Here is a 72,089-nt window from a genome sequence, read left to right on the forward strand (position 1 = left end):
TTTAGCTATTACTTAAATAGCGATTTTTGCATTTGGGATGATGCATCCCAAATGTAAAAATTAGGGTCGCAAATGGGCAGATTTTGCGAATTTGCCCCTTGCCGACCTCAATTTGCAATGATGCATATGGCCCTAAGAGCCTGATTACGATCTTGGCCCATAGGATATAATGAAACTTATAATACGACAGACAGGATATCCATCACATTTGTTATAGAATATCCCATCTGCCAAGATCGTAATCAAGCCCTAAGGTTAAAGGTAAAATTTTGGCCCGGGTCAAACATGGTTGCTATATCCAACCTATGCTCCATTGTAGTCTGCCGCAAACCACGCCTAGGTCCCAGTCTACCAAGAGCAGTTGACCGCAGGTAGTGCTTAACACTTTTTGGCACTACTTTTAAAATTAATCATTAAAAATTCCTATCTCTGGTTCCCCTTCTTGGATTTTTGTCTCTTTAGTGTCATTTTATTTATTAAAATCTGCTCTATTTTTCCTGAATCGGGATTTTTTTTGTGCTTGCTTTGACTTGCTTACTGTTTTGGTATTGAATAAATAATTTACCCATTGCCTCTGTTAAGCCTGTCTGCTCTGTGCCAATGCTACCAGGGGATTAAGTTTAACATTCTTTAGTGACTCTAGCAGTTCACCCTGACAAGGATTGTGATAATTATATGAGGTGGTTAGTTAACTCCCTTAACTAATACTTTACATTTCCCATATTTTACTTTATTTTGAGTTTCCTTTTCCCACATGTTGTGGTTCTCATTTTTCTATGGACCATATAATTTAAATACTGCATACTGTTAAATGAATTGCCTTTAGGTGTCTTGGTCTTTTCAGGTTATGGGTGGGTGTTCACGACAGGGCACAATTGAGGGATCATTCAATCCTTGGCCTCTCCGCAGAGTGCACAGAGGGATGGTCACCTATATGCCAAATGTAATTACCATTTTATATGTAAGTATGAAGGAGATATACTAATCTGCTGAAATATTGCCATCTTGAAAAGATATTAATGAAGACGATGGAGCGGCTTATAAACTATACAGACGGGTGATTTCAGAAAACTATAGGGAGGAAAAATTATGTAGGTGCCTAACAAAGAGAGATATTGTACATTAAAGTAGCATGACAGCGAGGTTAAGAGCGATTCAGACACACAAAAGACCGCTGACTCATGCACAGATTTTAGCAATGTTTAATTCCCAGCTTCATATTTTATGAAATGAAGCCTTTTCAATTCTGATTGTGCACTATAATATCATTGTTGCTGCTCGTTTATCTAAAACTGTTAAAAATCATTGCCAAAATCAATAGGATTGGCTTGTTTTAATTGCATGTGTGGCTGTTGTGTGATATGTATAGATACAGTGCAAGAAACTCACAGAGAGGCACCCAGATTTTGGCCAGCTGACATACTCTGTAAAGCACGGGAGTGTAGTTCAAATCTTTGTAGCCGTGCCCTGCATTATATAGGCTTCGGCTCTTGGAATGGATTCCTTCTGATCTTGTTTAGCCACACCCCTTCTAGAGACTCGCCATCTTTTTCACCCCCCTTACGGCACTGCTGACACCACATGCGCCTTCAAAGACTTTCTTTAGCATTATCCCACCACCCGTGTCTTATTTGTACTGCCTAACAAACCTCACAAAGGGCTTATGGCTGCTGTAACTCAGAACTATACAACCACATATGACTATGAAACATACATGCGCCATATGTTGCGGTTAAACCCTTGAAGTTCACGAGTTTGTAACAATATGGTGGGACGAAGCCATCTTTCATTTTATCTTTCCATTGTAACTAAGTTATAGGGGATGAATGGAGATTCGGCTTAGCGCAGTAGGTGTCGAGGTTACTAGTGACCTGTGCCATAAGTCAGCATTAGAAACAGGACCCTCAATTACACGGGAAACATAAAATAAATGAACTGTAGTGGATGCCTGCCAAACATCTCAGCAAGTTAGCAACATGCACTTGAGCAACAATTATCAGGATGTTTTACGGCCTGCGTGTGTCCTGGCGTACAGATGCTGAGGTAGATCTTTTGTGAAAATGCCAGATGAAGAATGTTCACCTCCCTACAACTTAAAAAAACTTAAACTTGATGAAACCAGTCCAATAACTTCGCAAGTATCAGCCAAGTCTTTGATGATTTCATAAAGCTGCTTTAAATAATTCTTAACTTTCCAATGCATGCTTTCTAAGCTAAACGAACGTTTGAAACGGAGGGCCACATTTGCGAGAGGCTTGCGTCGTATTTGCACCATACAACGTGGTAAATGCACAAACATGTATGACAAATTTATGAAGCCACTCAAAGCCACTTTGTGTGGCTCTGAATAGTTTCATAAATCTGGAGTAGCACCGCGCAAATCGGAGCGCTGTGCTTCTCTGCCCTGGGTAAGGATTCCATGGCCATTGCAGCGATCCCATGGATTGTGACACATTTCCAGATTTACAAGAATTTGGTCAACCTGGCTTTTTTTGAACCCCCCAATCAGGGGGACTCACCTGAGGCCTGCATGGAGGGCTCAAGAGGATTTAAGCGACGCCGCCCTCCCAGCAGAAGCACAACGCCTTCGAGGAGCTGGGAGAACGGCGCGACAGCAACAACGACTGAAGGAAAGGAGGCGACGCGGCGAAGGACGAAGCTGAAGAAGGCGAGGCCCCTGTCGGAGTTCCAGGTCATCGTCGCCGAGGACGCCTCGTGGAGTACGGCGCGCCGTGCCAGCTTCCCCGAAGCGAATATCAGGTAAAACGGCAGCAAGCTCAGAGCCCGGGGTAAGCACACGCATTTAGCTGTGCCCCAGCCGATGGCCTGACGCAGACACGAGAAACCAAGAAGCCACAAAAAGTGCGCAGAGGCTCACGACATGTCGGAAGGCCAGCCAGACGAGATGGCAGAGTTACTGATTAAGATCCGTGAATTATCGGCCATCCACGGTGACGACTGGCTTCACCCTCACTTGGGTAAAGGGAAGGAGAACAGACCGGTGGAACAGGCAGACGAAGAACCAGGGCCTTCCGCACCCAAGAAGCTGAAAAACACGCCGATGAAGAGAACATCCAAGAGGAATCCTCCGAGGAAAGTACGGCAGAAACCGCTTCCGTCGAGACCGGAGGGCAGCGACCAGGGTGAGACGGCCAGCAAAAAGAAAAAGGGTGAGCATATTAGCAACATCGTAAAGGAATGTTTGAAATCGCTGGCGCCGGGGTTACTTAATGGCACAGGGCAAGGAGTTCAGGGCCTAGGGAGCAGCGCGCAGAGGAAGCAGCAGGTCTCACTTGGCATATGGTCGATCCGGGGTGGGCCCGGCAGACAAGAGTGCAAGAGCAGGTAGGCTTGTCCGCCCAAGGTGAACAAATTTCCCCGCTACCCGGGTGGGGTTACGGCCCCGTTTCAGGAAGCCCATCTCCGAGCGGGCTAGTCAACGATCATTACATCAGGCCATCCCCTGGTCCGGCGTCCCTGACTACGAAAGCCACCGGCTTAGCATGTCTCATCCCCCTTGCGGTAAAAGAGAGGATATGGCGCAAGGAATTCATAGACATATTTTCACTGCTGGAAATACAGCTAGAGGGGCTCGATCTAACCACGTGCGACAGGAAGGAGGAGGACAGGAGAGAAATGCGCGGGGCAAGAAAGGAGCGCACCTTCGACAATTGGTTAGATGCGTTCAGAATCATGGCATGCATTATAGTGGAAAGGTTCCCCCATTGCGCTGCTGATTTGTGGCTATACGAGGCCAACATCCACCTAGCACAGAGGCAGTTCCCTGGGGATGCCTGGTTAGAGTACGATAAAGGGTTTAGATTAAAAATGCAGAGGCACCCCGAAATGGAGTGGAATGAGGAGGATGTCTCGGGTTTCATCCACAAGATGCTTACAGCTAAGGAGGTTAGGGCCTGGGCGGGCAAAAGCGACCAGCCCTTTCGGAGCTCATACCAAAAGGGGAAGAGTGGTATATATCAGAGGCGGTCGAACGGGAGATCTTACTCCCCAACCGCAACTAAGGCGATCTGTTGGAGATACGAGGCGGGGGACTGCTCATGGGGCTCTTCTTGTAAGTTCCAACACGCATGCGCTAGCTGCGGGGGCAGGCACGCTACCGTTGCATGCAAAGGTTCCAAACACGAGTCGAAAGGGGAAAAGAAAGAAAAGAACAAAAAGCATTAGCCCCAATGCAGGGAGAAGGGGGGGACTGGTGGACATTAGTAAGTGCCAGCTGGCCAGATCCCCCATTATTACACAACAGCTGCGCAGATTGGCAAACAAATATCCGAACAGAACAGATGCCAGGATACTGGTGGAGGGCTTCGAGCAAGGCTTTGTTATTCCATTCCAGGGCCCGCTCCCCTCGGCGGGGGCGAGCAATTTGAAGTCGGCAAGGCAACACCCCGAGGTGGTTAGCGCTAAGATAGAGAAAGAATTGAACCTGGGTAGAGTTGAGGGCCCCCTCCCAAAGGAATTACACGAAGGCATAGTCGTCTCCCCGCAGGGCGTGGTCCCAAAGAAAGAAGAAGGTCAATTCAGGCTGATACACCACCTATCGTTTCCGGAAGGTTCCTCCGTGAACGACGGTATCGACCCCGAAGCTTGCTCAGTGGGCTACGCGTCAGTCGACGACGCAATTGAGCTGGTGAAGGCGGCAGGCATAGGAGCCCTCATGGCGAAAGCGGATATTGAATCAGCGTTCCGCCTATTGCCGGTCCACCCCTCCAGTTTTCACCTACTGGGTTTCCAATGGGGCGAGGAGGTGTTTATTGACAAAGCCATGCCCATGGGCTGCGCGATATCATGCGCATATTTTGAGCAGTTCGCCACTTTCTTAGAATGGGCGCTTCATGACCGGCACCAGGAGGGTGGAAAACTGCACTACCTAGACGATTTCCTGTTCACAGGCCCGGCATGTTCCTCAGTGTGCGCTAGCACATTGGCAGCCTTCGAGGATCTAGCCAGGTCCCTAGGGGTCCCCCTCGCAAGGGAAAATACGACAAGCCCGACCACGAGACTCAAGTTCCTGGGCATAGAATTGGATTCTATAGCAGGAACGGCCAGGCTGCCTCCAGACAAAGTAAAGGAATTTCGCGAGGAGGTATCGAAGCTACGGGGTCGGAAGAAAGCCACCCTGAGGGATATCCAAGGAGTGGTAGGTAGACTTAACTTCGCGGCTCGGGTAATCCCGCCCGCCAGGGTATTTTCGAGGCGCCTAACAGGGCTAACGGCCGGAGTCACCCACAAACACCACCACATCAGGTTGTGCGCAGGCGTGAAACAGGACCTGCAGGTGTGGGACGAGTTCCTACAAGATTTCAATGGGGTGCGGATTTGGAGAGAGGGGTGGGTGACGGCCGAACAGATAGCTCTTTACACAGATGCGGCCGGAAGCCTGGGTTTCGGCGCGGTCCTGGGAAACAGTTGGTGCGCCAGCCAGTGGCCGGAGGAGTGGCATGCGCAGGGGCTCACTAGGAACATCACGTTTCTCGAGCTGTTCCCGATAATTGTGGCACTGACCATCTGGAGAGAAAATATAAAAAACCTGAAACTCATGCTGTGGTCAGATAACAGGGGAGTAGTGCAGGCCATTAACAGAGGCGCAGCGAGATGCCCTGACATGCTGAGGCTAATGCGGCGGTTAATTAAATTACAGCTGGAAGGGAATCTGGAGCTGAAAGCACGCCACATGCCAGGGTCAGAGAACACGGCAGCAGATGCACTTTCCCGGTCCCAAATGAAGCGGTTCAGAGAACTGGTGCCCGGGGCGGACAGGGAGATGACCCCCTTTCCACCGTCCCTCTGGGACCTGGGGGAGTAGACTTATCCTGGCTAATAGGGCAATCACTTACCGCGGAGGCAAACAGAAGATACAGGACATACGCGAGCACGGTAATGAGAGTTGGGGGCCTAAAATCGCTGGAAGACAGGGCGGAAACTCGCACAGCAGTTGAGAAATTCGTACAATGGGCATTCAAGTCGAGGAAAACGAGATCGTGGGCCCAGGCGCATTTGTCCGCCATCGCCCATTTTGCCAGGCTTTATACAGGCGAGGACCCCACTACCTCGGCCTATCTAAAGACGGCCCTAAAAGGCTGAAGAAGGGTTGAAGGCAAAAAGAAGGACAACAGGCGTCCCATCGATTTCGCCAAGCTGGGGCAGCTCTGTGGAGCCCTCACAGGCTTAATATCAGACAAATATGAGCTGCTACTATTTAGGGCAGCATTCACCACGGCTTTCTTCTGAGCATTCCGAATCAGCAAATTAGTAGCCCCCAGCAAGTCGTGCCCAGCGCAGCAATGCCTGCAGGCGAGAGACATTAAACCAATGGCGAAGGCAGTGGAATTAACGCTGAGACAGTCCAAAACGGACAAGGCAAGGAGGGGGACGACGATACGTCTCCATTGCATCCCAGAGGCTGGGCTCTGCGCGGTATGCTGGCTATTTAGGTACATGGGGGCTCGACCAGCTGGTGAGGGCCCCCTCTTTATACATAAGGATGGAAGGAACCTGAGTAAGTTCCAGTTTACAGCCATAATGCGCCAAGGCCTTGGTAAAGCCGGGTATCGCGCGGCATCGTTTGCCTCTCACTCATTCAGGATCGGCGCAGCGACCTCGCCAGCGCAGCATGGCATGCCAGAGGACAGGATCCAGGCGGTGGGCAGATGGCGCTCCAGGGCGTACAAGTCGTACATACGCCCTCACCTCGTATATAAAAAAAAAAAAAAAAAAAAAGAGAAAGCCCCGAGGGGGGAGAGGGGGAGGTAGTCACTTTGGGATGCCGCACGGCAGGGTGATAGCCCCCTCGTAACTACACACAGTGCGCAGAAGGCCACCTAACAGAATGCTTTCTCTCGACAGGGGGACGCCCGCGGCTGGTCTGGGTGATGGGACATTCATTCGTGTCCCGAATGGAGTCTTGGTGGCGGCAAGGGGGCCACAGCACAAGCAGGCCCAAATCGACGTACATCCGCTGGATAGGGCAGCCAGGTATGAAATGGGAGCAGCTACTGCCGACGCTGGACGGCCTCATGGCAGATTCGGCCTGGCTGCCCGACGTCCTGATCATCCACCTTGGGGGCAACGACCTGACCCGGCTAGGGCGAAAAGCAGTCGGGCAGGCCATCCAAAAGGATCTCACCAAGACAGCAGCGTGGCTGGGACCCACAACAGTAGTCTGGTCCGAAATGATCAGCAGGAAACATTGGAGAGGTGCTGATTCCAACAAGGCCGTCGATAACGCAAGGAGGAAATTAAATGTCGCGATGCACAAGTTTTGCCTCGCCAATGGCCTGGAATCAATCCGGCACGGCCTCATCCACCCGGGCCGCCCGGAACCCTACGGGCAAGACGGGGTACACCTCTCCAAAAAGGGGATGAAGGTGTTCTGGGATAACTTGTGGGGTGCAATGACACTCGCAGGTTGCAATTAAAAAAAAAAATAATATACATAAATATGGAAAAAGGTGGGAGCCACGAACCAGGTGCAGGGGGGGAGCCGCAGTGAGACGTGAGCCTCCCTGCGGCGTGGTGGAAATCCTACACTGGTTGGCTAAGAAAACACACCGGCGGGCGGTGTGTAAGAGGATGGCCACTCACTTTTGAATGCCGCACGGCAGGGTGACGTGGCGGCATAAAGGAGGGGAGTAACAGGAGGAGACGGCACTCGCGGCCAGACCCGGCCGGACGGCAGGGCGCAAATGGTAGCGAGCTGGGGACCTAACTCCCGACAGGAAAGCTCCCCTCGCAGAAGGCGTGGGCAACCAACCACAGGAGCACCAATAGACTGGCAACAAACTGGTTTGTGTACAAGCCTCATTTTCGAACTAAGGAGGGCACAAAAAAGACTGACACCTGTTATCACAAGATGGTGTCATAATTTGTAATATGCCAATTATGATTGATGAGTACTGCTCGCAAAATGGAAGATTGCTTGAAACCAGTTTGTGTTATGAATATGTCTTTGGTTATTAATAAACTGCGGCCAACAACGACCACTACTAATACCAGTTATTGTTGGCTGACATTATTTCCCACCATCGGCAACAGCAGAATGCGGGGGCCGGTAAGTATGTATGCTTGGGTCTCCGCAGAATAGGCACATGCGAGGGTTATTGCAGAGGCCGCCGCACCCTCCCGTAAGGGTGGGGGAGGCTTGAAGGCCGGCGCCATAACCCTCGTGGTGCCACCAGCGGGGGTAAACTGGTTCTGGGCGCTTTGATGCGCCCAGGAACCAGCGGAAGCGGGGTGCGCACCAGCCACCCGACCGGAAGTGACCTTTTGACCTGAGCGCCCCCAAAGGGTGCCCAATGGTCAGCCTGGATTTATTTGAACCCCCCAATCAGGGGGACTCACCTGAGGCCTGCATGGAGGGCTCAAGAGGATTTAAGCGACGCCGCCCTCCCAGCAGAAGCACAACGCCTTCGAGGAGCTGGGAGAACGGCGGGACAGCAACAACGACTGAAGCCCACCCACCCACACCTAAGGAACAGCAAAGTCGCAGTGCTGGATAAGGGAAGGGGCGTTAGCGGAAATCCTACACTGGTTGGCTAAGAAAACACACCGGCGGGCGGTGTGTAAGAGGATGGCCACTCACTTTTGAATGCCGCACGGCAGGGTGACGTGGCGGCATAAAGGAGGGGAGTAACAGGAGGAGACGGCACACGCGGCCCAGACCCGGCCGGACGGCAGGGCGCAAATGGTAGCGAGCTGGGGACCTAACTCCCGACAGGAAAGCTCCCCTCCGCAACACGCAGAAGGCGTGGGCAACCAACCACTGGAGCACCAATAGACTGGCAACAAACTGGTTTGTGTACAAGCCCCATTTTCGAACTAAGGAGGGCACAAAAAAGACTGACACCTGTTATCACAAGATAGTGTCATAATTTGTAATATGCCAATTATGATTGATGAGTACTGTTCGCAAAATGGAAGATTGCTTGAAACCAGTTTGTGTTATGAATATGTCTTTGGTTATTAATAAACTGCGGCCAACAACGACCACTACTAATACCAGTTATTGTTGGCTCACATTATTTCCCACCATCGGCAACAGCAGAATGCGGGGGCCGGTAAGTATGTATGCTTGGGTCTCCGCAGAATAGGCACATGCGAGGGTTATTGGCCTGCTGCTACCTTCCTCCCTTGCACTTTGCTCAAATAAGGCTATCTTGCAATATGCACAGCCTCACCCCATGGTGCAGAAACAAGTGTGCACTATCTACCATACATTTTACTGGTTATACAACCTTCCAAGGCAAACTCTTATGCCAGGACAAATTCATTAGCTTCCTACGCATTTGATGGGTGCAAGGCATTTCAGGACACTACAAATTCATGGTCGTTTGGAGAAATAATTACATTTCGTTCTGTTAACACCTGCTTCAAGGAGGCATTCGTTTTTGATGCAAAGCATCGGTTGGAAAATCTTAGAAGACCGGGCTATGCATAACATTTTGTGAGTGTTTGTGTTGATCCACTCAAATAACATCTCAGGAACAGCAAAGACTTTACCTTCCTCTGGGAACCGTATCTGGAACTTCGTGTCTCAGTTGCCACAAAGGGAAACTGCAACTCGACACTGTCATCATGACTTCCGTCGGCTCTGTAACCCGAAGGCACTGCAGAGGGCAACGCTGCACTTCCCACGTAACCCTGGTCTCACCAATGACAACATTCACCGCCACTGAGCTGCTGCATGCACAGTGCGTGACCTGTGGGCACCACACTCCGCACCTCCTTATTTCACTCCACCGCCCTAGTCTTACCGACGACGACGCTACCTGCAGACATAACCGCCGCAGTCTGCACATGGTCTGAGGCACCTCTCTTAAGCTACACGAAGCACCGCCCCATCCTACATTGAAGCTGCTGCCTGGCCTGTCAACCGCCAATCTCTGATTGATGCCATTGCTTGCACTGTGACTATCAGCACCGTGACGAGCCCTGCCCCACTTCACACCGCAGCCCTGGTCTCACTGATGCCGCCGAACGACCACAATGCAGCTGCTGCCTGCACTGTGACATGACAGCACTGCACGCTGCCCCACTCCCCATAGCACCACAGCCTAGACACCCTCAGCCGGCCCGCACTGCTGTGGTTGGCCGGAACACAAGGTACTGTTTAAAGGGTCTTCCCATACTGCACCCGGGTTGCACTGTCGCAGTCAGACAGAACTGTGAGATTTGCAGTTCCAAACTACTGTGGTAGCCCCAGCCAGAGATTTCCCATTCAAGGAACTGTTTTTAAAGTTTATTTTTGCTTCATGAGCATTTTTGAATAACTGTATGTTGGATTTTTATCGTTTTGGTCTGGTCTTACAAAGATAGACATTGGATATTTTTCTAAACTGGTGTTGTGTCCTTTTGTGGTGTTTTCTCTGTATTACTGTATGTTCTATGCAAATGCTTTACACACTTCCTCTGAGATAAGCCTGACTGCTCGTGCCAAGCTACAAAGGGATGTACGTCAGTACAACGCGATCAAAATGATTGTGGTACTTTACGACGCAGCCATTACAATGCAAGTCGTTACAACGACATGTGTTGGAGGGCGCTGGATTGTGGATTAGTTTAATTTTCTATTCCAACTCCAGCCACGTAACAGTAGGGAAGGTGTTGTTATAGAAAATCAAACTATTGCTTTACCAAGAGCGCCCTCCAGCGCAAGTTGTAGTAATGACTTGCATTGTAATGGCCGCGTAGTAAAGGACGCGCAGTGTAAAGACTGCGTCGGAAAGGGTGTTTACCCTACAAAGGGGGTGAGCAGGGGTTATTCCAGAAGTGTAACTCCCTTATCCTGACAGGGAAGAAGGGTCCCTACTTGGACAGGGTAACAACCTGCCAACTGAAGACTCCTATTTCTAACACCAATTTTGACAAAGCAACTCAAATGTGCACTTTGCAAATATTTAGTAAACTAACACTGAAACTGAGAAACGTTTACGTACTAGCACCATAAAAGTAAATCAATCCATTCAATCAATTGGTATTTGTAGAGTGAGACTTGTCAACCCAGGGGTTCTTCAGAAGCTGTGTTGCAGGTTGCATTTGAAGAGCCAGGTCTTGAGTTCCATCCTGAAGTGGTTCAGGGAGGGTGAGGTGTGGATGTGGAGGGGAGAGTGTTTCAGGCTCTGGCGATGAGGTGCGAGAAGGTGCGTCCTCCGATGCGGTTGCAGCAGATGCGTGCAATGTGTGCAAGGGCGAGGTGAGCAGAGCAAAGGTTTCTGCATGGTTGGTGGAAAGTCAGGCAGTGGTTCATGTATTGTTCACCTGTGTTTTGTAGGGCTTTTTAGACGTGGATCAAGAGCTTGAACTGCCATCTCTTCTGGACTGAGAGCCAGTAGAAGTCTTTGATGTGTTTGGCTATGTGAGTCCTCCTGGACAGGCTTATTAAAAAGTGTGCTTGAATTTGTACAAATAGAAGAATCTAGTTACAATGAGTCTGACATGCTTATTAATTGATCACTGTATTACTTTAACAAAGTCATTATGAAAGTCTATTGATGAAAAATCTTTCTACGACTCAAAATAACAGACATTATTAATATAAAGCTGCACATATTTACAACAAAGGAGTCTTTCACACGATTGGGCAAATATTAACATTGAAACTTAGCTTCTTTTACCTTCATTGTAATGCACCATAACAAATGAAAAGTGGTGCAAAATCTTTATGCAATATGCTATATGAATAAATGTTTCAGTATAAATGCTTAACATTATTAATATATAAGATTTCTTTAAACAATGTTATAGTTTGCATGTAGATACTGTTAAAATTGTGGTAGATGGCCATAATTTAAGTTGAATGTTGTTATGCAATAATCACTGATACATGTTACAATTATTTCCTTTTAGGATATGTTTGATTTATTTCATTATGTTTGAAGTTAATTACGAATTAATGTTACTAAATAGGAAATGCTAACAGTAAAATGCCTTGACTTGCCTTTTCCCGTAGGCTGCATTATTTCTTAGCATGATGTAATGGGCTTTTAGTATGCTTTTTCAAATGCTGATTTATTTGCTCTGTTTCAGCAACATTCTTTAATCAATAGACACTTTTTCCAGTACTTTGTTGCGAGTGAATTCTTTGGAAATTGACCATTTGACTTAGTAAACGAAGAGCAACAAAGTAAATAAGCTCTTTGTCATATAACCTATGAGGATGGAATGGACAGATGTTTTCATGAGCAATATGGGAAAATATGTTGGGGTATCAGTTTTCTACCTGGTGAGCAGGAGAATGATCACATGACAATCAGACCATTGTACATTGACAACCGAGGTCACAAATGGATGATTTGGAGTATAAAAAGTGACTTTCCTAGGAGAAGGTGGGCCCTCTTTTCTTTTTCATTGCCTCCAACTTGCCTGTCGGACTATCTTTCCATGCCCCTTGCATATTTAGCTTTGTAGATGAACTTGCCTGATGGATGATATGGAGCTGTCTGGTGAGAGACCAGACTTGAACTCTCCTGATTATTGCTCCATTCACATGGAGTTTTTCCTTAGTGGACTTTAACTTGACCCTTTGCCCATGCTAAGAGAACTCTTTTGAACCATCCTCTCACTCTTGTTGGTGGTAGGAAACCCTAACATAAACCTTCCTATTTATGGATTCTTGTATTAGCAAGTGTGGTGTTATACTACTTGCTGTAAGACTCATGACTGATCTGCCTAAAATGTTACTAATATGCATTGATTCTGGATCTTTAATACAGCAACCAAATTAGCTAAATTTGTCTGAATCTTTTGTTGAGTCTTAATGTTCTTTCCATCGAAACTGTGTGCTTACAATGATCTAAATTCTAATGCATGATAGAGAGTGTTATAGTCTGAGAATAGTGTACTTAAATGTGATCATTAATTTGTGAATTGGCTACTAATTATTGGTCCTTATTGGGTGGCCAACAGTTCGCCACCCTTATTTCTTACCCCTCACTGCGACGAAGCTAGGTCAATTGTAAGACCAGTGCCTCTGTGGGTAAATTTGAGTGAAGTGACTAAGTCGTACAGTCATTGTTGGGCCCAGAACCAAGAAAAAGTTTCCACTGCAACACGATCCACAATACCAAATCCCCAAAAGCATGTTCATCAAAAAGGGCCACTCCGAGAATGGATCAAAAGCCTGCTTGGCATCTCAAAATAATTTCTGCTGCATCCAAAATGGTCTCTATTTGGTGTAGCACTGAGAATATGGTGCGTATATTGACTGCTGAGTGATGTATGTGATTAAAAGCTTGACTGCATTGACAAGACCATATCCTCCATCAAGAGGGCTAAGCGGTTTGCAATTTATTTTGCTAAGATCTTATTATTAAGGTTTACTAATGACAGTGGGTGATGTGCTGCACATTTGCTGGCGTCCTTGCCTGGTTTAGAAAGCCCCATATTCATGGCTGCTCGAAGTATTGCAAGTAGTTAAACTTCCCTCAGGTAGGTGTGCGGCTAATATGTACTTATACAGCTTATAATATTCTGTGGTGAGACCGTCTTACCGAGGTGCTTTTCCACCTGTCATGCCATCATAAGCTGCCTTAATTTCAACTCGTGTGATTGGTTCATTTGAAATTGCCTTTGGAGATCTTCTTGCCACACCATTGACATCTCATCTAAATATTTCCAAATATCTTCTTTGGTGGCTGTTATTTTAGAAGTGTGTAACTGTTTATATTAGCCTATAAGTTCCCCAAGAATTTCATCCCTGGTCGTATAAGCACTCCCGCTTTCCTATGCAATTTCAAGAACATAGTTATGGTGTCTATCTTTTCATCAGCAGCCATGCACTTGTTCACCATAATGGCTTGCTTGGGTGTACATTCCCAAATAAGTGACCTTTCTGGCAGTACGTTCCTGGAATTTCCTCAGTAACCCACTCAGCTGATTTATGTACATATATTGTGCTATCTCAGACACTCTAATTTCTAACTGCCTAATCTCTTATTCTGTAGCTTCCAATTACATATGGATTGCCTTTAAAATGCCTTCATGCTTAGGGTTAGTAACTCCTCGCATATAGGTTTAAAGGCCTCCCATAATATAGCACACTTACTCATGGACCCATTGTCAAGTTGGAAGTACTCCAGTTCTTCAGAGCATACTTCATCTCAGAATATTGGATCTAGGAGGGACTCTGTGAGAAATCTCCAGTCGAATTCTCTATTTCTGACATTAGGTATCTTAAGTACTATCAATACTGAGTATTGATGAAAAAGTTCTCGGTAGATAAGAAATGTCTGATGTCCAGAGAATTGCAACATGCATCACCAACCTAAGATTTCATATCATGTGGCGTGAAGTAGATGGATTATTCTCTGTTTCGCCACCAGCACTGGCACTGTCTCCAGACATCCACCAAGCCAAGCAGCTCCAATACTTCTTGGAGTGTCTCTCATGACTGAGGATTATATGCACCTCTGCACTATCAATAGATTCTATATAATTTGAACGATGAATGTATGGTCTCTGTTCCTCTGAGATATGTTGTCATATTGGATTAAAATGTGAGCTGATTCATGACTTGCATTATTTAGAACCATAATAAATGCCCACCCCGACACTGGCCACCCCAATTATCAGTGCCAGGATCCCAAATTAACACATAGACCCAATCATCTCTACTTCCACGTGGTGATACGCACCAAGGGGGTGACATGTGCCTGCCATTGTCAACTTTTACCAAGAATGCGATTATGCCTCTCATATAGACAATGCAGCAGTTTTCTTAAGTGTCTTTAAAAAAATGTGCAGCATCTGACATTTTCTCTTGGGGTGTATTTCCCTCTCCTTTGCCATATGGGGGCATGAGTAACCCCTGTGAGATCTCCAAATCAATCCAGATTAGTGACATTCAGAAGCACCTTGCGACCATTAATGCAAGTTGGTGAGCTCATTCAATCCCAATCATTAGATCCTTTTCCAGCTCTTGGTCTTTCTGAGGGGAGATCTCCTGTCTCAGTGATGATCATGAGTCTCCTCTTGTGCACTTGTGTGTTTTTTGCAGAATTTAGCACCATGCAGCTAAGCAGCTACCTTATGTCTCTTAATATGGCAGGTATAGCATTTTTAAAAATATATATTTTTATTAACATGCGTTCATTTATCATTAACAAAAGACAAAAATGAAGTATAACATAATAAGCATTGACAATACAGATTCTTCTTATCCTACATCAATGGCTAAAATACAACCAAAGAGTAATATTACAAAATACCATAGAAAACAAGATAAAGCCAAGCTTTACATCAAAGTTCCCCAGATTTTTTTATCTTACAGAGTGATTGAATCCCATTAGCTTTAGCAAGTAAAAGCTCCATATTATGTATATCTTTAACCATACCCCACCATTCCATCACCACAGGTGGTGATTTTGAGATCCAAGCCCGGGCTATGGTTAGTCTGGCACAAGCCAGTAGTATAGTTATTAAATTCTTCTGGTTAGAGTCCTTGTTTTGTCCCCCCATTATTATATGTTATGTTATGTTATAAATTCTTGCATAGCGCATGACTCACCCGGGGGCATCTCAGCGCTTACCAAGGGGATACCAGGAAGGATACCAGAGACTTTGATGCAGAAAATAACAGATTTAGAACAGGAACGTTTTTAATTGTTTCCTGAAAGACAGATATGAAGTGGATTTACGCAGGGCCACTGGAAGTGAATTCCAGTATTTGGGGGCAATATAAGAGAAAGCTCTGCCACCTGTGCGACTTAACCGGATACGAGAGACCTTCAAGAGGGCTAAAACATTCGATCTTAGATTGCATTCGGATATCTGTTTGAAAAGTTTATTTTGCAGGGAGCCGGGTCCCCAGCCTTTAAGTGCTTTAAAGGAAAGACAGCAGGCCTTAAAGAATGATATTTCTTTCACTGGAAGCCAGTGCAGTTATCTGAGTAAGGGCAGGAATGGGGATCCTGGGGAGCAATTAAGGACCATTCTTGCGGCAGTATTCTGTATCACCTGAAGTTTTGCTAAAGTGGTCACACCTCCTTCAGCCAACAGGGCGTTACCGTAGACGAGCCGACTAATGATCATTGCCTGGACTACTGTTCTACAATGTTCAAGTGGAAGATAGGGAAGTATTCTACGTAATAGGCGCAGGCTATAATAGTAAGACCCTGAGATGTGATAACGTTGTCTTTCAAGGTGATTTTAGAGTCCAACTGGATTCCAAGACTCTTTACTGAGGAAGACGGAGTAGGTGCTTCACCCAATTGGGGAGGCCACCAGTCAGATGTTCAGGAGAGGCCCCCCTTCCTCCCCACTCCTGCCTCCCAGCTGCTCCGCCCTCCCTGCACTTGGCCATAAATGGCGACCGTGCGGCACAGGTGAGTGTGACCTATTCCTAGGACACCCCCGCGCCGCACAGCCACCAGCTGCTGCGTGTGCCCCTGCCCTCCGCTGCTCTCAGCCTCGCTGAGCCCGCATCCCCGCCTCTGCTTTCTTGCGATTGTGATTTGTTTTACTGTATTTCATTGTATTTCTGCTTCTTGCGATTGTGATTTGTTTTACTGGATTTCATTGTATTTGTTTTGCCTCCCTGTGTTTGCTCAGGCCCCCCCTGGGCTGTAACCCCTCGCGCCCACCCGCCCCGCTCCCCGCCTCACACTTCCTGCCGCCGGGAGTGTAGCCACGCCCCCTTCCTCCCTGCTCCCGCCTCCCAGCTGCTCCGCCCTCCCTGCACTTGGCCATAAATGGCGACCGTGCGGCACAGGTGAGTGTGACCTATTCCTAGGACACCCCCGCGCCACACGGCCACCAGCTGCTGCGTTTGCCCCTGCCCTCCGCTGCTCTCAGCCTCGCTGAGCCCGCATCCCCGCCTCTGCTTTCTTGCGATTGTGATTTGTTTTACTGTATTTCATTGTATTTCTGCTTCTTGCGATTGTGATTTGTTTTACTGGATTTCATTGTATTTGTTTTGCCTCCCTGTGTTTGTTCAGGCCCCCCCCTGGGCTGTAACCCCTCGCGCCCACCCGCCCCGCTCCCCGCCTCACACTTCCCGCCGCCGGGAGTGTAGCCATGCCCCCTTCCTCCTCGCTCCCACCTTCCAGCTGCTCCGCCCTCCCTGCACTACGCCATAAATGGCGACCGTGCGAACGCGCAGCGTTGACGCGCAGCGGGCGCGCCGATTGTGCGCTGAAGGCACGCCAAAGGTAAGCCCGTCTGCGCCCATCCGTGCCTGGACCGTGCCCAGTGTCAGGACCCCTGGCCCCCGCAGACCCCAGCCAACCCGCCGGATGTATGACGCCGCCACCCTCAACGCACTCAACGCCGGCCGATTCCCGGGATGCTACCGAGCCACCCCGAGACGCACCCACGGACCCTTCTGCTGCAACTCCTGCAAGTTCACGTGCATCTGGACCTGCACTACACCAGCACCGACCAAGACCAAGACAATCAACAGCAGCAGCCACCTGAAATGCATCCTGCTCTACACCCGCTCTGTCCAGAGGCACGCCATCGAAATCTGGAACCTGCTCGACACCACAGCCCCAGACGTCGCCTTCTTCACGGAAACCTGGATGAACGCCTCTTCAGCGCCCGACATCGCCATCGCCATCCCAGACGGCTACAAGATCATCCGAAGGGACCGCATCAACCACACCGGAGGAGGCATCGCCATCATCCACAGGAACACTATCCGCATCACGACCAACACCGAAGACACCCTCGCACCCGCCGAGCACCTGCACTTCCAGGTCCACATCAACCCCAAGACCACCCTCAGAGGCACCCTCATCTACATACCCCCGGGACCACGCACACAATTCAGCGAAGACATCGCCGACTTCATCAGCCCTCACGCCCTCTGCTCCGCTGACTACATCCTCCTCGGGGACCTCAACTTCCACCTGGAGAACAACAACGACCGCAACACCACCACCCTGCTGGACAACCTCGCAAACCTGGGACTCAAGCAGCTGGTCACCACCCCCACCCACTACGCCAGACACACACTCGACCCCGTCTTCTCATCCAGCAAGGACATCGCCTTCAGCCACGCCACCGGACTCCACTGGACGGACCACAGCTGCGTCCACTTCAGCTTCGGAAGGACCACGATCCACCACCACCAGCAACAGGTTGCACGCAGAAGTTGAAACAAGATCACAGCCGACCAGCTCGCAACCTCCCTGAGCATGAACCTTCCCATCAGCACAACAAACCCAAGCCAGGCGGCCACCAACCACACCAAGTGGATCAGCGACTGCGCAGATGACCTCGCCCCCCTGAGGACCCCGCCTAGCAGACCCAGCAGCAAGAAAGCCCCATGGTTCACCGACGAACTCAAGAGCTCCAAGAAGAACTGCCGAGCCCTCGAGAGAACCTGGCGCAAAGACCCAACTCCGGACAACATGGCTGCCCTCAAACTCACCACCCGAAAGCACCACCAACTCATCCTCGCCACCAAGAAAACCGCATTCAAGGAACGACTGGACAACAACGCACACAACAGCAAAGAACTCTTCAACATCGTCAAAGAGCTCTCCAACCCCAACGCCGGAAACAACAACATCACCCCTTCGCAAGACCTCTGCAACTCCCTCGCCTCCTACTTCCACAACAAGATCGCGGACATACACAACAGCTTCAGCACTCAACCGACGCACGCCACGACCGAACCTCCGCTCACCACCACCACTCTCCATGCCTGGACTCCGATCAGCACCGAAGACACCGTCCGTACGATGAACTCCATCCACTCCGGATCTCCGACTGACCCCTGCCCTCACCACGTCTTCAACAAGGTCTACGCTGTCATCGCACCCCACCTGCGGGACATCATCAACACCTCCTTCGACACCTCTACCTTCCCGGAGAGCTGGAAGCACGCCGAACTCAGCGCCCTACTCAAGAAGCCATCAGCCGACGCCACCGACCTCAAGAACTACCGCCCCATCTCGCTGCTCCCGTTTCCTGCAAAAGTCATCGAGAAGACCGTCAACAAGCAGTTGGCCGCCTTCCTCGAGACGAACGGAGCCCTCGACCCCTCGCAGTCTGGCTTCCAGGCCAACCACAACAGAGTAACAGCGGCCCTCATCCTCCTAGACCTCTCCGCGGCCTTCGACACTGTCTGCCACCGTACCCTAGTACAGCACCTCAGCTACGTCGGAGTCCAGGAGAAGGCACTGGAGTGGATCATCTCCTTCCTCGCCGGAAGGACACAGAGAGTCCGCCTCCCTCCGTTCAGATCTGAAGCCACGGGAGTCATCTGCGGCGTTCCTCAAGGCTCCTCGCTCAGTCCAACCCTCTTCAACGTCTACATGAGCCCCCTCGCAGACATCGCACGCCAGCACAACCTCAACATCATCTTCTACGCCGACGACACACAGCTGATCCTCTCCCTCACCAACGACCCCGCCAACGCCAGAGCCAACCTACACGAAGGGATGAAAGAGGTGGCCGAATGGATGAAGAACAGCCGCCTGAAATTGAACTCGGACAAGACGGAAGTCCTCATCCTGGGATCCTCACCCTCCACCTGGGACGACTCCTGGTGGCCCCCCACCCTAGGCAGCGCACCCAAACCAACAGACCACGCACGCAACCTGGGCTTCATCCTGGACTCCTCCCTCTCCATGACCAGACAAGTCAACGCCGTCTCCTCGTCGTGCTTCAACATCCTGCGCATGCTACGTAAGATCTTCCAGTGGATCCTCACCGAGACCAGGAAGACGGTCACCCAGGCCCTCGTCACCAGCCGTCTGGACTACGGCAACTCCCTCAATGCCGGAACCACCGCCAAACTCCAGAAGAGACTCCAGCGGATCCAGAACGCCTCAGCACGACTCATCCTGGACATCCCCCGTCGCAGCCACATCTCCGGACACCTGAGAGACCTGCACTGGCTCCCGGTCAACAAGAGAATCACCTTCCGACTCCTCACCCACGCACACAAAGCCCTACACAACCAAGGCCCAGGATAACTCAACAGCCGCCTCAACTTCTACGCTCCCAAACGCCAGCTTCGATCGACTGGCCACGCCCTTGCCGCCGTCCCCCGCATCCGAAGAGCCACCACAGGGGGACGGTCCTTCTCCTACCTCGCCGCCAAGACATGGAACTCCATCCCGACCCACCTCCGCCTAACCCAGGACCACCTCGCCTACAGGAAGCAACTCAAGACCTAAGCGCCTTGAGACCCTCTGGGTGAGTAGTGCGCAATATAAATGCTTTGATTGATTGATTTGCCTAAGATCATAAGCTCTGTTTTTCCCGAGTTGAGCTGGAGACAGCGCTCCCTCATCCAGTCCGCAATAGCTAACATTCTGCCCGAGAAATGTAGTTTCTCATCAGTGGTATTTAAGCCTATTGGGAACAGCAGCTGTGTATCGTCTGCAAACAATACTATCTCGAAGCCGAATGGTTGGACTATCTTGGCCAGGGGGGCCAAGTACATGTTAAAGAGGGTGGGACTAAGGTTATGAACCCCGAGGCACCCCTTTGTCCAACAAGAACTTTTTGAGGGATACAAACGGGTCCAACGTGGTGGTTTGCAATCTGTCCATTAGAAAATTTCTCAGCCACTGCAAGGCTGTACCCCCAATGCCACACTCAAGCAATCTCTCCGCTAGTCGTTGATGGGATATGGTGTGAATGCCATGGAGAGATCTAGGAGGATCAAGATCGTGGATCCTCCGGCATCGAGGGTGAGTCTCAGAGAATCAGTTACTGCCAAGATGGCTGTTTCTGTGCTAAAGCCTGGGCGAAAGCCCGACTGGGATGGATCAAGGATATCATTGGATTCCAGATACTGACTAAGTTGTTTGTTTATTACGGATTCCTGCATTTTTCCAAGTAGGGGTAACAGAGATATTGGTCTGTAGTTGCTGAGCCCCTGGGGATCTGCTGATGGTTTCTTTAGGATGGGACGGACATAAGCCTCTTTCCAGGTGCTCGGGATAAGGCCAGTAAGAATGGAAGAGTTGAGAATTTTTTTAATTATAGGAGCGCAGGTTGGAGAGAGAAGGGCCATCTTGCTAGGCGGGCATAAATCAGCTGGTGAGCCTGATTCTGCTGCTAGCAGTAGGTTATTTGTATCGGCAAGTGAAATAGTCTCAAACTGATTAGGAATACATTTGGTAGATGTGGAGGAATTGTCTGGAGTTGCTTTAAGTCCGAGGTTATTAATACAAGTGACAGGAAAATTGGCATGCATTTTGGAAATTTTTTCGTGGAAAAAGTTCGCTATGGAGTCGCATAGTATTTGGGATTCAAGCGGTGCTTGTTTGCATGCTGGGGGGAGGAGAACTCCTTGACAATGTCAAATAAGGCTTTAGAGGAGTTTCTGGATTGTTCAATTTGGTTATGAAGGTATGAGCATCTGGCGACTTTTATTAGTTGATGGTAGTGAGATAATGATCTTATCTTCGGATAGTTTTGTACATCTCCATCGTTTCTCAAGAGCTTTGCAAGTGGAGTTTTTGTTTTTCAAGTCACCAGAATAACAAGGGGCAGAAAACCGCCTCGTAGAGGGGTTGACGGTTTTTATTGGGATAACCACGTCTAACGTTTTAATTAAGGCAGAATTGAAACTGGATAACATGGCAGTAGGATCTTGGCCACTTTGCTCAGGATCTGTGATGAATTGGGTAAATGTCTCATTGAAGGCATCCAGTGTTAATTTGTGCCATAGCCTATTCTTGCTGCCTTTTTATTGTATACGATGATTCCTGTGGGTTGGCCCCGATTGGAGCATAAGGGAGAATTGGATCATGCAGTGATCTGACCAGATGAGGGGAAGCGGCTGGAATGCTTTTAGTTGTTCTGAGTTAGCGAAGATAAGATCCAGGGTATGTCCTGCCTTGTGAGTAGAACCGGACACCTTCTGTGATAGTCCAAAGTCGCTCAAGTTAGAAATGCGGTTCATTACTTCTGGGTTTATCACATCTTCTCCATAGAACTTAAAATCTCCCAGAAGGACGAAATAGCTAGAAGCCAAAACCTGCATGGCAATAAATTTGGTCAAGGCGTTAGAAAAGTTGGTTTTGGGACCGGGTGGTCGGTAGAGCAATGCTCCGTCCCAGGACACTGACGGGGACAAGGACACTTTAAAAATGCCTAGTTCCATTAAGTTATTGCAGGTGGAAGAGATCCATTGAACTTTGAGAAGTCTTTTAAAGGAAATTCCTATACCACCCCCTAGTTTCCCAGTTCTATCTAGATGAATGAACTTATAATCAGCTGGTATTGCAAGATTAATGGCAGGTAGATTTGGTAGGGGTTAGCCAGGTTTCTGTTAGGAAACATAGATCTGGGGAGAGGGTGGAGATCATGTCCCAGATCTCTATGGAGTGTTTTACGAGAGATCTAACGTTACACAAGATATAGTTTGGGCTCTTCTGGTTTTGGATGGGGTCGGTATTTAAGTCAGTTATAAAAGAGTCCCCCTGGAGGCTTTGAAACCTACATGAGATACATGGTACAGGGCCCTCCAGCATAGCAGCGAAAGAGGGGTTAAAACAGTTTACTGACCTATGCTTGCTGGGTGTGATAGATCCTATTTCACATAGAGCTGCTCCGGTATAAGTATAGTGCATAGAGGCTAGAGCCCCAGGGGTATAATGAGCAGCGAACATTAAGACATCCATTACTGTAAATAAGATATGTCTATCTAGTTTTAGTGATTAAACTTTAGCCACACCTTGCCAGAATTCTCCCAACTTTGGGAAAGAGTAAAACATATGTTGAAGATCAGCTGCCAGCAGATCACATTTCTGGCATTTAGTCTGATCACTAGTAATCGAATTTGATGCCCACTTGGATATTCGCAAAGGAGTATAATATAAGAAACAAATAGTTCTATATTGCTGAAATATTAAATTATATGAATGCACCACTTTACAAATACCGCTAAGTGCAGATGACACCGTACTAGCAGATATATTATACCCCATTTTCTGAGTCCACCGTGCAGCTATTCTTCCACAATCACTTTCCTTATGAGAGTTAAAGCTTTTATAACCAATGCTAACCATCAATTTACTCTCCCTTTGATATATACATTCCCATACATTGGAATCCTGTATTACCATAAACTTCAGTTTTCGTACAAAATAATCACAAATCTGGTAATACTTCCATCGCATACTCTCTACCAAGTCATATATAGGATTCAGTCTCTCATATGTTAAAAATCCATTGGAGTTGTATAAATCTCCTAAATTTACAATACCCAGATTAGTCGATTGTTTCCCATCCCCCTCATGAAATATTCCTGGGAGTGCTGGGTTATCCCATAGAGTGAATTTAGGATGATAAATCGATATTTTATATTTATTTAGGATAGCTCGCCAAATAAATATAGTATTACGTACGGTCTTAAATTTGACCCGTTTGTAGTAATTGGAGTCATTGACTCTATATAGAAACATCTTAGTTTCTTCTCCTAACATAAATACATAATAAAAAAAATTATTGCCTAAATTTATTAGGCTATTGATGCGACCCAGAAATGTTGACCAAAAGTATAGTTTAAAATCTGGAAAGTCAAGACCTCCTTGACTGAATGGAAGTTTTAATAATTCAATTGCACGCCGTATTCTTTTGTACCCCCAGATAAAGCTACTAAGTATACCATCTAAACATTTAAAGAATGAGTTATTAATACGTAAAGGCATGGACCGAAACAGATAAAGAAAGTTAAGAAGAGTTTTCATTTTAATTAAATTTATACGCCCACTTATGCTCAAAGGGACCTTATGCCATTTTTTCAGTAGGATAACTGTCTCTTTTAGTAAAGTTTCGTAATTTAATGTGACCACCTCTTCTAAGTTAGCAGAGATTTTTACTCCCAAGTAGATAGCCGTTTTACTAAACTCCTTGTATCATCATTGATGGTTTGTAATTCACTACTACCTGGGTTTTAGTCATGTTTAATCTATATCCTGAGACTGTCCTATATCTTCTTGCCTTCCCTTTCATAGCTTCTTCTACGTTTGTTGAATAGACAGCGATGTCATCTGCATATACTGTTATTTTCTGTAAATTCAGACTTGAAGAAAAGGGGATTATCCATGATTGATTCTGTAAAGAAACTAGATAAAGATATAGATAAAGACAATAATAACGGGGACAAAGGGCAATCTTGACGAGTGCCCCATAATATAGGAAACATTATAGATTGTAGCCCTGCATAGCTAATCTTTGCCCTGGGATGATCATAGATAGCTTTGACCCATTGTAGAAATTGTCGTTTAATCCCAAATATTTGTAGTGTAGCCCAGAGATAGTCACACCCCACTCGGTCAAATGCTTTTTCAGCATCTAGAAGTATGATACCGAGTGGGGTTGAGCCAACTATGGCCACATCAAATGCAGCCATAGCAGTATTTACATGGGTCGAAGTGTCCCTCCCTAGGATAAACCCATGCTGTTGGGTGGACACCAAATCAGGCATTATCTGTACCAGACGAGTTGCAAGGATTTTAGCAAATATCTTTGCGTCAGGTATAGCATTACATACTTAATGTTTGTGAAATGTAAGTCCTCTCCACACCCTGAAACTTGCTTCTCGCTTCAAGGACCACAACTGTGAAGTCAGGCGACGAGGCCAGAGCCATGCCCTGATATTGTAACTTCTGTTTCTCTCCCTCTAGCCAACCTGAGGATTGGTTAGCAGTCTCTAAAATTAAGAAGTTTTGCAGTAATGGGGCATGGGGCTGCATCAGGAGGGGGTTCTGGGAGCAAGCGATCTGTGGGCTTGTTCAATCAGGAATGTCTCATTGAGACTGTATCAATCAAATAGCTCTACCAGTAGGTTTTTCATTAAGATATTCTGGCATCCTGTGTTTGTTATTTTGGATATTCCCATTATTCTTATGTTATTGTGATGGGATCTCAGTTTAATAGCCTAATTGTTTTGCCATGATGGATGAGATCATTTTCTTTAGTTTTTGACTTTCCCAGAAGTTTTGATATTTAGGGTCAGATGTACGACCCTTTTTAGCAGTCACAAAATGAAATTGGGCCGTGTGCGACTGCTAAAAAGAGTTTTGGTATGTCCAAACTCTATTTTGCAGGTCGGCAACCTATTACGAAAATAGGGTTTGTGTGTCGCTATTAGGAAGAGGCGAGCCAAGAGCGCCCCTTCCAAATAGTGAGTCGCACTGGTATGTACGATTGTTTTGCGACCGCAAATGCAGTCATAAAACAATCGCAGCTGCCAGTCTGAAACAGGAAGGGATCCCCACGCACCCCTTCTATTTTGTGAATGAACTACTAAGAGCAGACAGTGGTCCCACAGACCAAGGACTCCCCTTAAAAATGAAAGGAAAACTTTTCATTCTTTTCTTTTAAACACATCCCGTTTTCCTTTAAGGAAAAACAAGTTGCTTTATTTAAAAAGCAAACACAGACAAAGTGGTCTGCTGTCCACAGCAGGCTCCCATCCCTGTGTTCTTGCCCATTCACGAAGGGTCGCAAATTGCTGAGGCAGGTCATTTGCGACCCCATTGGGAATCACTAAATGTGCCTAAGACACATTAGTACATTCCGTTTTATGAGTTGCAAATTGTGAGTTGGAAAAAATCGCAATTTGCGACCCGCAAAATGGAATAGCCGTACATCTAGCTTAAAGCCTGTTTCAGTAATCATAAGCCCCTCAACTGCAATATGAACCATGTCAATCACACCAGTGCGACTATGCTCTTAAAGTACGTAAATCCCATGTTTACATATGTGAACTAAACATATGGTGAACTAAACATGATTCTCCCATGCTCATAGGCTTATTGTTCATTTATTCCTGAGGCCCACATGTGTAAAAGGGCCAATGTTAACCAGGCCCTCCGCCTAAGTGATAGTAAAGTTTAATTCAGAGTATCTGCTTTTAACGAGTCCATCCATTGGGATATCACTGACATCATTACTACCAATAAAATACATGCAAACAGATTTGATTCTGGTAGGAAACTCCAGGATTTTAAAGACAAAAATGGCTTTATATTAGATGTCTGCAGCCAGAGCGTGACCAAGCAGCTCCTGCAGTACAGGAGGGCCACAACCCTTGAGGGGGCCCACAAACCTTTAGGGGGTACCCGTTCAGCCAAAGGGGAAGGATTATCTGTAAAATCTGGGAGGCTAGGGCCCCCTCATCACATTCTGCCGGGTAAGGGGGGGTGCATGATTTGGCGTTACAACTCCTCTCCTGCTTGAAAACCTCTGCTACAATATAGGTCAATCAGAAAAGTACATTCCCCGATTTATTTTAAATCTCCCACTTTCCACTTGCAAAATGTTGGCATGTATGCAATAATACAGGAGTAGCACGGCATCAGGTGCGCCTAACGTACGGGGCTGTGTACAAGACATCGCTTTCTGAATTAGGGTCGCACATGCATTGATCACAAAGACACATTTGTCCCTTTTGGCATAGTTTAGGTATTCCTTGGTCATGTCTTACATCTTACATTGAGCACAGTCATCTCAATTTACGCACACAAATAGCCACTTTGTAAATTCAAGCCTGCAAGTAGGGTGACCAACCGTCCGTAAATTTCACGGACAGTCCGTAATTTGGGCCTCACGTCTGTTGTCCGTGAGGAAACCTTTTACCGACGCCTTTTGTCCGTAATTTGGGCCATCACAGGGAGCAGCACTTCTCCCCTGTGAGAGGCCTCACCTTCCTGATGGGGCGCCTCGAGCTCCTCCTTGAGCAAAAGAGCAGCCCCTCCCCGCCCTTTGTCATTCTGTATGGGGCTGATTGCCACATACAGAATGCCAATGGGGCAGTCTGGGCTGGTAACTCCTGCCTCAGTGTACAGCAGGGCGTTCTGTAAAGTAAAAGGCAAAACGCTAAAGCTGCAACTTTAGCAACGTGAGAAAACAGTGTATATAAAGAAGCCTGTAAAATAAGTTAAAAAGAACGGGTTATCGTTCTTTCTCACTCTCATCATTTTTTAACTGAGGTATTTTCAATATTATATCCAACAAAGCCATGGTTGCTGCTTTTTTTTATTTCAAGCAACTAACAACCATTGACAAAGCCAATAGTCCTGGTTTTTGTTGGTGTAATGATACTTGCTGTATTATATATATATATATATATATATATATATATATATATATATATATATATATATATATATATATATATATATATATATATATATATATATATATATATATACATATATATATGGATGCAAAGACATAAACAACATTATACCAGTCGGGAGGAACACTACGCTAGCGCTGATTTTTAGCCTAGGTGTTTTAAACTACGCCCTTAATTACATCGAACACCCCCTTTGAAGAGACCCCCCCCAGTTTTTTTACACCACACAAAGCCCTGGAAACAACACCATGTCACAGTCACCTCACATCCTGGCACTGTGCATCATGCATGACTCATGACTTCTACGTTTTCAGACTGCCGATGTGCAGGGGCATAGTGACCTTTCCCCCACCCCACCCCACCCCTTGCTTTAGGAACTACAGCAAGGTGAAGTTCTTGATGGGCCTCTTCTGTCTGCAACTCTGTAGACAAAGGCTCAGCTCATAATGTGAAAAGGTGGGTGAGTAAATAATTGAAGGAATGTGTGAATGGCTGGATGGATGACTGAAAGGATGAATGGATGAATGAAAGGGTGAATGAATAGATAAAAGAAAGGATGGATGGATGAGTGGAAGTATGGATGAGGGAAAAGGTTAATAGATGGATGTATGGGTGGAAGGGTAGATAGATGGGTAAAAGGGTGGATGGGTGTATGAAAGGATGGATGGATGGGTGTAAGCTTAGATGATGGGCGAGTGAATGGGTGGATAGATGAGTGAAAGGATGGATGGATTGAATTGATAAGTGAAAGGGTGAATGTATGGATGGATGAGTGAAAGGGGTAGATAGACAAAAGGATGAATAGATGAGTGAAGAAGTGAAAGGGTGGATGGATGAAAGAACGGATGGATGAGTGAAAGGATGGATGAGTAATAGGATCAATGGATGGAATAAATGAATGGATGAGTAGATGGATGGGTGGATGATGGATGGATAGATGGATGGAAGGATGGATGGATGGATGGATGGATGGATGGATGGATGGATGGATGGATGGATGGATAAGTGAAAGGGGGATGGAGAGAGAAAGGGAGGATGAATGGCTGAAAGGGTGAATGGGTGGAAGGATAAGTGACTGGGTGGATGAATGAGTAAGTGAATGAATGAATGAATGAATGAATGAATGGCTGGATGGGTGAAAGGGTAAATGGCTGGATGGATGAGGGAATAGATGGATGGGTGAAAGAGTGGATGGATGACTGTACGGATGGATGGGGTAAAAGAGTGGGTAGATGAATAATGGATGGATGACTGAAAGGGTGGATGGAGGGATGGATGAGTGTAATGATGGATGGAAGGATATATGGTGGATAGGTTTACAAATGGTTGAATATGTTTGGATATAAATGGGCACATAGATGAAAGGACAGAATGAATGGTGAAAGACTGAATAATAGATAAAAGAATGATTACACCTTGTAGAACCCATTATCTCAAGTAGCATTTCCTATAGATTGACTTTCACGTTAATATGAGTCATTGTCTCTATATAATGTGTGTGATGTAACGCACTCCGACACCCTGCCCTACATAATTGGGATGAGTAACACTATAAGAGAAATTAAATACACATGAGAGACGGTCTAAGTGAAAATGAGGGGCACCATTGAAGGGTGATAGCAAGGCAGGACTGGCCGGACTGGGCATCGGGTGTTTCCCTGGGAGGCTGGAAAAGGGGTGGGGGGCAGTTTTGTAACAGGGGCCTGGCACTCCAAAGTTCCTTATATATCCAGTAGTTTTCAATCAACAATAAAAGCGGCTTCACTTATATTCAGGTGTGGTTCACCATTGTCTGGTGATTAATGTACCTGCTGGAGTGAGATGCGAATTTTGAATTGTCTAAGGCAGCAAGCTGCAGCCATACTGAAAAACTGTGAAGGGCACGATTGTCACAACCTAATATAAACCTATTTTGACTTGTACTTAGATGGTTGTCTATTTACTTACATATATACTATTCTGCGACGTCTCTGTAAAACGTACCTTTTGTCCCGAAGTTTTGTCCTGAATTTTGACCTTTTGTCCTGAATTTTTGTCCTGAATTTTGACCCTTTGTCCTGAATTTTTACACTCACCGTCCTGAATTTGCACCTATGCCAGTTGGTCACCCTACCTGCAAGGAATGAATAGGTTACATGTGCTCATGCCAATATGTATGGCTTCAATTTGCTTCACTTCAGCGGCGTGGCTTGAGCGCCGAGGGAAATGGCGGCGTGAGCCCGGAGCTCCGTGCCTCTTCCCCACGATAATCCTGGAAGAAAGGCCGGGGAGCCCGTTTGTGCCCCGGCGGCGATTGAGTAACCGGTGGTGACTGGCTGGACGAGGTTTGGGTTGCTGGCGGCACTACAGCGCCGAGAACGGCCGCCGATCGTAGCGGCCGCCTGAGCGGAGGGAAGGACAGCGGCGCGCAAGATGGCTGCCGCGGCGGAGCCCTGAAAGACCGTGGGCTGTACAGCGGAACATACTGCCGGCGCACACGGAGGAGGCGCGGTCGCCGGCAGCGACGGACCCCACACAGCGAGAGACGCTCCTTGGGCCCCGGCTGCGGTGTGCAGCGGTCGCGAAAGCGGGGAGAGAAGGCCGCCCGGGTGCGCCGCTGCGGGCGAAGCTCACGGACAGCCTCCATTGCCGAGAGGGTGAAACCCAGTACTGCGATCCAGCCCTGAGCACCGGCTCAAGCCGGCAGGTGAGCGGGGGCCGCCCTGAGAGGGGGACCACGGGGGACGGTGCACGGCGCTGCACATCTTGGCCCCCCCCCCCCCCCCCTCACCCCCGCCGCGGAGGCCCGCGATGTATATGGGGACATAGCGGAGGATCCCATAGGCCAGTGAAGGGACTTTGGCGGCGCCAGACTCCCGGTGGCGCGACCAGCCTAACCCGCCAACCCAGGAGAGCGAGAACAGGCCTCCACAGAACCCGGAGGACGAACATCACGGCAGGCACTACCTCTGGTGCGCAGTGCTTGCGCAGCAAGACCCCATAGCGCGCAGGAGCTGGCCACGTGGCGGAGGCCCGGAGATAGCAAGCAGTCGAGAAAGACGTGAGCGGCGAGGCCGGCTACTATGGGGAAGCCGAGAGCCAAAGTGGAGGAGGCGGCGACGTCTGATGTAGCAGAGGGGGGCCCCGCTGAGCAGACGGACCTGCAGCGATTGCAGGATCGGATATTGGACGCCATAACGGCCACTCGAGACGCGCTCCACAACGATATAGCGCAGGTGGCGTCGGGGCTGGGCTTGCTCCGGGCGGACCACGACAAACTAAAGGACAGGGTCAAGGATGCTGAAACGGTGATCAATGTCCTGGCGCCAGCTCACAAGGCGATGGAGAGTAAGCTAACGGAGGCCCTGGACCGCATACGCACCCTGGAACGGCGAGCGGAGGACGCAGAAAATAGAAGCCGACGCAGCAATGTGCGGATCGTAGGCGTGCCGGAGACGGAGGGGACGGGGGACATGATTGCCTACATGGAGGAATGGCTGAAAACAGCGGTGGCGCCGGAAGGGCTTTCACCATTCTTCACTCTAGAGCGTGCTCATAGAGTCCCCTCAGGACCTCCCAAGCCCGGGCTCCCACCCAGACCGATCATAGCCAAGTTGCTACACCACAAGGACAGAGATCTGCTCCTGCGGAAAGCTCGAGAGGGTGGCCCTTTCCAGATAGCGAACAGCAGAGTCACACTTTTCCCGGACTTCACCTTTGAGACGCAGAAGCAACGGGCCTCCTTCCTCACAATCAAGAAGGAGCTGCGAACTGAAGGAATTGCCTACTCCTTGCTTTTCCCAGGCAGGCTAAGAGTGGTGGCAGACGACAAGGCGATCTTCTTCGCAACGTCAGCGGAAGCCTGGGACTGGTGGGAGACATACAAGGCTGGGACTGACGGCGCCAAGGCAAGAGAGGAGCGGGAGAAGGAGCGGGAACGCTCGCCCAAACGGCTGCGGAAATCGAAGAGGCTGTGGAAACGAGGGCGGGCGAAGCTGGGACCAACGGCCTCCCAGACTGAAGCGGAACGGCAGGCCGCGCTGCTGGAAGTGGAGAAGCTGGGACGAGCGGAGGGCCCCGGATCTAGGGGGGCCACGGACTCGGACACTCATGTATCGGCCTCAGGCTCGGAGTCGGACCTTTCGGGGATTCATCGCACAGAAGGACCGCTGGTGACACCGCAAACGGCGGACGAGATCCTGAATATATGAACTGCTGGCAGTGAAGAGTGGGTAATGTTTGAATGGCTGGGAGGGGAACCATTGCCTATGCACATAGCGGGGGTCGGGGCACACCGAGGGGTTCAGAGCAGGGAGATCATGAGGAATTGGGGAGGGAGCGAGGAGCTGGGCGGCGCAACCCCCCTCTGGACGAGGCCGCACTCCGTAGGCCCTTAAGGCACCCACAGCTACGGCTGTGTAGTTGAGACCTGGGTCATCAGGTGTGGGAGTTTGGATGGGGACTGATATCTCGATATTGGGGCCTGTTCTGGGGGAGAGGGGGGCTCCACAGTTGGGGATTGTTTACTTTTATTGAAGTTGTTGACCCTGGGTGTACCATGGGTAGGACTGTTGAGAAGCTTTGTTTTGTTCAGGGGGGGCACCACCACCGTCGAAGGGCAGGAACTGGAGGGAGTGTTTCGACCGGATCACTGGGACAATGGCTAATGTGAATGGGCTGACCTGTATTACTTGGAATGTCCGGGGCCTACACACTATGCAGCGCAGACATAAAGTACATGCCTATTTAGTGCGGAGGGGAGTACACATTGCAATGCTGCAGGAGACGCATCTTACACGACAGGAGGGGGCGGCGCGACAGAGGAGATGGCGGGGACAGGTTTTTCACACCAGCTACTCGGCCTATGCGAGGGGAGTACTCATATGGATTAGGGCAGGCACACCTTTCCAACTCACGCGGCAATGGGTAGACCAGGAAGGGAGGTATGTGGTGGCGGAGGGGAAGCTAGAAGGTAGAGATATTGTGTTAGCTAGTATATATGCCCCGAATACGGACCAGTTGGCTTTCCTCGCGACACTATCAGGGACGCTGGCTCACTCCCTGGCGGGCCCGGTCCTGCTGGGGGGCGACTTTAATTCCATTGCCGACCCCTTGCTGGATAGGTCCCACCCCCCCCTACACGATTCCCCAGTATACAGGCTATCTAGAGGTAGAAGGGAATGGCAGGAGAGCTGGGAACTTACGGATGTCTGGAGAGGGCAACACCCGAGTGACCGGGATTATTCATTTTTCTCCGGGCTGCATGATTTGCATGTCCGATTAGACACGATACTCTGCTCCCGGGGGGTGCTGCCATGCGTCACTGGATCGGAGTACCTGTCGAGAACAATCTCAGACCATAATCCACTCCTGATCCGGCTAGCGTGGGTAGCAGAGAAGCCCAGGGTCCCGCTCTGGAAACTGCGGCCTGAGACCCTAGAGGTCCCCCTGTTCGAGGCGGCCCTAGCGGAGGGAGTGGCCTTATATTTCACGAAGAATGAAGGGACGGCGACCTCTAGAGCGACGGAATGGGACGCCTTTAAGCTAGTGGTGAGGGGTATCTGTATCAAGGATTATGTAGGCGTGCGGAAAGTATTGCTGGGCGATTTGGCTAAGGCGGATGCTAAGCTGAGGGAGGCGGAAAGGGGGCGGCCCGGACACCCAGAACTCCAGGAGACACTTTGTTCGGCTAGGGAGGCGGTAGCCATTGAAGTGGAGAGGCTCCGAGCCTTTGACTACAAGCGATATGTGCTGCGCTCCCATGTTGACGGCGATAAGGCGGGCACCCTCCTGGCATGGCTCTCGAACCCCACAAGACGATGCGCTCCCATACTTCAACTGAGGGATACAGCGGGCGTGATACAACACACCCAGCTGGGCATAGTCAACGGCTTCCAGAAATATTACGAGGGCCTGTACAATAAGTATGGGCGAATTTTGCGGATCTCGCGTTCGCGAATTTTGCGGATTTGCGAACTCGCAATCCGCAAAATCCGCGAATTCCCGCGAATTTGCGGATTTTTTTTTTTGTGTGTTCGCAATTGTTTCTGCCAGTTCGCGAGGATTTGGTACTAGTTCGCAATTGCGAACTTACTTGTCGGCTCGCAACGGTCGCGACTATGTTGTTTCTACGTCTGGTTCATCATCACAGCCTCCCAGCACCCTCTGTTTTACCACTGGCACCCTCTCTTTGACCCATGCCACCCTCTGTTACATCAATGCCACCCTCTGGTTCATCATCACTGTAGAAGATGGGGGGGAAAAGCAAGCCCACCTGCCCTGCTTGAACTGACATGAATTAATTTGGGGTTAGTTTATTAACAACACCTGCCCTGCCCCAACTGACAATAATGAATTAGGGGCTAATTAATGTATCACTGAAAGAATTTCAAGTTCCAGCCTGGCACCTGCTTGTCTGCTCCTTTAGCTGTAAATCAGGACCTTTGTGGCATACAGTTAAGGTCAGAGCAGGGTCACACAATAGTTGCAAGCAGGCAACCGAATTCTGGAGGGCCCCCTCGGGAAGCACTACAAAGAATCGTTACAAATCATGAGGTTGACCTTTTGCACCTGCTCATTGCTTTTGCTTTTGCTGAAATCGTTTTTCGGTTTTTTTTGCGCTATTCGCGGGGCGCGGCGTCGTGCGAAACCGACCGGGGAAGCCGCCAATTCGTGCGAATGAGCATTTTATTTTTTTGCGGCTTGTTGTTTCGCGAGTTTTTTTGCAGTATTCGCGAGCCGCTTGCAGCGCAACACGCGAATTTACCCCAAGGTCGAGTACGGGCGCGGCCATTTTGTTTGCGTGACGTATTTCCGTTTCCGCCCGCTATGTATAATCTCGCGCAGTAAGCGCATTGCGAGTAGAGGTTCGCACGAGATCGCGCGGGAAATCTAGAGGTTCGCACGAGATCGCGAGGAAAATCTCGCGCGAACTTACTTTCGCGCTCGTGAACGGGCGCCGGCCATCTTGTTTTTCATTCATTTCCTGTGTCTGGGCATGGTGTTTAATCCTCTTGGTATCTTTGCCATCCTTTGCTTGTTTTCAGTTTTTTTTTTACGATTTTGCTTCTTATCTATCCCTCTCTTTTCCTAGCTGTATATTTTTGTCTTTTCTGCTATTTTTCTTTACTTTTAAACTACTTTTTTAAACTCTTTTCTTTTCTTCTTCCCTATCCTATTCTTTCTTAATTTTCTACTTCTTCCTACCTTACCTGCCCAGACCATGGTCAAGCCAGGCGCCGTGAAGCTGCCCAGGCACTTGAGGGCCGCAGCGGCGGCGGGGAGTAGTGCTGGACCCAGTGCCAGGACAGCATGCGGGAGATTGAGGGGGGAGCAGGTGACGCGACGGGAGATATTCAGCCCGGAGGAAGTGGGCGCGCTGGTCTACTTCGTCCAGCGCCGCCTGCCCAGGACCATCGCGGGAGGCGGCAGGATCGCGGCCGGCGGCTACAACATGCGGGAGCGCCGGAAGCGGTGGGAGAAGGTGTGCTGGGCCATATCCCACCTCTACGGGGTCCAGCGCACCTACAGCCAGGTCACCCATCGCTGGACGGACCTCCTGGACCGCAAGCGCGACCTGCTGGACCAGCTCGGCTTGGAGATCCCCGGGCTTGGTGAGTAGTAGTAGCCATTTAATCACTCACTACTATGATGTTTTCTCCTGCTCTGTGTTGTTGTATTGCAAATATTTGTTTTTTACATGGAGCAAGCCAATAATGCCGCTGATGACGATTACATTGTAGTTAAATTATATTTCAAAATCTTCTGTGCATTTCAGGTGCACTGCTCTCCTTCTCAGTGGCGTTGCTACTATGCTTATTTGTTTTCTATTTCGTGGTCTTATTGGCCTGAGTAACTATTATGTATGAGTGTACTTTACAGAACTGCGTAATGCTAGACACTAGGGGGCAGATTACATTTACAAGCCCCTTGCGCCACGTTTACGTTGCCTTGCGTGACACATCAGCGGCGTAAACGTGCCGCATCCCTGCGAGTCATTTACAGCATGACGCATCTAGGGAGATGCGTCACGTTATAAAGCCATGGGCCTGCACCACAATGGGTGCGTTCCTAGTACGCAGGGTGGGCGGTCCAGCGGCTGTGCGCCTCGCAAAATTGCCTGCGTGAAATCTACAAGATTTAACGCAGGCACTTCTGCGACGCTGCTACGTCAATTCAATTCCTTATGTCTGCTCGAAGCAGGCGAAAGGACTGACACAGCATGTTAAGTATTGGGTGGCCCTGAGCATTACTGGAGTTGCATTGCGTTGGAGACGTGACTCCAGCGATGCGCCGCTCTTACGTGACGAGATGCGTCACGCAAGTGCCTACCCTTGTGCCAGGGCGCGCCGCATTGTAAAAAAAACGATGGATTAGGACCCAGATCTTTTGACTGGGTTGAATGTGTGACATTGATCCTCATTCGGTCCATCACCTGTTGTTTTTGCAATTCCGCTATAAGTGTACTGGGGATGCCCAGACGTGGGTCCCAGGCACTCCACACCACTGGAGTCAAGCTAGCCGGGCTGATGAGAGGTGTTACCTCGAAACCGGTCCGGTCCTCGGATGCTTGATTCCGTTCTGGGAAGGACATGGCTTTTGTAGTTCGGACTGGACTGTTCCCATGGGGCACAGGGTCAGAGCTGATTTGCATATCGCCATTGTCTAACCCAGGGTGGTGTGGAGTGCAAAAAAACGATGGATTAGGACCCAGATCTTTTGACTGGGTTGAATGTGTGACATTGATCCTCATTCGGTCCATCACCTGTTGTTTTTGCAATTCCGCATTGTAAATGAGGCACATCTGCCGTGTCGCAAGGGTAGTTTTGCGTGACGCATTTGATCTGGCGCATCTCTGGAGATGCGCCAGAACGCGTAAGTAAGTATGCCCCTAAGGGGCAGAATTGCAATTACCGTCGCATCCCTGCAAAGTAGCAGGGATGCGCCATTAATTGTGCGGCCCGCTACCACCACCAAACATGGTGCGCCGTATTTGCAATGCGGCGCACCATGGGCCCAAAACGTCACCGAAGCTTTACTGCTGGAGTTGCGTCGCAACGATGGCGCAGCTCCATCAATGCTCTGGGGTACCCTATCTCCCCAATGCTGGGTCAAGCCGTACGTCTGCTTCAAGCAGGTGCAGGGTTTGTGTGACGCATCATTGTCCTAAAGGTGACTGATTGAAATTTTGTAGATTTCCCTCAGCCACTATTAGGATGTGTTCCAGCGCAGGAATGCCCTCCGTTGCGCCGGAACGCCCCCTGATGGCGCAGGGCTTTATAATGGGATGCATCTCCCAAATGCGTCACGTTGTTATAATATTATACGCCGCACCATGGCGCCCTTTTTTGTTTAGCTGCTGCGTCACAAAAGTCACGCAAGAACGGCGCAAAAGAGCCGCAAGGGCTTAAATCTGCCCCTTCCTTTGTACCCCTGACAATAAGAAAAATAGTGGCGGTGGATTGATAGTTTGACTATTTAAATGACTGGTAATGTAGCAGGCAACTGTTAGTGTTGTCACTGATCTGACTGAAATCACAATGGAGTTTGTCTGTCACTTTGCGTCTTGCCTGCGGACTGCTGCCTGCCAGTCCTAGGTGAACGTTTCAGTACTTTGTTTAGTGAGTTACGTGACTTTCGAAGTCACAGGTCCGCAAATAAATGAAAACTAACCATAATCAATATAATTTCGCGGAAATATTTTGTTATTGTTCTTTTGAAATGTTTGATTTGGTTGACATTGACAAGCAACAATCATCCATGTTTTCTGTTCTTTCTTTCATGTTGTACGTCAGCTCCCCCCAGGGGCGAGAGGAGGACACAGGAGCAGCAGGCGGCGGATGCTGTTCAACAGGGCCAGGATCGGGCAGGCGAGGGCTCCTCTGCTGGCCCCAGTAAGTTTTCATTTTAGACTAGTACCTATTTTTCCTAGCGTTCCTCATTTGACTTTTTTCAAAATTGTCTTTGCTCTTCTTGTAGACTGTATCTAAATTCTTATCCTGCCTCTACTATGACTCCCTGTGGTATTACTAGATTATTCTTATTAGTCTGTCTGTGTAGCTAACTAAGATTGCACGGTTGGCGAAACTCCCATGATTCTAGTCAGCAATAGCTCTATCAACTTAGTGCAGTCCTCTGGGATTGTCCATAATGTCTTTTGAAGTGTTCTATCTGGACTCATGCTTGCAAAAATTCCAAAACCTTTCGCTCAGTCACTCTAGTCTGGACCAAAAAACACAGATTGTATTTAAGTTTAAAAGCTTTATTAAAAGTAAACACATTTATTAAAATGAAGTCATAATAAAACTAAACGTTTAACTGATAATGGAAAAGTGGTTAGTGCTGACGATTAATTGAAGACATTTCTTGTGGTCGAGCCGAGCTCTCACCTGGTTTCAACTTGATCTTGTTGTTAGAAGTCCATCTTCTGTCTGTGTGGAGAAAAATGGTGCGTGTTAAAAAAACAGCCTTCATCAGTTGTCCCAAAAAGTGCAGCAAGACAACCTTCCCTGGAAAAAGGGACATTTTTTTTAACTTTAACGTAGACAGTCACAAATTACATTGTTTTCACATGTCTTCATTCCTAGACCAAAGACTAGTGAGTGCTTTATTCTAACATTCTTAAATGTACTTTGTAGGTGGAACATCTGGTGGCGGGGCCAGTGTGGAGGTGGTGGTGCTCGACACGGAGGCGGAGGGCGATTCTTCAGGGGAGGAGGCGGCGGCTGTGAGAGTTGAGACGGTGGTGGTGGCGGCCAGAGGTAAGCTCTTATATATTCCTTACTTATTGAGATTGAAGACTAGCTGGGAAGGCAAGAATATGAGATGCATGGCTGGGTGAATGATGAAGCAATGATGGGTGGAAGGACAACAGCCTGGGTGGGTGACACAGAAACTGTATGTGTCCATATACCTGGATCATGCTACTATCTGACTCTTAGATAGCATATGTGTATCTAGAGCAGGGGTACTCATAGTACGGCCCGCGGGCCGGTGGTGGCCCGGCAAGCCTTCCTTGGCGGTGCGCAGACCTTGCAGACAATCACTGCTCCCCCGGCCCCCACAGAGCAGAGGCTTTTTTGTATTTCACCTGTTAGCGCCCCTGCATCTCCACTCTGACAATCACTGCTCCCCCGGCCCCCACAGAGCAGAGTGGAGATGCAAGGCCACAAAGAGGTGAAATAGAACAAAGCCTCTGCTCTGTGGGGCCGGGCAAGCAGTGATTGTCAGGGTGGAGAAGCAGGGGCGCTACAACAAACAAAGCCTCAACAATATGTTAATGGTCTTTTGAAGACCTGTTAAGTACTTTGGTGTTGTTGTCTGTGTGTGCGCGTTGAGGAAGCGGTCTCAACCCGGGCTGAAGGCTGACACAGATAGACACACACACAGTGAGATGACAGAGGGGGAGGGAGAGGGAGGGCAGGAGGGAGAGAGAGATGGAGGGAGGGCAGGAGGGAGAGCAGGAGGGAGAGAGATGTATGTAAATGCTGGGTCTGGTGGCTCAGTGGATGAGGGCATCTGCTGCAGGGACCTGTGTGCAACCTCATGGTCACAAGTTATCGTTTTGCTTTAGCCCCGCCCCCTCTGACTCCGCCCCCACCAGTGCGGCCCTCGGCCCCAAACTACACTGTAAATGTAGCCCCTGAGAGAAAGTTTGTGAGTACCCATGATCTAGAGAGAGTAGACGGTCAGTGGATGAACTAAGTGTAACTTTGAAGAGCATGTAACACTGCACCCGCACGTCCGTTCCAGTGTAGGAAAGGCAAGGAAAAGAACTTTTAATTTTGTCCAAATACTACCATAAATAGTAGCAGTAGTTTGTATTGCAAGCACTGCATAGATCCGGTTATTACGGTGGCCACTCCCTACCTCTATTAATAAGTTTAGTAGTACTCAGTCATTCATGTGTGGATGTATCACTGGTCACTCAATAAAAAGCAAAGCACCTAAAGTCATCCCATATATAAGCAAAAACATCCCATGTGAAGTGATAGATAATCAGATTATTTATCTTCTTCAATTTTCCATTTCTAGTACTCATTTCCACTGTAGGGTGAAAGTTAACTTAATTAAGCAGTAGCCCTTGAGTTGTAACAGAGTATTCTCAGTGCCACCCGTAATAGAAAAGTAAGAGCTTCACCACCTGCATGTACTGGACGGGTACAGTAACGCAACGCAAGTCTAGGTCACTCCTCATGGCGTGCGTCTCTTTTTCTCGGGTGCAAGTTTACTGCGCTGGCATTATGCCGGCTTGCAGAAAATAACGTACCAATTTTCCAAAACAAGAGATAAGAAGAAGAATAAGACTGGTGTACTTTCATAGTCGACTCCAATGGAAGTCCACAGTGCTCGTAGAATTTGTTCCTTAAACTCCCACTAATGTTAGAGCAAGGATGAAGAAGTGTGAGGTTAGATAGATACTGGCCTCAATAGTTATGTAATGCGCTTGCAAGTTGCTAGTTGTACTGCAACACAAATTTCTGCTGAATGATTGAGTTAATCTTAAAGAGCATTGGTTACAGACTATGTCTTTCTTTCTTCATATAGATGCTCCTTCCAAACGAACAAGGAGGAAGGAGCTGGCTAGAGCGGCCCGGCAACGGAGGATCGAGGCCACTGTTGCGGAATATCGGCGGCTGGTGGCCCTGGAGGACGAGGAAAGTGTGCAGTCGACAACAACAACAACGTCGTCTGCATCGGCCTCCGTGGCCCCACGGGCTGCCACCCAGCACAGTGGTCCACCCAGACTGAGCCGGGCTGCCAAAGGCAAACGCCACCGCCGAGCAGCAAGGCCAACAGCTGCCTCTCACAGGCATTGCACCTGCAAGGCAGTGAAGGCACGCCTGCGCCGCACTACCCTGATGGTGTCCCGCCTTCAGCAGGAGCTCGCCTTGCTCCGCGAGGAGCATGATGCCCTGGCCCAAAAAGTTAACAGCATCCACCCATAGTGTCCCTTGCCCCTTTTTTAGAGACTTTTGGGGGGTGGGAATTGGGAGTTGGGTTTTTGGGGACTTTTGAAGGACAATCGTTGGGGTTAGGGAGGGTCTTGCGGGAGATTATTTTGTTAGGGATATAAATATACTTTTTCAAACTTTATCTGAGCATACCTGTTTTTTACTGCTTGCCTGGTGGGTGGGGGTTTAACGTTGACTGTTTTCCTGAAAGTTTAGTTCCATTTTCTTCCTTTAAGTGTAAATGCCCAAATGTTTTCAACACTAAGTGCCTCTCACAGACTAAGTGAAGTGAATCCAAGAGTCCTAGGACTTTAGTAGTACTACCTTCAGTCTCTCGTCTCTCGTACTAATACTCCATTATACCCCCAAACCACCAAACGCTTATCTTACCTGTAATTTGTGTTTGAAAGTAGGGCTAGACCCAGGGCTGGCTCCACGGGAAACACCGAATAAGGTTGGCAATCTTGGTCGGATAAAATTTCCTCATAGCGGTGGTACTAGTGGTGTGACACAGTGGCAGTTGCATGCCTATGAAAAAAAAGAAAATGAAATCTGGTTTGTCCTCCTGAGCAATTCAACGGTACAACTGAGAATATAGCAGGTGACAGAAGTACAGTAGAACAGTGCCACATTGTAGCCTAACAAATGGTAAAGTATAACTACTAATTCGGTTGAAGTTCTTTCACATTAGCAATGGTTCTTTGTCAAGCAGAGTAAGAATATATCCTCGGATTTCTTCACCAGCCTGTTGCTATCACCTTATCCTCCCCAGCAAGTGTGTGGATTTATTGCTGTAATAATAATTTAGTCACACATCAATCAAAACCACACAGCCCGGGGGAAGAGGGTTAGGGTTTGAAAAATGGATGGGTACGGGGGTTTTTGGGAAAGGTTTTGGGAGACAAGAAAAAATAGCACAGCATAGACAAACAATTGTGAACATAAACAAATCTTTGGGTACAAACCTATCCATCAATCTTTGAAAGTGCATGCACTACTGCATGCATGTCAGTGAAAAGTAAGTAGTACATTCGACAACTGTGGAAAGAAAGAATGCGACAGTACAGGGCCTGTGTGGAATTATTGATAACGATATTCAACATAAGGTCTCTGTAGCCAGATACCCGAGAGCCTTGCTGGTCACTATAAATCCATTCACAACAACACTCAATGGGGTTGGTCTGGAAGGTGTCAGGTTTACTCCCCGTGATCCAGTCGATGAGAATATGGTTCCACCTCCAAATGTCACCAACACCCAGAAGTGTAAACACAGGGTGTTCGAGCCATTAGGCGGGGGAGAAAAATAACAAACTAAAATAAAAAATGTGGGATGGGTAAAGGTAGGGTCAGCAGGGAAAGGATACCTGTAACAGAAGACAAGACAGGCATCAGTGAAGTGCTGTCCTAACATACAAGGCTACTCTCATATAGTCTCACTAAATAACCAAGGAAGTAGACAAGTACCTGAGCACCAAGAAAACATGACCTTGGATAGGAAATACTATAGCCCTTCTGCCACAATCTGTGAGGAAGGCCTAAGAAACAAATAAACATATAGTTAACGAACACACTCCTGTCGCACCAAACACACTCGCGTTATACTAAGACATCAAACCCACTACTCACAACATACCACAAACATGGTAGAGGACTCAATGTACAAAGGGGGTTCCAAATAGTCAAAGCAAAGATGTATGGTCCAACAAAAAGGAAGAGGGAAACAGTAGTGTGTAGGAAGCAAGAACTACAACACTGCGCTCTCTAAGTAATGACCCAGTAGAGAATCTTTGGTGAAGGTCAAACAGAAAAACGTAGTTGCGACCACCACTGAATTCTGCCAACAACACACCCCACGGTGCACTACACAAAGAGAACTGGGGTAGCCTGTAGTTACCTCACTACATGCCCAGTTATGGAGGTCCTTTGAAATACACAGTTATACAACGGAGACGCGTAGTTGTCCTTACTACCGCGCTCCGTTTTAATAGTACAAAAACGATCCCCGATGTGAACGGTAACACGTGGTATAGACCACCACTGTGCTCCGCCACACACAATTCAACCAAACAGGAATTCAGCAAAGGTAGAATTCTGTTAGAAAACAGTCACAGAACCTCCCTTAACAATCCGTTCAGGCAGTAATCAGCTGACCGCACGGGCGGCCGAAGAGTTTAGAGCGGCTTTACCTGAAGACGCGTGAAGTCCGTCTACCGCCAAGGACAGAACACGGAAGCGCTCCCCACTGAGCCTCAGGGGGGGGGGGAAGGTGATAGTCCACAGGAGACACGATAGAAAAGCATGCAGAGCGTCCGCTCTCATGCCGGTGCAGAACAGAAACCAGAATAACGCGCAACAGGAAGCGCGTCTGTTCCCCAGATAAACTTCCTGCAAGTCTCCCGCCTACTCATGGGAAATGTAGTTTCATAGTATGGTAGGCGCTTAGGGGCTGCGTAACCTGACAGAAGGTATAGTAGATAGAAAAGGAGAAATTGCTTTTTTTCTAGGTGTCCCCTCACTCACCAGGGTTGCCCCTTGGTGACATGCTTCATCATTGGGGCCATCCCAGTCCTCTACGGCCTGGGGCGTGCTGCGACTTGCGAATTACGTAGGAGCACTTACAAATGACTATGTGTGGTGCAGATGTGATAGTGGAGTGGACTAAGTGATGTGTTAAGGGATCAATTTAGAAGCCGAGAGAGAGCCAAGAAATGCAGTCACAGTCAGAGAAAAAGGCAAGGGATACTGTATCTATGTGGTTGTAGTGGTCCTGTTGGAAGTGGTAAGTAAGTTGCCTGCAGAAAAAAAATCCTGCTATTAGCGGCACTCCTCCATTGCAGCCGACGCTTCGTCCATCGATGTTGGTCACCAGAAGACACCCTGTAAAAAAAAGCACAGCATAGACAAACAATTGAACATAAACAATTCTTTGGGTACAAACCTATCCATCAATCTTTGAAAGTGCATGCACTACTGCATGCATGTCAGTGAAAAGTAAGTAGTACATTCGACAACTGTGGAAGAAAGAATGCAACAGGAAAGGGCCTATGTGTAAATTATTGATAACGATATTCAACATAAGGTCTCTGTAGCCAGATACCCGAGAGCCTTGCTGGTCACTATAAATCCATTCACAACAACACTCAGTGGGGTTGGTCTGGAAGGTATAGTAGATAGAAAAGGAGAAATTGCTTTTTTTCTAGGTGTCCCCTCACTCACCAGGGTTGCCCCTTGGTGACATGCTTCATCATTGGGGCCATCCCAGTCCTCTACGGCCTGGGGCGTGCTGCGACTTGCGAATTACGTAGGAGCACTTACAAATGACTATGTGTGGTGCAGATGTGATAGTGGAGTGGACTAAGTGATGTGTTAAGGGATCAATTTAGAAGCCGAGAGAGAGCCAAGAAATGCAGTCACAGTCAGAGAAAAAGGCAAGGGATACTGTATCTATGTGGTTGTAGTGGTCCTGTTGGAAGTGGTAAGTAAGTTGCCTGCAGAAAAAAAATCCTCCTATTAGCGGCACTCCTCCATTGCAGCCGACGCTTCGTCCATCGATGTTGGTCACCAGAAGACACCCTGTCCACTGCCTGCCTGATGCTGAATTGTGGCTCGCTACTGTGAAGCCTGACTCCATCCTTTTTTCCCCATTGCAGAGACTGAAACCCGGCCTGTAATTATTCAACGAAAAACAGGAAGTGATATAATATTACAACACCACTGATAAATAAATGTAAGGTATGTAGGCTGTGGAGTGCAAAAAGTCACAATTTGATTTTCCTAGTAGACAGTACAATATTTTTGAAAGTGCGTACTCTGAGTCACCTTTTGAAGGATAAATAAGTATGGGCAAATTAATGTAGCGGATCTTGCCCCTCAAGCTAGGTGTACTGTAAACTGTGTTTTAGAACAAAATTAGATCTTCCTAGCAGTGCTCCCACCCAGACCCTTACTAAAGCCAGTCGCAAAAATGTAGAAGACCCCCAATCAAATCTCAAAAAACGAGGCCTAGCAGAAAACTGGTGACAAAACTTACTTTGAAAGTAAAAGTAGGCCGAAGTACCCCCTTCCTAATTACCCATTACCCACCGTGGATTGCATTCAAACCACTTGCAAGCAACCAAGCAAAAGTAGCCATAGCCAGCATCGCTCCAAGACTCGAAATCCCCCCCACTCAAACACATGCAATAGAAATACTGCTAACCCTAACAAACCCTAAGTTAAGAATAGTGGCAAAGGCTTTCTTTAACTATGCCAAATCCCCCCTTTCCCACCATGGATTTTCTTCAAATGACTTGCAACCAAAATTACACATTCTCATGAGTGCTCTAAGACCCCAGAACTCAGTTGGAAAAATCTAGAACACCCCGAAACACATGCAATCCTGCTGCTAGGGCTAACCCTAACGAACCCTAAGTTACAAAAAGTGCCAAAACTAAAGGCTTTTCCGCGTGGATTTTGTCCCAACCACTTCTACCCGGTATTAGACCTTCCCAGGAATGCCCCAAGACCCGGCAACCCACCCGCCAAGAAGCATAACACCCCCAAACAGGCCAAAAGCAAAATCTCATACTTGCAATATTTCTGGGCCTTCGGTCCAAACGCGCTGCGTAGCTAGGCCATAAGTCGGGGTTGCCACGACGGATTTCCTGAAAAGCAAATGCAATCAAGATTGAGTGTCCCAGCAGTGCTCCCAGACCACGAAACTCACCCACAAACACCAGGAAGCCCCCCAAACAGGCCCCCGAAAACGCTACATAGAGCAAAATGTCAGAAATAGCCAAAAAAAAAATCGGCCTGGATTTTGTCCCAACCACTTCTACCCGGTATTAGACCTTCCCAGGAATGCCCCAAGACCCGGCAACCCACCCGCCAAGAAGCATAACACCCCCAAACAGGCCAAAAGCAAAATCTCATACTTGCAATATTTCTGGGCCTTCGGTCCAAACGCGCTGCGTAGCTAGGCCATAAGTCGGGGTTGGCACGACGGATTTCCTGAAAAGCAAATGCAATCAAGATTAGAGTGTCCCAGCAATGCTCCCAGACCACGAAACTCACCCACAAACAGACGGAACCCCCCCTAAGAGCACCTCAAAGGCAAGCAAGTCATCAAAAACACAAAAAATTTTCCGCCTCGGATTTGGTCCAAACCACTTTTAGTGCTTCCCAGCAATGGCCCCAGACCCGTCAACTCACCTGCAACGAGGTAGAACAACACCCCCACAAGTGCTGAGTCTTTCTTCATTGGGCGTAAACCAGCCCTCTGCTTTGATGGAAATAGGAGTCTGGAGGAGGAGGATAGAGGAGCATGTTCTTCTGAACTTGTGAACCTGAGGAATGCAGACTGCGGCACCTTCAAATCAATTAGCAAACAAGTGAAGACAGTTCTGCTGATGGGCTTGTTTTTGTGATTATCTGATTAAAGTTTGAATTATATTAACTGTGCACAACAAAGAAAGACAGACACAAAGGAATAAAAGTGAATAAGGATGAAAAAGAAAGTTATTGATTCGTTGTCTCATTTTCAGGGCTCGGTATCACGGTCCAGGAATAAGAATAAGGCTTCGTCATCATACTCTGCGAATTCAGGCAGGGTGAGCTCAGTGTCACCTGACAGAGTAGAAATTCCCTCATCTATGTTGCTGCCCACCTCCTCTTCATCCGGCACGCTCTCTCGTACTCTGAAATCTGGTGGTATGAGGTGCTGATTCATCTTGATCATTGTTAACCTCTCCACATTTTTGGGCGAGAGGCGGCTCCGTTTGGGAGTTACAATCCCACCAGCCGCACTGAAAACCCGTTCAGAAGACACGCTTGCGAGTGGGCAAGACAAGTAGTTTAAAGCCAGGTTGGTGAGCTGTGGCCACAATTCTTTTTTCCCATGCCAATACGCCAATGGGTCAGAATTAACATAGACCTCTGTTGAGTCATTCAGATAGTCCTTCACCATCGACTCAAGGTCCTCATCCAAGGTTCCTCCACTTTGCTTAGCTCTTCCTGTGCCTCTGACATTTTGAGAACCAAACCCACGCAGAGCTAGCCAATCCTCTTCAGCCTCCAATGTTTCTGTTGTCTTTCGTGCAGATGATCCGGTTGCCGGTGTCTTTAACGGCTGAGAGGTCACTTGTGCCACAGCCACAGGTGCAGAAGTGGATTGTTTTGACTGGGGATGGCCTGCTGATGTACTGCCATTTCCTTCAATTTCCAGCCGTTCTGTTTCAAACTTCTTGGCTGACAAGGCTAGCCAACGTTTGTACTTTGGAACATGTTCATCATCAAAAGGAAAGAATGCTTGGCCTGCCAGCGCCTTTTTGTAGCGTGGATCCAGAATAGTAGCACAAATGTAATGCTGTTCTGAGTGGATCTTTTTAAGACGTTCATCACCTTGTAGGAGCTCTAATAATTGCTCAGCCAGAAGCAAAGAGTCTTGGTTTTTATCTTTTCCAAACACAGAACACACCTCCTTCAGTTGGTCCTCCAGCATGTACAACAATGGGATAGCTTTTCCCAAATTAGAGTCCTCCTTGCTGACTGCACGCGTGAAGAACTCAAAAGGACGAAGCATGCGTGTCAGGCTTTCAACTATGTTCCATTGCGGCCCACCCATCCTCAGCTCCTCTGCACCCTCTTTAAGGAAATATTGATCGAGTTCCGTATACTGCTCATACAGACGCTCAAGCATGTAGAAGGTTGAGTTCCAACGTGTTACCACCTCCTGGATGAGTGCTTTCACTGGCATTTGATGTTGATATAGCAGGCTCCTCAGCTGCTTCCGGGCCTTAAAAGAATGGCTGAAATGCTTGCACATTTTTCGGCAGGTGTCCAATACACTGTACGCTGCACTGCCTTTATTACCCAAGAATTTTTGGACAACCAGGTTTATACAGTGCGCCAAACACGGCACTCTGAAATAGTAACCGTCCCTCATGGCCTTAACTATATTGGCGCCATTGTCCGTGGAAACATAACCAACCTTGCGTTTTAGTGGGGACAGCCAGTTAAGGACCTTTGTGTTAAAGACATCCAAAATGTTTTCTGCTGTGTGACGTTTCTCCAAACCAAACATGGCTAGTGTTGCATGTTTCCGAGCACCTTTAAAAACAATGTTCGTGTCAACACCTGCGTTTAGCTTTGCTTTAGCCCCTGAAAAAGAGACCCAGTGTGCAGTGATGCACATGTAATCAGCGCCTGCGCCACTGGTCCACATGTCTGTTGTCAGATGTATAGTGTGAACAGCACTCTTCTGCAAAGCTGCCCCAATCACCTTCAGAACATCTTCATGTAGTGCTGGAACCGCAACTCGGGCAAAATAGAACCGGCTAGGAACCTTCCATTTAGGGCAGAGCGCTGTCACTAATTCTAGAAAACCAACCCCTTCTACAAAAGAAAAAGGGAGAAGGTCCAGAGCTAGCATTTTAGCCAGCTTAGTGTTATACAGACGGGTCATTGGGTGGTTGCGTTCATATTGCGCTTCTGTAAACAACATCTTTTTAATGTTGCCCTGGACCAAGGATTTACGGGATGATGATGATCTCTTCGACCCAGTTACGCTCGCTGATGAACTTTTCCGCATTGATGTCTCACTCTCTCCCACACTCTTAGTGTGGCTCCCATGGGGTGTGCTGCTGACATGGGAACTGGGTGTAAGTGAAGTGTTTGAATCGTCTTCTACCTCCTCGTCATCAGCAGATGAAAAATCAACGTTTTCATTACGTGCAATTCCGGCTTTCTTGACCGCCTCTAGGTGCGGAAACCATTGGACAGGGTGCGCTCTCTCAAGATGACCTCTCTGGCCTCCGGTACCATAGTTAGAACCAAGCTTACCACGACTAAATCGAAGCTTACAAAGGCTACAAATGGCTACGTTTTCCTTTTTTGGGCAAACACTAAAGAAGTCCCAAACTGGAGACTTGAAATGTCTTCGGGGGCAGGAGGAGGCGGCGATACTGGTGGTGGTGGTCCTGCTGCTAATGCCAGATGAAGTGGAGGATGTGGATTGCCGAACTTCAGTACGTTTTGCACTTTCACCACCACGAATTGAGGTCGAGGACGAGGTGGGTACCTTCTTGCGAGGAAGAAATATGGAAGCGGTAGGTTTTGGTGTACTACTTAACTCCAAATCTAATGATTCCATTTCCATTGCCTCCTCGCCGACATCATCATCACGCTCAGCAGCTTCTCGGGATAGGGTCAAAATGTCTCTTTGCTGCATGCCCGGTGGGGCTGCAGTGGCCTTTGTGATGACTGGCTCGTCGTCATCGTGAGAGGCTTCATCACCAGCAGTATCTGTCACTTCTTGTTGAGCCTCATCACACTCCATAGGTTTGAGTTTTTGGACGACCTTCCTTTTACGCTTAGGTACCGGTGTCAGATCATGGTGTGCCTCACTGTCAGACCGCAGTTGTGGTTCCCAAGACAGATCACTTGCATCAGAACGAGGTGGGCTTGAAGAAGATGTAGACACCCCCCTTGATCTTTTCCTTGCTAGGGATGTGGAAGACAATGAATGATCATCAGGAGGAGTGGCTTCCAATGATACCTCGGCTTCATTGTCGATTTCCTGATGTGCCCCTACTTCGGGAGGAACAACTATTGTGGGCACTTGTGAACCTCCATGCACCTTTGCTTGCGCATCTCCTTTTGCTGCCTCTCCTTCCACATGTACTTGGGCGTGTACTTGCACATGGTGTTGTTGTTGCGGCTGTGGTTGTTCAACACTTGTCAGATGAGTTACAACAACCTGTGTTGATTCAGGGACATTGCTGCTACTTTCTTGCGATGAGCCAACATCACTGGTCGATGGTGATTGGAGAAGTACACTGACTGCCTCTGAAGCACTCAAGGGCTTTGACTTAAGTTGGCGTGGTGGTGGAGGCACTGAACCCAATGGAGCAGGGGTGCTGCTCCCAGCTTGGTCCCCAGCAGATCCTGCTGCTGCAGGCGTACTTTTTTTTTTGCTCCCAAAAAACGTGGCGGGTGGCACACCAGCCTCCTTGTTAACTTGCTTCTTCTGCTCCTTACTAGCAACTTTCTTGCTAGAGGAGCTACGGAGAACTTTCTTTGGGGGCGGGGCCATCTTCTTCAGAGCAGGTCAGACAGCAGGCCGCAGTTGCACGAATTGTAGAGTTGTCTGAGGCCAGACGTGACGTCGCGTGACGTTATGCTGCACACACACACCGCTGCAGGACTTCTTCCTGGCACTGGTGGTTCTCTTGAGTCTTGTGCACCTAAAAAAAATGGAAGACAGAGGAACATCAGTTCAGTTATAGAGCACAAAAAAATCGAAAAACACTGCAAAATCAGCACAATCCCAATCCATCCATGCCCTCCATAATGTTTAAATTCAAGACAACCCACAGAAAGACTAGGCCCATGCAAGACTCACTACCTCTGGGCATAAATAAAGGTTGAAAAGTAGGCAAAATGGTTGGAGGCCTAACAACAAAGCCTGCATTCAAAATGGCCACTTGCCTCCTAGCACATGGCCAGGGCCTGCCTGTACCAGCACTCAAAATGGCCCCCACCCACATGGCCTGTCCCCATGAACACCCCCAAAAATCGAAAAACACTGCAAAATCAGCACAATCCCATTCCATCCATGCCCTCCATGATGTTTAAATTCAAGACACCCCACAGAAAGACTAGGCCCATGCACCACTCACTACCCCTGGTCAAGGCCCCAACAACAGGTCAAAAATCGAAAAACACAGAAAAATCAGCACAATCCCATTCCATCCATGCCCTCCATGATGTTTAAGTTCAAGACAGCCCACAGAAAGACTAGGCCCATGCTAGACTCAAATACCCCTGGTGAAAAGGCCACAAGTACAGGCCCAAAAAACGAAAATCACTGAAAAATCTGCACAATCCCATTCCATCCATGGCCTCCATGATGTTTAAATTCAAGACAACCCACAGAAAGACTAGGCCCATGCAAGACTCACTACCCCTGGGCATAAATAAAGGTTGAAAAGTAGGCAAAATGGTTGGAGGCCTAACAACAAAGCCTGCATTCAAAATGGCCACTTGCCTGCCAGTGCCAGCACATGGCCAGTGCCTGTAGCTGCACTCAAAATGGCCACCAGCCACATGGCATGTCCCTCCCCATGAACACCCCCAAAAATCGAAAAACACTGCAAAATCAGCACAATCCCATTCCATCCATGGCCTCCATGATGTTTAAATTCAAGACAACCCACAGAAAGACTAGGCCCATGCAAGACTCACTACCCCTGGGCATAAATAAAGGTTGAAAAGTAGGCAAAATGGTTGGAGGCCTAACAACAAAGCCTGCATTCAAAATGGCCACTTGCCTGCCAGTGCCAGCACATGGCCAGTGCCTGTAGCTGCACTCAAAATGGCCACCAGCCACATGGCATGTCCCTCCCCATGAACACCCCCAAAAATCGAAAAACACTGCAAAATCAGCACAATCCCATTCCATCCATGCCCTCCATGATGTTTAAATTCAAGACACCCCACAGAAAGACTAGGCCCATGCACCACTCACTACCCCTGGTCAAGGCCCCAACAACAGGTCAAAAATCGAAAAACACAGAAATATCAGCACAATCCCATTCCATCCATGCCCTCCATGGTGTTTAAGTTCAAGACAGCCCACAGAAAGACTAGGCCCATGCTAGACTCAAATACCCCTGGTGAAAAGGCCACAAGTACAGGCCCAAAAAACGAAAATCACTGAAAAATCTGCACAATCCCATTCCATCCATGGCCTCCATGATGTTTAAATTCAAGACAACCCACAGAAAGACTAGGCCCATGCAAGACTCACTACCCCTGGGCATAAATAAAGGTTGAAAAGTAGGCAAAATGGTTGGAGGCCTAACAACAAAGCCTGCATTCAAAATGGCCACTTGCCTGCCAGTGCCAGCACATGGCCAGTGCCTGTAGCTGCACTCAAAATGGCCACCAGCCACATGGCATGTCCCTCCCCATGAACACCCCCAAAAATCGAAAAACACTGCAAAATCAGCACAATCCCATTCCATCCATGGCCTCCATGATGTTTAAATTCAAGACAACCCACAGAAAGACTAGGCCCATGCAAGACTCACTACCCCTGGGCATAAATAAAGGTTGAAAAGTAGGCAAAATGGTTGGAGGCCTAACAACAAAGCCTGCATTCAAAATGGCCACTTGCCTGCCAGTGCCAGCACATGGCCAGTGCCTGTAGCTGCACTCAAAATGGCCACCAGCCACATGGCATGTCCCTCCCCATGAACACCCCCAGAAATCGAAAAACACTGCAAAATCAGCACAATCCCATTCCATCCATGCCCTCCATGATGTTTAAATTCAAGACACCCCACAGAAAGACTAGGCCCATGCACCACTCACTACCCCTGGTCAAGGCCCCAACAACAGGTCAAAAATCGAAAAACACAGAAAAATCAGCACAATCCCATTCCATCCATGCCCTCCATGACGTTTAAGTTCAAGACAGCCCACAGAAAGACTAGGCCCATGCTAGACTCAAATACCCCTGGTGAAAAGGCCACAAATACAGGCCCAAAAAACGAAAATCACTGAAAAATCTGCACAATCCCATTCCATCCATGGCCTCCATGATGTTTAAATTCAAGACAACCCACAGAAAGACTAGGCCCATGCAAGACTCACTACCCCTGGGCATAAATAAAGGTTGAAAAGTAGGCAAAATGGCTGGAGGCCTAACAACAAAGCCTGCATTCAAAATGGCCACTTGCCTGCCAGCACATGGCCAGTGCCTGTAGCTGCACTCAAAATGGCCACCAGCCACATGGCATGTCCCTCCCCATGAACACCCCCAAAAATCGAAAAACACTGCAAAATCAGCACAATCCCATTCCATCCATGGCCTCCATGATGTTTAAATTCAAGACAACCCACAGAAAGACTAGGCCCATGCAAGACTCACTACCCCTGGGCATAAATAAAGGTTGAAAAGTAGGCAAAATGGTTGGAGGCCTAACAACAAAGCCTGCATTCAAAATGGCCACTTGCCTGCCAGTGCCAGCACATGGCCAGTGCCTGTAGCTGCACTCAAAATGGCCACCAGCCACAAGGCATGTCCCTCCCCATGAACACCCCCAAAAATCGAAAAACACTGCAAAATCAGCACAATCCCATTCCATCCATGCCCTCCATGATGTTTAAATTCAAGACACCCCACAGAAAGACTAGGCCCATGCACCACTCACTACCCCTGGTCAAGGCCCCAACAACAGGTCAAAAATCGAAAAACACAGAAAAATCAGCACAATCCCATTCCATCCATGCCCTCCATGATGTTTAAGTTCAAGACAGCCCACAGAAAGACTAGGCCCATGCTAGACTCAAATACCCCTGGTGAAAAGGCCACAAGTACAGGCCCAAAAAACGAAAATCACTGAAAAATCTGCACAATCCCATTCCATCCATGGCCTCCATGATGTTTAAATTCAAGACAACCCACAGAAAGACTAGGCCCATGCAAGACTCACTACCCCTGGGCATAAATAAAGGTTGAAAAGTAGGCAAAATGGTTGGAGGCCTAACAACAAAGCCTGCATTCAAAATGGCCACTTGCCTGCCAGCACATGGCCAGTGCCTGTAGCTGCACTCAAAATGGCCACCAGCCACATGGCATGTCCCTCCCCATGAACACCCCCAAAAATCGAAAAACACTGCAAAATCAGCACAATCCCATTCCATCCATGGCCTCCATGATGTTTAAATTCAAGACAATCCACAGAAAGACTAGGCCCATGCAAGACTCACTACCCCTGGGCATAAATAAAGGTTGAAAAGTAGGCAAAATGGTTGGAGGCCTAACAACAAAGCCTGCATTCAAAATGGCCACTTGCCTGCCAGCACATGGCCAGTGCCTGTAGCTGCACTCAAAATGGCCACCAGCCACATGGCATGTCCCTCCCCATGAACACCCCCAAAAATCGAAAAACACTGCAAAATCAGCACAATCCCATTCCATCCATGCCCTCCATGATGTTAAAGTTCAAGACAGCCCACAGAAAGACTAGGCCCATGCACCACTCACTACCCCTGGTCAAGGCCCCAACAACAGGTCAAAAATCGAAAAACACAGAAAAATCAGCACAATCCCATTCCATCCATGCCCTCCATGATGTTTAAATTCAAGACACCCCACAGAAAGACTAGGCCCATGCAACACTCACTACCCCTGGTGAAAAGGCCACAAGTACAGCCCAAAAAAACGAAAATCACTGAAAAATAAGCACAATCCCAAGCCATCCAGCCCCTCCATGATGTTTAAATTCAAGACACCCCACAGAAAGACTCAGTCCACCCACCACTGAGTACCCCTGGGCAAAAGGCCCCAAAACAGCCCAAAAATCTAAAATTCCAAAATTTTAATTGCAGCAACTGTAATGCCCCAAACAAACTTACTTGTAAAATGTCTAATCCAACAGTGATCCAAAGAAAGTCAAAAAGGCCTCAAATCCAAATATCCAGCAGCATCCACAAAAAGTAATCCTTCCAGCTCCAGACCCAAATGAAAAGTGACCAGGAGATGGACAAAGCACTGGGAGGAGCCTGCTGAACAGGAACAGGAAGTTGAAGACTGTGGGGCACTTCCTTCCTCCCACCCCCCTGCCCCCCTCCCCAAAATGGACTCCTCGCTAAAAAAGTGCAGGCAAATGTCAAACTAAGGAGTTATTCAGATAAAAATCATCATTTCTAGAAGGTTTATGCTGCTTGCTGGTGGATTTCTTGTGCAGAATTGCAAATTTATATTTTCGCTCGCCGCATCTCAAATCTCGCAATTGCGAAGTAACGCGAGACGTGATCTCGCCGTACTCGCGTTGACAAACTATCGCTGGCAAGCCGCGATGACGTAATCGCGCTCGCCAATTCCCGCGGGATCACACAGCAAGATCCAAAATGGCGCAGCACTCGCAAACTATCGAAAAAAACAACTCGGCAAACGATGATAAACGCCGCGCGCCGCAAAAATTGTATCACCAACGCCGCGCGCCGCCCAAAAAATCCGCTGCGTGCGAATTTGCGGATTTTGCGGGAAATTCGCAAATCTCGCGGGTTGCGGATTTCCAGAAAATCCGCAAAATCCGCGAGCGTAACGGATTTTCCGCCCATGCTTACTGTACAAGAGTGCCCCGGGAGATAGGACGGGCCTGGTAGAACCCTTCCTGGCTGGTCTACCCCTACACCGGCTGGAGGCTGAGCAGGCGAAAGACTTAGGGGCGGACATTGAAGTGGGGGAGATACGATCGGCGGTGCGGCGCATGGCGCGGAACAAATCGCCGGGAATAGACGGGCTCCCCATAGAGTTCTATAGCAAATATCTGGACATACTGGCACCGCGACTCCTGACCGTTTATAAAGAGGCCAGGGCGGCGGGCCGACTACCGCAGTCGATGCGGGAGGCATTAGTGGTTCCACTACTGAAGCCCGGCAGAGAGAGTAGTGACCCTGCGTCCTATCGGCCACTCTCTATGCTCACCGCGGATTATAAGATCCTGAGCTCCATACTAGCGGCGAGGCTCCTGCCTCACATGACGGGACTTGTGCACGAAGACCAGAACGGTTTTATACCGAAGCGCAACACCACAATAAATATCAGAAGGCTGGTCCGTCTCATGGACGGGCTGGACGGCGGGGCTGGGACGGAACTGGTTCTCTCGGTCGACATTGAAAAGGCCTTCGACAGCCTCGAATGGGACTACCTCTATGCTGTCATGGAGCGATTTGGGCTGGGAGCTGGTTATATTCATTGGACGAAGGTCCTTTATGCGGAGGCGATAGCAAGGGTGAGGGTGGGACCGACGGTGTCCCTCCGCTACCCGGTGGAGCGGGGCACTCGACAGGGCTGCTCCCTCTCGCCGCTTCTATTTGCACTGGCTATTGAGCCGCTGGCGGCTGCGGCCCGGACGGGGCGGCACATCCGCGGAGTGCGGGCCCGAGACGGGCAACATTTCATCTCGCTGTATGCCGATGATTTACTACTGTTCCTCCGCGACGGTGTTGAGGACTTGCAGAGAGCGGAAGCCCTGCTAGAGAGCTTCGGAGAGATGTCGGGCCTGAGGGTTAACTGGCCCAAGACGAGTTTGTTCCCACTACTGGAGGGCGCTGCCCAGCCGCAACACCGGTCGGAGGCGGCCTGGGACCCTACCTGTATTAAGTACCTGGGGGTCCATATTTACCATAAGCCGGAGGACTTGCTTGAGGGCAACCTGGGGCGGTGCATACGTGGACTGAGGGGCTGTATGGCCTTCTGGGCCACATTGCCACTCTCGGTGGCGGGCCGGATTTCCCTGCTGAAGATGGTTGCCCTACCGAGATTATTGTATTACTTCCGGACGCTCCCAATCTGGCTACCTAGCTCCTTCTTTAGACTACTTAAATCTCAAATTACGACGTTCATTTGGGGAGCGGGACGGTGCAGAGTAGCGCTGGCCACGCTTTCTCGCCCGAAAGATGAGGGGGGTCTGGCGGTGCCGGACTTTGAGCTCTATTACCTAGCGGCCCAACTGCAGGTCTTCACGCAGGAGGTAGCGAGGGTGTTTCGGGGCCCAGAGGACGAAAGCTTGCGAGGGACGCCCAGACACGTCCTGGCATATATTACCCTCCAGCAGCGGCTGGACAGTCGGGATTTGTCGCTGGAGCAGCGCACGTACCGTCAATGTTGGAACCGGGCCCAAAAGAGAGCGGGTACCCAACGCCCATATGCGCCTGAGATCCCGCTGGGCATGTTAACAGCCTTACCACATGGCGGCGACTGGTCGCATCTGCAGGAGTGGGAGGAAGCAGGAATACAGGTGGTTGGGGACCTCTTTGAAAATGGCGCACTGCTCCCGTTCCAGGAGTTAATAGAACGCTTCGGCATCCCGAGAGGGGGATTTCTGCTTCATGCAGCAGTAACCAGGGCGATGCAGGCCCACTAGGGTACGGGACTTGAGGAACCTGGGACGGCAGCGGCGTGCCAGTACACTATGATGGCGGCGGGCACGCTCAAGGCGGTAACGTGCCTCTACAATCGAATGATTAGAGAGAATATCCCTCCTCTTACATCTCTAAAAGCCAAGTGGGAAGCGGACCTGGGTAAGAACATACCTGACACAACGTGGGCACAGCTTGTCCGTAGGGCTCGCAACAGCACGAGAAACGCTAGGTTTCAACTAATCCACTACTATGTATTGCATAGGGCGTACATGACCCCGGGTAGAATCAGGCGGTATTTTGGCGATGGGACAGCGACCTGTCCCCGGTGCCCGGAAGAGGGGGCCGAGTTAGTGCACATGCTGTGGACGTGCCCGGCCCTGCGGGGTTACTGGCAGGACATTGGGGAGGTGTTGAATGAGGTGACTGAAAGATCCATAGAATACGGACCAGCGGAATGTCTTTTGCACTGGTTTCCCCATACCCCCAAAAACAAACTCACGAGTAAGTTTATCGACATGGGACTGATGGTGGCTAAGAGGGAGATCACTAGGAACTGGAAGGCGAGAGTGGGGCCAACTCCACGGAGGTGGCGGCAGGAATTTCTAAAATGGGCTACGGCTGACAGCACACACAGGTACCAGCTTGCGCGCAGGACCCCTAGCCAGACAGCAGCTGACACTGCGACCTCATGGGAAGTAATGGTGCAGGCACTCAGGGATAGCGAGGCTGATGACGAAGAGGAGGTCCCCGAGGCGGATGGGGCGGATGAGGCAGGCTGAGGCCCTAGGAGCAGCAGACATACAGGGGGGCTAACGCCAGTACTCCAGGAATGATCGCAACATAGCCTTAGGCGGGTGGTGGTGAGTGGGGCGGGACAGGGGGGGGAGTTTTAGGTTTTGCGCAGGGAGTGGGAGTTGGCGTTCAGCGCGTAGTTCAGTAGGACTGTAAAAGTAGTCATGCACATAATCCGGACACCGACCACTCCTCTATATTGAACGTCAGGCATGGAAGAGCAGAGACATCATCGCCGCCCAACCCCCGGGTTGTGGGCATGACGGCTGTGTACTGATCAACGAAGCATACTGTGTATCTGCTCAATTTTATGACGCTGCTTCTATGTGTAATGACCTGTACAGGTATGACTACAATAAAAATTATTTCAAAAAAAAAAATAAAATCAATTTGCTTCACTTCTATTGAGAGCCTTACCTCTTTAGAGTGTCAGCAAAGCATACGATTCAGTATCTGTTGCTTTATGGAGGAGGCTGCGAACTTTGACATAACATTGCATCGCATGACCGACCTGGGCTTGTTTTGTTCTTCTACGACTCCCTTATCCTTTGTTTCCGTGACATCTGAATGTGGTTCATCTGATCTCTAGAAGTTAATTTATTCAAATGATAAATATTTTTTTCATTTAATCTGATGCTCATTAATCTCACTCCCAAACTGAATATATTTGGGTAAACATGCTCTGGCAGCTGAGATTGGCTGAATAGTTATCTTCGCGTCGGACCATGTTTGGGTCTATTTTGAATTGTAGATCACAGATACTGTGTCCTAGCATGAACCCTACTCATCGGAGGCTCTTTCCACCCTGCAATTGAACACATTTGGAACCATCGCGCCAATAGCCTCGCAGACTGCAGAGCTCGAGCAATCACTTAAAGGAACTCTAATATGCTGCATCGCGTCGCAAATTGGTTATAACCAAGAGTGAATTATCTATTCTTTCAGAGGTTTTAAACCTGTGCAACTGACACCCATGCTATTTTTTAGATCTAGTCTAGAGACATCCTTAGCTGTCTTGTCAGCCTCCTTTAATAAAAAAAGACATACAAACATACAAACCTAGGGCCCCATTTATGAAAAGTGACGCATCGCTGCGTGAAAACAGCGATGCGTCACTTTTCATTGCGCCCTCCTTACGACACCAATGATGCATCATATTTATATTATGACGCATCATGTCGCAAGGAGTTACAGATAAGTCAAGCGCAAAAGTGACGCATTGCTGGAGTGAGTCACAAAAGTGACGCAACTCCAGCAATGCGTCCTTTCACATGAGGCAAGCCCCGTGTGAAAGGGCCTGCGTCAGTCTTACGCCTGCTGTGAGGCAGGCGCAAGATTTTGACGCAACGGCGTCCTAGAAGTGACGCAGTGAAATCTCATAGATTTCATTGCGTCACTTCTACGACCCTTTCTTGTGTCAATACACCCCCCTTGTATACATTATATCTGGCGCAGGTATAATGTGGCGCAGGGGTTTACAAAGTGACGCATCTACCTAGATGCGTCACTTTGTAAATATGGCGCAACAAGGCGCATTTTTTTACGCCACTGGTGCGTCACAAAAAGTGACACAACGGCGGCGTAAAAGTGACGCAAGAGCTCATAAATGAGGCCCCTAGAAGGGTTTGGGACTTTGGACCCCCGTACTATTAATTGGTCTGTCATAATACAGCATGGGACAATGGGCCAGTCCATTTCAGTAACTGGTTTCCTTGCACTATGAGTGGCACAATTTTTCATGATCAAATGTGCATATCCTAATGAAAATAAGTGAACTTCAGGTCTAGGACTGGCGAGCCATACTTTACTTTGCAAATACTTTCCATCCTGTTTTATTTTTGTCAGTAATCCTTGACTGTTTAATGTACGTCATTAGGTTAAAATAATTCAAAACCAATAGTACATTTTCTTAGAGCTGATAAAAATTATAGATCCCATTAATGTGATTTATGGTAAAAAGGGGTGTCTACAGCTGATCTAAGTATACCTGCCAGATACAAAGCACTCGTTCTGTTCTATTAGGATTATGGATGAGATGGCAATTTTTTTTTGTTTAAAGCAAACATGTTATTGGAAACCATGTTTAGACAGTATGTTTTTTTTTCATTTTATATATTTCTTTTATTGCATAAGCTTGCAATAAAAAGAAAAATAAATGTAACCATGAAACCAGCTTGCCAAAACAGACATTGCTTTTTTTCTCCTGACCTAGTTTTAGGACACCCCCGCGCCGCACGGCCACCAGTTGCGGCGTGTGCCTCCCCGTCCTCTCTGCCTCGCTGCCTCGCTGCCCCGGCTGCCGGCGAGCGACCACGCCCCCTGCATCTCGCAGCGCGATCCGTGGCCGCCCGACCTGCCCCTGCTGGTTATATCTTGGTCTTGACCTTGCTTAAGGTTCTGTACTGCCTGGTTGTTGTATTTTGTATTTTATTTCTGTTTTTCTGCTGTTTTAAACCCCCTTCGTCATCCCTCCCCGCTCCCCGCTTCCCGCCACCACCGCTAAACCCCGCCCATTTTCTCTTCTGTACCCTCCCCGCTCCCGCCTCCCAGCTGCTCCGCCCCCCCGCGCACTTGGCCATATATGGCGACCGTGCGACGCGGGTGAGTGTGACCTAGTTTTAGGACACCCCCGCGCCGCACGGCCACCAGCTGCGGCGTGTGCCTCCCCGTCCTCTCTGCCTCGCTGCCTCGCTGCCCCGGCTGCCGGCGAGTGACCACGCCCCCTGCATCTCGCAGCGCGATCCATGGCCGCCCGACCTGCCCCTGCTGGTTATATCTTGGTCTTGACCTTGCTTAAGGTTCTGTACTGCCTGGTTGTTGTATTTTGTATTTTATTTCTGTTTTTCTGCTGTTTTAAACCCCCTTCGTCATCCCTCCCCGCTCCCCGCTTCCCGCCACCGCCGCTAAACCCCGCCCATTTTCTCTTCTGTACCCTCCCCGCTCCCGCCTCCCAGCTGCTCCGCCCCCCCGCGCACTTGGCCATATATGGCGACCGTGCGAACGCGCAGCGGTCACGCGCAGCGGGTGCGCCGTTTGTGCACTGAAGGCGCGCCAAAGGTAAGCCCGTCTACGCCCGTCCACGCCTGGACCGCGCCCAGTGCCAGGACCCCTGGCCCACGAAGACCCCGACCGACCCGCCTGACGTACACCGCCGCCACCCTCATCGCACTCAACACCGGCCGAGTCCCGGGATGCTGCAGAGCCACCCCACGACGCGTCCACGGACCCTTCAGCTGCAACACCTGCAAGTTCACCTGCATCCGGACCTGCCCGACACCAGGACCTGCACCCGCCAAGCCGAACACCAGCAGCAACCACCTCAAGTGCATCCTACTCAACACCCGCTCCGTCCACAGACACGCCATCGAACTCTGGAACCTCCTAGACGCCACAGCCCCTGACGTTGCCTTCATCACGGAGACCTGGATGAACGCCTCCTCAGCGCCCGACATCGCCATCGCCATCCCAGAAGGCTACAAGATCACCCGGAGGGACCGCAACGCCAACCAGGTGGGAGGAGGCATCGCCATCATCCACAAGAACACCATCCGCATCACGACCAGCACCGACAACACCCCACCCTCCGCCGAACACCTGCATTTCCAGATCCACACCGACCCGAATACCACCCTCAGAGGCACCCTGATCTACCAACCTCCGGGACCACGCCCTCAATTCAGCGAGGACATCGCCGACTTCGTCAGCCCGCACGCCCTCCCCTCCGCTGACTACATCCTCCTGGGGGACTTCAACTTCCACCTGGAGAACAACAACGACTACAACACCAGCACCCTGCTCGACAACCTCGCCAACCTTGGACTCAAGCAGCTGGTGCCCACCCCCACCCACCTCACCGGACACATACTCGACGCCATCTTCTCATCCAGCAAAGACATCGCCTTCAGCCACGCCACAGAACTCGACTGGACGGACCACAGAGGCATCCACTTCACCTTCAGAAGAACGACGATCCACCACCACCACCAACAGGTTGCTCAAAGAAGCTGGACCAAGATCACAGCAGACCAGCTCGCCGCTTCCCTGAGCCAGCACCCTCCGGCCAGCTCAGCAAACCCCAGCCAGGCCGCCGACAACCTCACAAAGTGGATCAGCAACTGCGCGGACGAACTCGCCCCTCTGAGGATCCCGCCCAGCAGACCCGGAAACAAGAGAGCCCCATGGTTCACCGACGAACTCAAGAGCTCCAAGAAGAACTGCTGAGCCCTCGAGAAAGCCTGGAGAAAGGAACCCACACCGGACAACAGGACCACCCTGAAGCTCGCCACCCGGAAACACCACCAACTGATCCGCACCGCCAAGAAAACGGCTTTCAAGAACCGACTGGACAACAACGCACACAACTGCAAGGAACTCTTCAACATCGTGAAAGAGCTCTCCAACCCCAACGCCGGAAACAACGACATCACCCCATCACAAGACCTCTGCAACTCCCTCGCCTCCTACTTCCACAACAAGATCGCGGACATACACAACAGCTTCAGCACCCAACCGACGCACGCCACGACCGCAGCAACGCCACCCACCACCACCATCCGCGCCTGGACCCCGGTCAACACCGAAGACACCGTCCGCATGATGAACTCCGTCCACTCCGGATCTCCGACCGACCCCTGCCCTCACCACGTCTTCAACAAAGCCGACGCTGTCATCGCACCCCACCTGCGGGACATCATCAACACCTCATTCGACACCGCCACCTTCCCCGAGAGCTGGAAGCACGCCGAACTCAGCGCTCTACTCAAGAAACCTACAGCAGACCCCATCGAACTCAAGAATTACCGCCCCATCTCTCTACTCCCGTTTCCAGCCAAAGTCATCGAAAAGACCGTCAACAAACAGCTGGCCGCCTTCCTCGAGACGAATGGATCCCTCGACCCATCACAGTCCGGATTCCGTGCCAACCACAGCACCGAGACAGCCCTCATCGCCGCCACTGACGACATCCGAGCCCTGATGGACAACGGAGAAACAGCGGCCCTCATCCTCCTAGACCTTTCCGCGGCTTTCGACACGGTCTGCCACCGCACCCTAGTGCAGCGCCTCAGCAACGTCGGAATCCAGGAGAAGGCACTAGAATGGATCGTCTCCTTCCTCGACGGAAGAACACAAAGAGTCCGCCTACCACCGTACAAATCAGGGGCCACCGAAGTCATCCGCGGCGTCCCTCAAGGATCCTCGCTGAGCCCTACTCTCTTCAACGTCTACATGAGCCCCCTCGCGGCCATCGCACGCCAACACAACCTCAACATAATCTCCTACACCGACGACACCCAGCTGATCCTCTCCCTGACCAACGACCCCGCCGCCGCCAGAGCCAACCTGCACGAAGGGATGAAAGAGGTAGCCGAGTGTATGACGACGAGCCGCCTGAAACTGAACTCAGATAAGACAGAGGTCCTCATCCTGGGCTCCTCGCCCTCTGCCTGGGACGACTCCTGGTGGCCCTCCGCCCTGGGCACCGCACCCAAACCGACGGACCACGCACGCAACCTGGGGTTCATCCTGGACTCCTCCCTCTCCATGACCAGGCAAGTCAACGCCGTCTCCTCGTCGTGCTTCAACATCCTGCGCATGCTGCGGAAGATCTTCTGGTGGATCCCCACTGAGACCAGGAAGACCGTCACCCAGGCCCTCGTCACCAGCCGACTGGACTACGGCAACGCACTCTACGCCGGAACCACCGCCAAAATCCAGAAGAGACTCCAGCGCATCCAGAACGCCTCAGCCAGACTCATCCTCGACATCCCACGACACAGCCACATCTCCGGACACCTTAGAGACCTACACTGGCTCCCGGTCAACAAGAGAATCACCTTCCGCCTCCTTACCCACGCACACAAAGCTCTCCACGATCAAGGCCCGAGCTACCTCAACAACCGCATCAACTTCTACGCTCCCAAACGCCTCCTCCGATCTGCCAGCCACGCCCTCGCCGCCGTCCCACGCATCCGCAGAGCCACCACAGGAGGAAGGTCCTTCTCCTACCTGGCCGCCAAGACCTGGAACTCCCTCCCGGCCGACCTGCGCCTGACCCAAGACCACCTCTCCTTCAGGAAGAAGCTCAAGACCTGGCTGTTCGAGCAGTAGCGGCACCCCCCACCCCCCAAGCGCCTCGAGACCCTACGGGTAGGTAGCGCGCTCTATAAATGTCTTTGATTGATTGATTGATTGAATATAACACTGTGTGTTTTTGCTTTTGGTAATAGTTTGAGTTGAACACAATCGTTAGGAACACCCCAAACAGCAGGTGCTGATCAGGGTCAACCCTTTAATTATGTAGGAGAATGTAGATCAACATTGTTCATCCATTATTGTTCCATATGATGTATGCCACATAGTCACTTTGGACCAAGTTCTATTTGGCAGCAATAGTTTTAGGGTGGCTCAGTGCACCCAGATAAGTTACCTACTAGCGTCCACTTTTAAATTGAGGTCCACAGCCTTGGGCCTAACAAGAACCTCCTAACATTTAGCTACTTTTTAAGTAATACAATTGTAGGAAACCTACCTTTATTGTCGGGTTATGCTGGATTTTTTTTGCCTTTTTGTTAAACCCTATTTTGCTGGCTGTAGAACTCCTGCCAACCAGTAGAAAAGGGCATGTGCTCCTCTTTTCAACATAATAAAATTGGTATACCAAGGGCCTATAAGTTAAATGGCACTAGTAGACTGCAGTACTGATTGAGCCATCCACTACAGTAAATCACTATCCACTAGTTTAAATCAAGGATGCAGACCTATCAATGTAGACTGACCAAAGCAGCTTTTAAACTGCAATTCGACCTCTAAAAATAAACCCTTTTGACAGATCTAAACCTTCCTTTTAAAAATGAATATGTCACCCTTAAGTAGGCCTTACTGCCCATAAGGCAGAGTGCAGGGTATGTAAACGTAGGACATGTAGGAATTTAATGTTAAACATGTTCTCACAGTGAAAGTGCTCCAAAAGCTATTTCACAGTCGCAAGGTTGGCTGTTTTATAAGAAAACACAGGGATGCAATATTCCATTTAACAATGCTATCTCCGACTAGGAAACAACTAGAAAAGTTAATTCTTGGACTCTTTGTAATGTTTATTCAATGCACAATTTACTGGTAAACTCAGATTTGTAATACATATTAAGGAAATGGCACTTTTAGAAAGTTACCTTTTCCCCTGTCTAAAGCCTTTGAGGGCTCAGTTACATTAGCCTCTAGCTGCAGCCCTAGAAATGATTGATCCTGACTGAGGAGTGAAAACTGCTCCCAGAACATGAGACAGAGGTTTGGGTGTGTTTAGGTGTTTCTGTTCCTTTACTAGAATGACCAGTTGGGCAGTACCCAGGGACCTTATAAACTTCAAAGGGGCCTCCTTTGGCTGATGTCAGATGACACCTGCACAGGTCTCTTCTTTAGTGCCCTAATCATACAGGTTCCAATCCCAGTGGGAAGGAAGCTGCACCCAGTACTGGTTTGAAGTGACCACATAGGACGTGTGGCTCATTTCACTGGCCACACCTCGGGGTGGGCACACAGGCTCTTCACAAACTTGGAAGGGGTTTACTAAATTTAGTTTAGGCAAAGAAGGACGCTGTGGGATTTTATGCTGTAGGGTACACAGGAAATGCTGCAAATGTTGGTTGGGCTACCCTTGGGAACTTTTACTCTATTAGTTAGGGAGGAGCCCGGAGTCACCCACACCCATATTCTATTGGCAGGAATACATGTGGGATCCTCAGTACACCCTTGTGAATTATAGAAGAAAGCAAGCAGACTGAACCTGCTGTCTGAGACAAAGTGTCCTCATGACTAGACCTGCTCTCTCTCTTTTTCCCAGGACAAACAAGTGAACTCCATAGGTCATAAGGCTAACCTCCTATGCAAGATGCAGGGATACAACAAGCTACAAGAAGCCCTTTCCTGCGACTGCCCAGCTGACCAGTTCCAACAGGACCTGTATTAGAATCTGCTTTAATTTACTGCTGGAGTGAGTGATGAACCCCAACTGCTGTTCCCGATGTTTTTGAACCATGGGCTGAGTCAAAGTGTACTACTCCTAACTTACTAAGAACCATGACACTTAAAACACATTTTGGCTACAAAGGCCTCCAGATAACTGGTGCAAACCTTCTAAGCCTAAAAAACAACGGTGTGGTGCCACTTGGCTCAAAATTCAGGTTTCCCACACTTGGACATTTTCTGCAGTAGCAAATCTGATTCAGCAGGACTCACGGAGAAGGTATTTGGCCTCCTAGAGTCCTCTTTGGCTATATCCTGCAGCTTGCCCTGCTGGATAAATTGGAGCTACAAAAAAGTGAATGAATGTGAATGTAGGAATCTTCACTGGACAAAAGCGCCAAAAGCATCTGATGAAGGAAGGACTTTCCTTGCACGCAAAAATCGAATTTCTCCTGCTCAGAACTTTCTCACCAAAAGTTAGCTGCTTCAGTGGGACCCTATCTGTGAGATATTCGAACTCATGGAGCCTATCTTGGTCACACCCTTCTGCGTTGCCCCTCTGAAGATTTTTGACTTAAACAAAGGTTCAAATTCCCAAAGGTTTTGCATCTGGTTTGTGCTACTTTTGTAACGCAGACCTGGCAAAAATATCTGTTTTAGAATGTACAAAGCAATCTGAATGGCAATTTGCTTTGCTTTGCAAGAAAAACATGAATGCAAGGCAGTGCATTAAGCTGCCTTCCATTACATTGAGTCTGAGAGGCATACCATGGGTGGTGAAAGGGCGTTTTCATGCATACACCCATGCATTTTGACTTAAACCAATTTCTACAAAAAACTTGTAACCATTGATTTGTGCCAAAGTTGTGTGCCTGCTTGAGGCTGGCATAACAAGGAGAAAACATGTTATTTCTCCTTGTTATTTCCTTTGTGTATGTGTGCTGCATTCTGCACATACAAAGAGGATATAGCCTCAAAGGATAGCCCTTCGTCACAAAAACCTACCTTACCAAAACAGAGAAACCCTTAGACTATGGCACAAGTATGCTTGTGTTGGTGCTAGGAAGCACAACGTGAGGCAGAGAGTGGGACTGCTCCATTTCTTTGAAGATATGGCACAGTTCAGCTCCCTCCAAGTGACAGAGAACAGCAACTTTGCTTGCTGAGATGTATGGCACCACTACTTTCTAAATCTGGCCTTAAGTCTGAAGGTAAATCTGATTGGATCACTCCATCGAGGTTGACCTCAAATCTCACTTGGGTCCTGGTCACTGTTGGCGCTTAACACCTTATGGCCCCATTTTTTTCCAAAGCAAACACAAGGAGATGATGGACGGAGCTCTGAAACTTTTCAGACACTCATCCCCAGTCACTGATCTGGGCTGAATCCATCATCATTATTTAGCTCACGTTGCCACCTCAGATCAGACCCAGATATATGCAAATCAGTCTCGACCCTGTCCCTCATTGGACCAGTCCAGCCCTAACGTCCAAGCCAGGTCTTCTCTGAACCGGAAACAAGCATCCTGGGACCGGTTTCTTGGTAACACCCTTCATCAGCCCAGCTAGCTTGAATCCATTGGCAAAGTGAGCAAGGAACCCATGTCAAGGCATACCCTGCCAACGTGGGGGAAACAAAGCAAACACAAGGAGATGATGGACGGAGCGCTGACATTTTTCAGACACTCACCCCCAGTTGCAGATCTGGGTTGAATCCATCATCATTCGTTAGCTCCCTTCACCACCTCAGTTCAGACCCATCTATATGAAAATCAGTCTTCAACCAATCAATCATAACACTTGTATAGCGCGCTACTCACCCGGAAGGGTCTCAAGGCGCTTGGGGGAAGGGGGCTGCTACTGCTCGAACAGCCAGGTCTTGAGTTGTCTCCTGAAGGCGAGGTGGTCCTGGGTCAGCCGAAGGTGGATGGGGAGGGAGTTCCATGTCTTGGCGGCCAGGTAGGAGAAGGATCTGCCTCCGGCGGTGGCTCTTCGGATACGTGGTACGGCGGCGAGGGCGAGGCTAGCGGATCGTAGCTGGCGGGTGGGCGTGTGGAAGGTCAGGTGGTCGTTGAGGTACTTGGGGCCCAGGTTGTGGAGAGATTTGTGTGCGTGGGTGAGGAGCCGGAACGTGATCCTCTTGTTGACGGGGAGCCAGTGCAGGTTCCTCAGGTGGCCGGATATGTGGCTGTGTCGAGGGATGTCCAGGATGAGACGGGCGGAGGCGTTCTGGATGCGTTGTAGTCTTTTCTGTAGCTTGGCTGTGGTTCTGGCGTAGAGGGTGTTTCCGTAGTCCAGCCGGCTGGTGACGAGGGCCTGGGTGACCGTCTTCCTGGTTTCAATCAGGATCCATCGGAAGATCTTGCGGAGCATGCGGAGGGTGTGAAAGCATGAAGAGGAGACGGCGTTGACTTGCCTGGTCATCGAGAGGGAGGAGTCCAGGATGAAGCCCAGGTTGCGTGCGTGGTCTGCCGGCTTGGGGGCGGTGCCCAGGGCTGGGGGCCACCAGGACTTGTCCCAGGCAGTGGGTGATGGCCCAAGGATGAGGACTTCGTCTTGTATGATTTCAGTTTCAAGCGGCTGTTCTTCATCCACTCGGCGACGTCTTTCATCCCTTCGTGGAGGCTGGTTCTGGCGGTGTCGGGGTCTCTGGTGAGGGAGAGGATCAGCTGGGTGTCGTCGGTGTAGGAGATGATGTTGAGGTTGTGTTGGCGTGCCATGGCTGCGAGAGGTCTCATGTAGACGTTGAAGAGGGTGGGGCTAAGTGATGATCCTTGCGGGACGCCGCAGATGACTTCGGTGGCCTCGGAACGAAACGGGGGGAGGCGGACTCTCTGTGTTCGTCCAGCGAGGAACGAGATGATCCACTTCAATGCCTTCTCTTGGATGCCGGTGTTGCTGAGGCGTTGGACTAGGGTGCGGTGGCAGACAGTGTCGAACGTGGCGGAGAGGTCCAGGAGGATGAGTGCAGCTGTTTCCCCATTGTCGAGAAGGGCTCGGATGTCGTTGGTGGCTGCGATGAGGGCGGTTTTGGTGCTGTGGTTGGCTCTGAAACCGGACTGCGAGGGGTCGAGGGATCCATTTGTCTCAAGGAAGGCGGCAAGCTGTCTGTTGGCCATCTTCTCAATGACTTTGGCAGGAAAAGGGAGGAGCGAGATGGGGCGGACGTTCTTAAGGTTGGTGGGGTCCGCTGTTGACCCTGTGTCTCATGGGAACAGTCCAGCCCAAACTGCCAAGCCTGGTCTTCTCTGAACCTTAAACAAGCATCCTGGGACCAGTTTCTGGCTAACACCCTTCATCAGCCAGGCTAGCTTGAATCCAGTGGCAAAGTGAGCAAGGGCATACCCTGCCAACTTAGAGTGAACAAAGCAAACACAAGGAGATGATGGACGGAGCACTGAAACTTTTCAGACGTGCACCCCCAGTCAGACATCTGGGATGAATCCATCATCATTCTTTAGCTCCTTTCACTGCCTCAGTTCAGACCCAGCTAAATTCAAATCCTTCTTGACCCTGTGCCTCATGGGAACAGTCAAGCCCGAACTGCCAAGCCAGGTCTTCCCTGAACCAGAAACAAGCATCCTGTGACCGTTTTTTTCCAAAACATAAAAAATCACTTCTCCGATTCCACTTATTGGATTTTTGTTATTTTGGTACTATTTAATTTATGAACATGTACTCTATTTTTGTGCTGCGTTTTGACATTATTACTGTTTTGGTACTGCATAAATACTTCGCACATTGCAAGTTAATCCTGTCCGCTATGTGTCATACCTACCAGGGGGTTGATCCTAGGTATGTTTATTGACTTTAGTTGTTCACCCTGACAAAGATTATCATTTTTACTGAAGGTGGGTAGTTACATCGCTCAAATAATAATCCAATTTCTTAATGAAATGGTCTTGTAAATTACATTCATCTAAGACTTGGGTCACATTTCAAAATCATACAGAGAACTGCCCCAACCTCTCAGTTATTCTTGCTCTTCCTTTGTTACAGCAAGTCTGCAGGCAATACACATAGGGGCCCATTACCATTTGCTCAGATCGGTATCCCCAAGGTAGAGCTCACTTTAGGTGATCTAGAATGATTAGGTGTTTCCAGATCTAGGATTACCAGTTCTGAAAAGACTGAACCCCATTCATGAGGTGTAGATCTGCACCGGGGGTGGGCGGAAATCCCAGCGTTTGATTCTACTGAATCACGCAGAATTACAATAAAACGTTTTATCACTGCAGAGTATGTAAGGGTGCCAAGTGGTATGCAGTGGTTTCTAAACTTTAGGAACCACAGCATGTTCTTCAGTGATTAAAACCTTTGGATGGGCACTGAATGGTATCTGCAGTGGTTACTAAGGGTTAGAAAGCACTGCATATCTCTCTGTGCCCTCTCATGCTCTGCAGTGATTAAAAGTTTTAGTTACTGCAGTGTATGCAAGGGTGCTGAGTGCAATGGAATGGTTATAAACTTTAGAAATCACTGCATAATTTTGCATTCTGCCTATGGAGGGACGTCGTTTTAATTTAGCTGTAATTCTACATTACAAGAGTAATGCAGAATGGACAAATTTACTACGGTTCCACCTAGCCCTAATCTGCACCAAGTGAAACCTCAGGCAGAGATAGCAAGCAAAGGCACAGCCTGAACCCTACCTCTGCTTCTACAGACCCATGAGGAAGCAGACAATATTCCTCTAGCATTGCCCTGCCCTGCCACCACGGCCCATAGTTTAGTAATCATTTTCTTAACTTTGACTTGTGTGGAGCCTTGCTGTCCACTTTCTCCTGGCTTGGAACAAAGCAGTGGCACTCCCTAGTTCTAATTGTCTTTTCTGCTACTGGCCTTGCTCTGTGTGGAAGCCCGCCGCAAGCACTGCAGTCCTGTGTGTCTAAATAGAGCTGAAGCCCATTATAATCTCAGTAGAACCTGGAAAATTACTGACTGTGATTCAACCTCAACAATTGCGGATTTTTTTAAACTATATTTTGTTTCTGTGTTTTGACCTGCCTTTTGTGGCAGTTCAGCACTTGGGAGGCAGCAGTGAGCTAAATAATGGAACTTTTGATTTCCACTGTGGTCATCGCTCGCTGTTGAACTGCTGGTCCTGTGTGTTTGAGGGTGCTCCCGAGGAGAAAGTGCTGCCACCCTATGCCCATATATTTAGACGAACATCTAGACACTGTCACTTTGCCTTGCTGGTACCAATGACACTGTCAAAAGTGTTTGTTGGCTTTTTGCTGCTCTTTGAAACAGCGCAGGAACAAGTAGGCTAGTTAACATCATTTAATTCACTAAAGAGCTGAAAAGTATCCTGTTTTAGATTTACGGTTATGTTTTTCCCTGTTGAGCAACATTGTATCCGAAAAGCTTTGCAAACATTAGCTATTTGCAAACTGTTTGCTTTTGTATCCATACTGCATGAGTGATAGAGCTTTGAGAACAGACATTCTATATGTCCTGATTTTGTTACTGTATCATTGTACCAGCATTGTGTCTCATCCAGTAATATGTCTTGTATTGTGTTTAATATTGTATTTGGGTTTTTTCCATTTGTTAGACCTGTCAGCCTTGGGGTGGTCTTCCTGAAAGCTTTTACCCCTCCTTTTCCATTTTTGCTGATCTCATTTTTGAACCAGTGCCAAAGTGCATGTGATCACTCCTTATCCCCAATAGGCCTATTTATTTTACTTATAAGTCCCTAGTAAAATGCTACTATATGTACCTACTGCCTCTAAATTGAATGCTACAAGTGGGCCTGCAGCACTTATTGTGCCACTGGTTTAAGTCGATCTTTAAACATGTCTCTGGCCTGCCATTGCAACCTCTGTATGCAGTTTGTATGCTGCTATTTCAACCAGGCAAAATAGACCTTTTGCCAGGCCCAAACTTTCCTTTTCAATATATATAACACACACATAGGGTAGCCCCTGGACAGACCAGTGAGCAGGGTGCGAATGTTGAGATGTACCTTCTAGTTTTACATGTCTTGGTAGTGAAAACTCTTACATTTTTCACCACTGCAAGGCCTGCCTCTCCCATACAATAAAATTGGAGTTACCTTATTACATTTAATAAGTGGTAAATTTCCAAATAGGACCAGGTAGCTAATTCATGTTTGTTGTCTTTGTAATTGTAAGGAAAAAACCTAACTTATGGTGAAGTTGGGTTTTAAACTACAATTTTGAAAATGCCACTTTAAAAATTGTAATAGCAACAAGAGGTTTGGCCCTAGGCGGCTGGACGGGGGCATAATAAACTAAGAGAAAAGGTGTCCTAGCCATCACATTCAAATGCTGCTAAACCAATTTAACAGACTAAAGGCCATCAATTAAATTTATGTAGGCTTGAAGCGTTTATTTGCTTCTTTAATCTATAGACTTCACTCCACATATAATCATAGGTCAGTTAAGTGCGGATACGTTTTAGTCAAGAACAAATTATACATATTAGGGCAATAGATAAAACAAAAACATACAGATTTTGTGATGAGGTAATTTGATGTAACAAATAATACATGAAGAGTGATACATAACAACAATTACTTAAATATTATGGGCCCGATGTAGGTAAATCTCATTTACCGACTCTAGAATACCGAATTTTACCGATTCGGTATTCTAGATTCGGTAAATGAGATGTAGGTAATAATTCGGTAATTTTTACCGAATGGGTATGATTCGGTAATTACCGAATCAGTATTTTCCTTGAGGCCCACAGAAATCAATGTCAATTACCGAATTGTCATGGGGGACAGGGTGTCACTTTGACACCCTGTTGCACCCCTAATTCTGGCTTGTGTGCCATGTGACACAGGGCATGTCTGTGTGCCACATGGCACAGGTGTACATGCACAGATGTGCATGTACACTGGAATTCGTTATTTACCACAAAATAATATTTTGTGGTAAATAACAAATTATTAAGGGCCTGTGGCACTGTTTTCAGTGCCACCTACATCTAGATTTACCGATTTGGTAAATTTACCGATTCGGTATTTTACCGAATCGGTACGTTTACCAAATCGGTAAAATTTAAAGTCCCTACATCTTAATCTCCAAATACCGGTCGGTAACAGCCGAAATCAGCCGTTACAGACCGGTATTTGGCGACCTACATCTGGCCCTATATCACCAGCCTTACTTCGCAAAAGGGGCAGTTACAAAGACATCCTTTACCATCCACATTGTGTTACCAATTTAAGAAGCTGCTACCCACAGGGAAATGAAACATTAGACCCAGTAGTGAAACCATGCAAAAAACATTTCTACTGGGGGAAACTTAATTAAATGCCAAAGTCCCCATGTTGTATAATGCAGACGCGTTTCTTTCCTAAGGTGGTTTGCGGTATACTCTTCAGGGCGTGGACTGGTTTATCTGTTTGAATAGAGGAATACATTTGCACATTGCAGGTGAGAAGAGGCAAG

General features: G+C 48.7%; 1 protein-coding gene across 1 annotated transcript; it reads left to right on the top strand.

Annotated features, from left to right (window-relative positions):
- The first annotated feature begins 30,387 nt into the window (after positions 1–30,387).
- LOC147690192 (uncharacterized) lies at positions 30,388–40,140 on the top strand. Its single transcript, XM_086939467.1, has 4 exons — positions 30,388–30,394; positions 36,841–36,939; positions 37,684–37,806; positions 39,593–40,140. The coding sequence occupies exons 1-4, from the start codon at positions 30,388–30,390 to the stop codon at positions 39,991–39,993; spliced, it is 630 nt and encodes a 209-aa protein (XP_086795593.1). The 3' UTR covers positions 39,994–40,140.
- The last annotated feature ends 31,949 nt before the right edge of the window (positions 40,141–72,089 follow it).

Source organism: Lissotriton vulgaris, chromosome 9 (assembly GCF_964263255.1).
Source record: "Lissotriton vulgaris chromosome 9, aLisVul1.2, whole genome shotgun sequence".
Classification (NCBI taxonomy): domain Eukaryota; kingdom Metazoa; phylum Chordata; class Amphibia; order Caudata; family Salamandridae; genus Lissotriton; species Lissotriton vulgaris.

What these genes read in the sequence shown, in the direction of transcription:
- LOC147690192 (XM_086939467.1), top strand. An exon ending in GGGCTCCTCTGCTGGCCCCA is followed by an intron (nt 36,940 to 37,683) that starts GTAAGTTTTCAT and finishes TGTACTTTGTAG; the next exon opens with GTGGAACATCTGGTGGCGGG. An exon ending in GGTGGTGGTGGCGGCCAGAG is followed by an intron (nt 37,807 to 39,592) that starts GTAAGCTCTTAT and finishes TTCTTCATATAG; the next exon opens with ATGCTCCTTCCAAACGAACA.